The 62,355-nt window shown below is 40.8% G+C and overlaps 4 protein-coding genes and 1 non-coding gene across 6 annotated transcripts; 3 read left to right on the forward strand and 2 right to left on the reverse strand.

Annotated features, from left to right (window-relative positions):
- Window positions 1-20,858: 20,858 nt before the first annotated feature.
- Window positions 20,859-20,962, reverse strand: LOC147474401 (small nucleolar RNA R71). The gene has a single exon (XR_015209984.1). It is a non-coding gene; the product is annotated as a small nucleolar RNA R71 (small nucleolar RNA).
- Window positions 20,963-39,334: 18,372 nt separating this feature from the next.
- LOC147474402 (uncharacterized) lies at window positions 39,335-41,850 on the forward strand. The gene has a single exon (XM_086582659.1). The coding sequence runs from the start codon at window positions 39,751-39,753 to the stop codon at window positions 41,440-41,442; it is 1,692 nt and encodes a 563-aa protein (XP_086438785.1). The 5' UTR covers window positions 39,335-39,750; the 3' UTR covers window positions 41,443-41,850.
- A 1,921-nt stretch (window positions 41,851-43,771) lies between these two features.
- LOC147474403 (WPP domain-interacting protein 2-like) lies at window positions 43,772-50,145 on the reverse strand. Of its 2 annotated transcripts, none has more exons than XM_086582279.1 (2): window positions 49,063-50,145; window positions 43,772-44,531 (listed from the first exon to the last, which is right to left on the reverse strand). In XM_086582279.1, exons 1-2 carry the CDS (start codon window positions 49,886-49,888, stop codon window positions 43,987-43,989), a joined length of 1,371 nt encoding a protein of 456 aa, XP_086438405.1. In that variant the 5' UTR covers window positions 49,889-50,145; the 3' UTR covers window positions 43,772-43,986. The 2 variants fall into 2 exon arrangements, with proteins under 2 accessions (XP_086438405.1, XP_086438406.1); XM_086582280.1 differs by having other exon boundaries at window positions 43,772-44,513; window positions 49,063-50,139.
- Window positions 50,146-54,295: 4,150 nt separating this feature from the next.
- On the forward strand, window positions 54,296-55,042 carry LOC147474404 (uncharacterized). Its single transcript, XM_086585068.1, has one exon. It carries the CDS (start codon window positions 54,296-54,298, stop codon window positions 55,040-55,042), a length of 747 nt encoding a protein of 248 aa, XP_086441194.1.
- Window positions 55,043-56,328: 1,286 nt separating this feature from the next.
- LOC147474405 (uncharacterized) lies at window positions 56,329-58,103 on the forward strand. The gene is made up of 3 exons (XM_086585069.1): window positions 56,329-56,787; window positions 57,271-57,540; window positions 57,687-58,103. The coding sequence occupies exons 1-3, from the start codon at window positions 56,329-56,331 to the stop codon at window positions 58,101-58,103; spliced, it is 1,146 nt and encodes a 381-aa protein (XP_086441195.1).
- The last annotated feature ends 4,252 nt before the right edge of the window (window positions 58,104-62,355 follow it).

Here is a 62,355-nt window from a genome sequence, read left to right on the forward strand (position 1 = left end):
ACAAATGTTGATGCATGTCATTCATGAAAAGATGCAGAAACTATTGTATGTATATTAGTCTAAGTACGACGAACAAGTCCTTACTCTATTTCTATAATGAGACTTCTAAACTTTTTATTCATCATAGAAAAAGGAAACAAGACTTTTTAATACTAAACGAAAAAATATTTTTGGTCTTTTTTGAAAAAAAATTTAGAAAGGAAGAAATATACTATTATATCTACTATATAGAAAATGCCTAGTTTTTGCAAAATGTTATTATACCATATAGAACTATGCTTTGTTCTCAAAGTATGAAGAGATAAGAAAAGAGATTACCATAGAAACATGAGCAAAAACGGCGATACACCTGTATTCTTTTTTTCATGATGAAAATATGTCACCCCCAAATAAGTTTGGGGCGTGGGTTGTTTGATATAGAACGAGAAATACATGGTTTATTATACTAGGGATATTTATTCTACTATGAAATCTTTTTGGGTTTTTGTATTTTTGAAAACATGCATGGAAAAAAAATGGAAAATTTTGGCATGATGTATCTATTTTACCTTCTACTCATATACCAAATTCCACAAGAAAAACAAAATAAAACAAGCAAATAATATTAAGCATAAAATTAAACTTATACTACGTCATACACATGAAAAAGAAATAGATCCAACTATACAGACACTAGAAATCCTAGTCAGAATCCGTGCGTGGCTTGTCTCAACGTCTAGAAGATCCTTCTCTTTGCTGACATCAAGACCTAGCATGTCTATCACTATGCGGGAGCGCGTCTTTGATGCTCTGTAGTGTTCTAGTGACACTATGCTAAAAACGTCACTGCTCCTGCTGGAAGGATCGCTGCTCTTCTTTGAGGGTATGCTGTTCCGCTTGGATAGTCTGTTGTTCCGTTATGATGTTCTGCTGAGTTTCCCTAAACTGGTGGAGATATGAGTGCAGAATCCTCTGGCCTCCATGGAGGAAGTGAATTCCATCCATGGGCTGAGTGAAATGTCGAGTGGCATCTTCAGTGAAGTAGTCCACCTTCTTGGTCGGACGTGCTTACTCAGCGGCTCTAGCGGCAGGTGGAAGCCATGACTTCTGGACACAGTGGGCATAGATAGGACCTGTGGTAGTGTCCTTGACCTCCACTAGGGCGTCTGTGACTTGAAACCCCCAGTGTTGCATGATCTTGGTAACCAGCACTGGTAGAGGGGCCGTTGACTTCTTCGATTTGCAGAGTTGCTCGAAGATAAAGGAGACGATGTAAAAGCTATTCTTCTGCTCTGGAAGAATCCATAAAAGATGAAGCATCGCTTTACCTATATCTGAAGGCTTGGCCAAGCCTAGCAGGTTGTAGGCTATCCACTGAGATACTGCTAGCTGGTTCCTTCGTAGCGAACTCTGATAAGCGCAGTGAGATTTGGGGTTTTTCACCCCCTCGAGAAGTGTCTCTACCATCATCACGTTGATGGTCTTTCTGTCTAGGGACTGTTTCGTCTAAACATAAGCCTTCAGAGGAATCCCCAGAACTCCACTCACCACCTCCTTGGTGAGCTCCAGTGAGCGGCCATCCTTGACAACCGTAATGCGGTCATCCTCCCCTCTAAGCATGCAGGTATAAAACGAAAGAGTAACAGAGGGAGAATAAACTACATCTTCCAACAAAACCAAGTTCCCATCCTCTTCTTCTTATCTCAGCCCTGAAGTGCACTTCAAACAGATCAGAATAGAAGAGGTCTTGAAAATTTTGCTCCAACATGATTTTAAGAACTCGAGTCATTTAGAGTAGGAATTGATGAAATTGGGGTTTCTTGTTGGAATGGGGGTTGAAAATGGGGAAGGATGTGAAAAAATTGTGTGGTGGTGTGTATGGGTGAGGTTGTGACTACGAGTTAGGAAGGGGCGAGCGCGAGTCGAATGGGGCGGCTAGGGTTGGGAATTTGTAAGGAGAAAGAAAGGAAGGTGGGTGGGCACGTGGGCTTAATGGTTTGATGCACGTGCCTCTTTTAAGAAATTGAAAATTTGGCCCAAGCCCAAATGAATTCAGGAAATTCCGATCTTGTCCTCATTGCCTTGCAAACTTCAAGAGCCGATCCGCGCTTCGTTACTTGTCCGATCTTGACTCGTGAGGTACCAAAACGATCAGCATCGAAAATACAATGTAATGGTATAAGATACACTCACATCCAACGGTGGATGAAAAACTGATGATAGAAAGAACTGTACAGGAACTGAAAGGAAATATGTACAGATAACAAAAAAAAAAATTTAATTAATTTTTTTGGGTTTTGAATAAATTTGACTATAATTTAAAAAAGGTGGGTCATTTTAAGTCAAATCCCCAAGACTTGGAAGTTTTTGAAAACTCAAGTCAATCCCAACCAGATGGCTGGATTACTCTCCTCAGCTGTGCTCGATGAGTAGGTGGCTGGCACATGAAAACTGTAAAAACTGAATTATTATGAGGTTGAAGACCGGGGCAAGTTGATGTTTGACAATTTGAGCACCAGCCTTCTCTCATAGCTCGTCTCTTACGTGCGTATGAACTCTTACCTAAACCAGGAATGATTTTCGGTATATGTGTTCATATCTTAAGTTACAATTCTCTAAGAAGTGCTTGCACACGATCATTGAACCTGATCCATCTAATCTTGCTAGGTGGAGGGTTTTTGTTTGCTATAGAAGACATTTTTGAAAAGTTTTTCATAAACGAGGGAGATTTAGAAGGGGAAAAGATTTAAACGATAGGGGAAAGATTTTTAAGAAAGGAAACATTTTGAAAAATTTTGAGTCTTTTAACGTCAGATTCTCGAGACAAAAAGAGAGGTGGAGGCAAAAAGAGAATTAAATAGAGAATAGTATTACTTTGGGTTACACTATTTGTTTAATTCTCGTTTGGAGATGCCTCGTTTTTTTTAGTTGGTTTTCTCATTCAAAATATATCTCTATCCATATAGAGGCCTTGCCACGAAGATAAAGTTATATGTTAATCCAGTATCATTTTGGTTACTCCGGACGTATAACTTTCATTTTTATATCTTATGGTTTTGAAAACTATGGAGAGATGTTTTAAGAAACTCGTACTCAAAAGCTGTGATTCTAGATGTTACTAGTTTAAAACAAATCATAACAGATATTCTTAGGCAACTTTCGTGTCAGCTCTGTGGCGAACTCAATCTAGACAGACAGAGCTTCAGCTACGCGAGTTGGGGGATTGACTGCAACATGGAATGTCCTGACCCGGGCGAATAGCTCAGTGATATAGGCGACCCTTAGTAAGCAAAGTTGATCTCAAATCGCCCCTAGATTGCATTGTTCTAGGGGTTGGTCTGTGTAAAATCCATTGCCCATTTTGAAAAATCACTTAACTATTGCTGTATCAAGAATCTATCATTAACAGTACAAATAAAACAAACATTTTTGAAAAAGAAGTTTAAAATAAAGAAAATAAAATTTGTATACTTGCTCCACAGGTTCACACTTATTCCAACGACGAGTAAAAAGTGTTTTACAAAGAATATGCGAGATATACTGTAGACTAAGGCTCTAACACTTACAACCACACCCTCCAAGTGGAGAGGTCCGGTTACCTGCTTATTAATGTATCCCCTTAAAGCAAAAGATGGAATAGAATGGGAAAGGAATACATTGGAACAAGAGGAATCTATCCTCGTAGATGGGATGATTAAGAAAGAGTTTTTAGTGCTCCAACTTCATTCACATCACTTGTTGCTTCAAAGGCTGTGTTTTTTGGTTTAGGATTAGGAATAACTTGACCTGGGAGCACACCTTTCTGGGTTTTATCTTGGGCTAACAAGTTGAGAGATTGTTGCATGGATGCTAGGATTTGGGTTTGATGTTGCATGACAGATAACATTATTTTGGTGGGCTTATCTGTTTGGACACTAGTTGATGGTGTAATGGGAACTAGGTCTTTTTAGTTGTTAATAGGTGGGTTTTGATAGTTATGGTTAAACTAGGATGGAACCAATGCTATATTCTGATTGTTATAGGTACCTTGTCCTTGTCCTTATCTGAAGGTATTTGTTGGTTTGTTGAAACCTGGTGGTGTTTGGTTTTGTGGAATGTTGGCCCATGTGAAGTTTGGATGTTGTCTCCACGGTGCATTTGGTACATTGAAAGCACATACTTCTTCTGGTTTAAGTGATGACAAGTTTGTGATCAAAGGACAAGTGGCATCTATATGATTTAAGCTTATACATAAATTGCATGGTAAGGTATTTACGTTCATGACAAGATGAGGGGTTTGGTCTTTTTGTTTGGTTGTGAGGGCATCTATCTTTCTTGTGAGGGTTTCTATTAAGGTTTTTATTTATGGATCTGATTTCACCTCAAAAATACCACTAGCCTTGGTTGTACTGGGTTGGGCTGTTCTGGAATTGTTTATGTCATCCCAATGGGTACTCTTTTCAGTGTGGTTTTCAAGAAAGGTTAAAGCTTCGGTTGCACCTCTATCCAAAAAATTACCATTACTCATTATGTCGAGGGTTACTTTGTGTTTTGGGAGAAGGCTTTTGAAGAAACATTGGACAAGAGTGGATTTTTCTAGTTTATGGTGAGGACATGAATGGAGTAGGTCAGAGAATCTATCCCATGCTTCGGAAAATGTCTCACTCGGACTCTGTTTGAAGAACTGCATCTTGCTTTTTATCCTTCTATTTTCTTCGGCGGAAAGTACTTCTTCATGAAGGAGAACACAACCTTTTCCCATGTATCAAAAGAGTCAGCCTTTTGTGAGAGAAGCCAAGCGTGACTCTTACCAGCTAGAGTGAAATAAAACACTCGTAACTTAACCTGATCATCGGTGACGCCTGGATGATGAAAGGTATTACATATTTTATGTATCTGCCATAGATGCTCGTACAGTAACTCGTGTTCTAACCCGTGGAAGATGGGTAGAAGATTGAACACGCTCGGTGGAATCCTAAAATCGCTCGTAAGTAGTGTGAGTCGTATACAAGATGGAGGCCCATCTTACAACGATGTGTAGAAGTTGGAGAGAGTCTCTTCAGCTTGCACTACTTCGTCAGTCATCTTAAGAGATGGAGGACTAGAAATAGGAGGTTGTCTAGGGCGACGAGCTCTCCTATGTGAGTAAGTTTTATTCTTGCTAATACTAGAAGTGCCTGAATGCAGTATCATACACTTTTAGCAAGACCCCAAAACAATCCTACACATGCGCAAACAGTGCAATATATGCTCAAGCAACCGAAATTCGTTTTTGCATGTATGGAGTTTTGAAAACTTTGCTTTGGTCTATATTTTACTATGCCCTGTTCAGAGGAACAATTGGGCGCGAGACTAGGATGGCTCTATTACATGTCTCAAAAGAGTAGGTAGTCACTTGACTAAGTGGTGTGCTACCAAGAGTCTCACTCACGATGAATCTGGGGGAGGGGAGTGAGGAAGATAGTTGGTCTACCGAATCTGGTAACTGATTACTCTAAATCTTCATGGCTATATTTTTGTCCTTTTCTGGAGAAGCGTGACTACTTTGGGCTCTAGTTGATTGATTTCAATTAATTTTTTTGGTCTAGGGCATTCAAGAATCAAGCAACGTTCAATTTACCTACATTGGGTAATGACTTCCCAATGGTTGTTATGGCTCGGGTTCAGCCTTATGCGCAAATATAAATTGCAGTGCGGAAAGTAAATTTCAAACAATCACGTAAGCATGCTTGAACACACAAGTATCCTCTTACTTGGGCATTGAGGAGGTTTAGAATTTACCTCTCAAGTCGTGCTTACATGCTACTTGAGGAGAAGACGACGTCGGTTGGCACGTGATCTGAGAATCAGGCCCAACTTTTCGAGTTTTACCCTGTTTTAAGTTACAATAAAGGCCCACTAAAAAAGCCCACAATTTATACAACTTTGCCTTCAAGGGCTCAAACTTAAAACTAAACTAAGATTATACTAATCTAATTAACTAGTTTTAGATTAATCACCTAGATTGACTAGAGTCAATTGAACTTAGAGTGTTGATTACCAAGTTGATCCATAATATGTGAGTTATGATCCACAACTTACCTCACACACTTGAACTTTCCAAGGCAATTAAAACTCTAATCCCTTGGTAAGTATAAAACTTAAACCAAGTTTAACTCATGTTCATCATAAGAAATCAATCAAAAACCAATTTTTTTCTTTTTTTCGTTTTTCTTTTTGTCACTAACTATTACAAACAAGTTCCACTATTTTTCCTACTCTATTCCAAAATCTGCGCTCAAAGTACAATTGTTCGTCACAAATCAACTAGATTGCAACAAAACTGGACACCTTTCAATGGAGGTGCTGGGCAGTTGCCCTTGCCACGCCCGCCGGCACTGGTGAATGGTCATCAGTTTTTGTGTGTGTCTTTAGCTCCTTTCCAGCTTTGTTGACCCACAACCTGATTTGTAAAAAAAGTATCTCAATACAGAGAAACAATAAAATAAAATGACAAAAAATTGAAAAAAAATAGAAATAGAAATGAGAATGAATGATGCTCCCTTCTTAGATTCTCAACCAATCACTCTCACTCCTTCAATCCATGACGGCAGCGCCATTTGAAGGTTTTAGATTGTAATGAGTATACTTCAAAAAGTTAGTTTAAGACTTGAGGTTCATCCTAAATTATTTAGAGTTTGAGTGAGGGAGATGTGAAGAAGAAATGTAGACTCTTATAGGATTAGAATGGTTCTAAGCTAATGAAAATTTGAAAGCTTTAATTGTTGTATTGAAATGAATTGAAAACATGAAGGGGAAGATTGATTCAAATATTGAAATAAAAGCAAGCAAACAAGATTGAAGATTGAAACAAAGAACAAGTAAACAAGGTTGAAGATTAAAACAAAGAACAACTAAACACGATTGATTGAAATAAAATAAAACAACAAGAAAGTAAAAACATGAATTGAAAAACAAGACAAGAAATTAAACAAACCAAATGGTTTGGATCCTAAGACAATGGATGGTTTCTCTCTCCCTTGCTTTTAGCTTATATACCCTTACTTTTGCCTTATATAGATTTGCCCTTCTCTATTACAAACTAGACACCTCACACTTTCACTTTTGCTTTTGCTTTTGCTTTTGCTTTTGCTTTTTGGTTTCTTCATGACCAAGGTAGGTTTAGGGAGAAAGTCTTCATAATTTGAGATAAGTGCCTCTATCTATGGTTTTCTGAATTAAGGGCTTTGACCTTTAACTTTGACCGGTAACTTTGACCAGTTGACTTTGACTTTTTTCAGCACTTTTCCATAGCAGCTACTGGTCTTCATAATAAGTGTGATTAAGGCTCCTTTTGGTGCTAAGACACAGCTTTTATGATAAGTTGTCTGAAATACTCCTTAACCTGAAAAACGTAGTAAAAGCTATAAGTTGTCTTTTCATTAAGCGTAAGAGGGACTGTAATGTAGTAATATACGGGTAATAAAACGCACATTTGGGAGTTGATCAATGACCACAGTTGTCATAGTAGAGTCCCCGCCCTAGTATTCAATGCAATAGAAGTCGTCCCATCTACTTACTACAAAGTGGTGAGATCTCCCACAACGAAAGAGGAGGTACGATATTAAATGGGACAAGTCTACGACATAAGCAAGTTACCTTGCCACAGTGAATGATGTTCTAAAAGGCAGTTGAGGGTCAGAGGGAGCAATACTACCCTAATTCCGATTCATGTAAACAATGGATGACCAGTCGGTGAATACAAAATCTAGAGCAGTGGAATCCAAACTGAATGAAGATATAATAAGGAGAGAACACCATGGAAGCCAATGAAAGACAGTTAGGTCCAAACTGGGAATGAACATACCCAGTAATTGAATTATCCAGGAGCAGAGATAGATAACAGAACTGGTGACCAAACTATAGGTGGAGCAAGTATCAAATGAAATGACAAAGTGGACGGTTTTAATTCTCAACATTATACGATACAACATACAACACAAATGTTTCACTCTGGGGCAAATAATAGTTGTCCCTGGACTTGGCATGGTACGCCAGTCTGAATCAAAGACTCGGGGTAGATAATAGTCCCCGGACTTGGCATGGTACACCAGTCCGAATCAAAGACTTGGGGGCAGATAATAGTTGTCCCTGGACTTGGCATGGTACACCAGTTCGAATCAAAGACTTGGGGGGTAGATAATAGTTGTCCCTGGACTTGGCATGGTACGCCAGACCAAATCAAAGACTTGGGGCGGAGGTCCCTGGACGCGGCATGGTAGGCCAGTCCGAATTAAAGACTCAGGGGCAAATAATAGTTGTCCCCGGACTTGGCATGGTACGCAAGTTTGAATCAAAGATATAGGGGCGGAGGTCCCTGGACTTGGCATGGTATGCCGATCCGAATCAAAGACTCAGGGCAGATATTAGTTGTCCCTGGACTTGGCATGGTGTGTCAATCCGAATCAAAGACATAGGGGAGGAGGTCCCTGGACGCAGCATGGTACGCTAGTCCGAATCAAAGACTTGGGGGCAGATAATAGTTGTCCCTAGACTTGGTATGGTATGCCAGTCTGAATCAAAGATATAGAGGCGGAGGTCCTTGGACGCACCAGTTCGAATCAAAATTGGGGGGAGATATTAGTTTTCCCTGGACTTAGCATATGGTACTCTAGTCCGAATCAAAGCTGGAGACATATATTAGATGTCCACGTATTTGGCATGGTACGCCCAAAATAAAGGGATAATATCAATTGTCAGTAGACTAATAACAAAACAAAGGTGTCAATTACAATTGAAAGCAAATACTACAACACAAATGAAATATATATGTGTGTGTGTGTGTGTGTGTGTGTGTGTGTGTGCAAAAAAAGCAGCAATGAAAAGTCTAATATATGACTGGGGCATGTACAAAGATAAAAAGGAAAATAGCGAAAGTTGAATTAAATATAAAGAATGGAAGATGGGGAGTCCACGATAACATCATTAGACTGAATTTCAAAGGGACTCCGATCACCTAGAATAGCAACACAAATACACTTGTTGTAATTGTAGCAAAGTACCATGACGAACTTTGTATGAGAGTGATGGTGTTTGTGATGGTAGGTTGCGTAGTATGTGGTCTTAGTAGTTTGCGGCAGCCTCATTAACATTGAGACCACGACAAAACTAGGGAGCACGCGGATATTTGGAGGAACAAATACAAATATACCATGTTATAGTATCAAATGTGACACAAGAAATTATTAATTATTAACACCAAAGTGAAAGGAAAAACATTCACATATATTCAAAGTAATTCTTAAATGCAAATATAAGCACCGGAAGTTGTGTATAGTGATCTCACAGGACTCGTTGAAACAATTTCGGACCATTGCCTACTGAATAAGGCATTGCATTTGTTGATTATGTCAAAACTAGTTTGCAGTGGCATACTTGGCACATAGAGTGCTGCCCAGCTAAAAGGCATGCGGGCATAGCAATGGATTACAAAGGTGGGGATCACCAGTTTAGGGTGTAAGTCGAGAACTGAACATTGGCCGCCTCTGAGTTCGCAGATATGCTCCAATAACGGGGACAACTTTGGGGAACAACTATTCATATCAGCGAATCAACCTGAGGCCAAATACAACGGAGTGAGTAGTGAGCAAAAATGAAATAATCGAGACGATAAATTAATATTGGACACTCACGATCAAAGCAAAATTTGGAGTACCACAATGGGACATGGGAGTTGGCTTCCACAGACTACAACTTCCCCAACATATACAAGGGAAAGAATTCCCTATTTATATATGTGTGATATGGATGATATCTAGATTCAAAATGAATGACTTCTTACAAAGCTGTGTGGTATGGGTGATACCGTGGACCTATCTCTTGGATAATAGACTAGCTGATAGAGGGAGTTGGCTATAGGTGATATCACGGACCTATCCATTGGATAATAGACTAGTTGATAGAGCGAATTGGGCATGGGTGATACCGCGGACCTATCCTTTGGATAGTTGACAGAGCGAATTGGCTATGGGTGATACTGCGAACCTATCTTTTGGATAGTAGACTAGTTGACAGAGCGAGTTGTGTTTTGTTGATACCGCAGACCTATATATAAAATTATTTCAATTAAACGTAGTAGATTGAGTTAAAAGATCTTTAGTGAGTTTTGATAAACTGAAGTTTCTTGGCACTGCGGACCTATGGACAGTCCGTGGAGCCAAGAGGGGGCAACTATTATAGCAGTTTCTAGCCTATTAATCCTAAAGGTCCATGGTATGGGGGTGAAGTAACTTGGCCAAGGGAGTCCACGGACCTGGAGTGCGCAAAGTGTGTTACGATCAAAAGAAGTTCGCGGACCAGAAGTACGGAAAGGGTAAAGATCAATGGAGTCCGTGGACCTGGAGTAGGCAAAGTGTGTTATGTTCAAGAGAAGTCCGCAGACCAGGCGCACGCAAAGGGTGTAGAGCAGCAATGCACGGAATAATTGAGGGTGGTAATGATATAGTGATATGTATGTGGCACGCCCATAAAATAGTAGTGGACTGATCTGTGGATGTACATGATAAAAGGTTAAATGTGGTTGATTGATTGGCGAGCAAAGTGACATGTGGGTACAGCCATGATGGATGGATGAGAAAACAAATCAAGGGCTGAGCGTATACCGTGGAGTGACTCAATATAAATAGGTTAGAACAACCTTAGAAAGGAAGGTGAAAAAAGAGATGAGTGGAAAAAAAAACACAAGGGACAACAGGTCATAACAACAAGGAAATGTAAGCACCAAATAACTCTAAAGTATAAACATACTGACAATATAATAGCCCCACTTTCACGTATGCCATTGAAAAGAATGATTAAACTGAGTTTAGTTTCATCCAACGAGACTTAGCTCAAGTCAATTAAGGATTCTCTGAGTTTTGTTGTCAAATATTATCAACTAGTAGGCAAAGTTAGGAAGATGAGAAAGAGGTTCATGGGGTGGGCAGCAAAAGGAAAGCTTGAGGAAGATGTGCGCTCCACCATCCAACAAAAGATTTACCGCATGTCAAAAAAGATTTGGAATTTTAATAGCGATGTCCAACTTCATGGAACGAATAATCTTGGAAAGGATGCCCCTGGTCCTTCTGTTGCAGCAGTAGACAATGAAGTTAATTCTGCATATATACTCGCATCTCTTGGCATCTTTCAAGGTGTTCGTTCCACAATAGCCTATGGATGATTTTTTAACAAGGAAGGGACTGGAATTACTTGACCCGATGGTAAAAAAAGAGCTTGATGAAAGGTGGAAGGACATTAATGTTTCTCAAATGAAGAATTGTTTGGAAGTACATATACACAGAAGTTAAGTGTACTTCCAAAGGATTGGGAAGGCTGTGACTCTACTTTTCAAGCAAAAACTATAATAAGAATATGGAGAGCTAGAGTGGCAGCTAGGGAACAAGTTTTCATGTGGAAATTATACATGGACATACTGCCAAATGGAGAAAAGATACAGAAAAGGATCAGGAACAATGATACTATGTATGGCTTTTGCTTCAAGAATAAGGAAACGGTGGAACATATCTTTTTAGAATGTAATTAGGCAAAAGCTTTATGGTTTGCATCACCACTGGGTTTAAGAACATATGTCAATAGAGGATTGCTGCTTTTAATAAGAAATCTCTATCAGGAGCTGTTGCAGCTATGGCTTGGAATGAAGAAGAAGTTTTACTTGTTGCTGCAGACAGTGTTCGTGATTTCGAACGAAACCTCGGAATTCCACTCAATATTTCGGTTTTTCAAAAAATCAGAATTCCGAATATAGAGTCGAAATATTGATTATTCCAAAATCAGTCAAAATTCCGAATATGATAGGGTCGAAATTTGATGAATTTTGGTTTTTGGATTTGTCGGAATTCCGAAAATTCCAAAATCCCGAACTATGGCTGCAGTGAGAGAAGATTCTCAGCAAAGTCAGCAAAGGAGAGTGAACTTCTTGTAGCCGAGGTAGCAGTACAGCTAGCAAAGCACTTGAGAGGAGGAAAATTTCTTTTTTGAGGGTGACAACGTACATCAATGTTATCAACAGTTTAAGCTCTCAAGATATCAGTATTGATTGGCCTTTACAAAGCATTACTAAAGCAATTATCAGAATTGCTAGTAAATTTAATTTTTCATGTTTTAGATGGCTAAGAAGATGTTTTAATAGTGAAGCTCATGATCTAGCTAAATGGGCTTATAAATTGTCTGACATGAGTACTCTACCAAAATGTTGCTCAGACTTTCAATGCACCCCTTTAACTCTATAATATATATGTGTGTGGTTTAGTAGCGGAAAAAAAATGTTTTATTTCCTATATATTAATTAAACTTTTTATATAATAATAATAAATAGATAAATATTTTATCCACGATTAATCTCCGATTAATTCTGATTATACCGATTAATCGCTATAAGGTCTTGGAATGATTTGTTGTCAATTAACGCTTAAACTGCACATATCCGAAATGCCCATTCTGACTAAGTTTGACTAGTCAACAATGGACCAGACTTGGGATTTTACCTTGACCTGGAGGGCCTAATGCCAATCCTTGCCTGGTGCCGCCAATCCAACTAGTTTAGACCATAAGACCAATCCAAAGTCCAGTAATTCTCTTTGGGTTCATTCCCTCTTTGGGGATTCGAATTTCACCTTTTGGGTCGAACAACTTGAAATTTGAATCCCCCAATAAGAGATCAATTGTTACCAATTTAAGGGTTACACCCCATAAAATGGATTGGTACTCCTCCATTTAATTAGACATTTGTCATACACCCCTCCATTTATTGATTATCCAAAGCACCCCACCATACTTTTTGTCAGTTGAATCGACACAAAAAAATAATAATAATAAAATAATAATAAAATATAATAATAAAAACTTTTTGGAACAAAGAAAACTCAGCATCAAAAGTCGGGGTCGCTCTCTCCCGCCACCTCTCAATTCGCAATTGCTCTTTCAAATTCGCACCTCGCTTCATCTTTCAATTCGCACATCAGATGCATATGTAGAATGTTGTGATTTTACAGTGTAAACATGTGTAGAGTCCTGGAGCAATGCACTTGACTTCAACAATGAAAACATTTTATTATTTTTCTTTACTAAGCCGAGACTACACACTTGCATATTGGAATTGAAGCAGAAAATTTCATTTGGAGTTAAAGCTGCTTCGATTGTAGATAAAATGCATTGCTTCCACTCCTATTCAGTTTTTCTATTTGTGGACTAATGTGTTATTTATCCTATTATGGCCATAGGCCAAAAACCAACAAAAGGACCCACTACTACGCTCACGCTACTCCAAAGAATAAAAGTATGATAAAAAGAACAGTTCGGCTTTCCAAGAATCGGTTATTTGGGATCAAATCCCAAAGAACCGCTTACCGCCACCGTTGATTTAGATCCGAGATCCGTGTGTGTGCGCCGAGATCTGTGTGTGTACCGAGATCCGTGTAACCGAGACAATCCAACAGCAACTTGTAATGGTTGCTGGGATTTGATCCCAGTAACCGGTTACTGTGTAGCCGGACTCTAAAAAGAAAAGTCGCTCACGGTAGCAAGTAGCCATATATATTGCAAAGTTTTCACAACTATTACCATCTCGCGGGAGTTGTGTGCCATGGGATACAAAAAACAAATTTGAAGAAAACGACCCATGGCACGAGCAGCTCGGGCTAAGCTCGTTTAAGCTTAGCTTAAGATAACTCATTTAATAAAATGAGTCAAGTTTGAGCCTATATTATAGATCGCTTAATAAATAAGCAGGGTGAAGTTCAGCTCGATAAGCTCAAATACCATCGTCACAGTGTAAAGTAGCATAGCTACTCGGGCTCATTCATATCATATATGAGCCAAACTTGAGCTTATATTAAAGCTTGTTTAATAAACAAGCCGAGCGTGAGCATAGTGGAACTCGGCTCAATAAGCTTGAATTCCACCTGTGAGGGAATAATATCCACAACCAATTGATACTAGACACTTGTCCAGCACATACAGAACTACCAACCGACTTTGTATCCTCGTCCTCAGAGCTCGCTTCATAGTAACTCGAATCAAGCAAGCAACATATTCAACTCACGTCCAGAGCAACCTCACCACCAATCGATCTCACACCTTCATCCTGCGAGCTCGCTTCAAAGTGATTCGAGACGAATGGACGATCTCATCCAAAAGCGACCTACATAGCGCTCACTACTCTCGTTCCACAATAGCTCGTAATGTATGTCTTTATTACAGCCATCAAGACCAGAGTTTCAGGCACGCTTCATGATAAATGTCCATAACTCGTAATCAAGGCTGGGGAGTGACCTAAAGACCTGTATCTGACCTGACGCGGGAATGCGAGAGGCGCAAACACCTTGCCTATATAAAGAGGATGAGAAACTACGTCTAACCTGATTCAAGTCTCCCCCCACCATAAGAGAACTTGATACGTAGGCAGTTCATCTATACAAACTACGTCAATTCAATCCCTCAAACACCTTTCTCCCCAAAGATTACCTATATCAGTAAGGTTAATGAAATGTAACTTTTACATTGGCGCCGTCTGTGGCTCGATTTCTTGAGTTCACAACCCTTCAAACAAATCTTCAAACCAACAAACCTCAAGCCCACGAAGAATGGAAAGCCTCCAAGCACAAGTCAAGGACCTGGTCAGCCAACTAGGCATGATGAATGACAGCATCACCCAGCTCTGACAGGAGAATGCAGCTCTCAAAACCCAGGTCGAGTCCCAGAACCCGAATGGAGTCACCGCTAAGGACGGGATCAATGAGGTCAACCAGCAGATTAACAGCCTCTCCCAGCGGATCGAACAGAGCACCGGCAAGAAGAACGCCACTCAGGTCATCCCGTACAGTGTGTCACCCTTCACAACGGAGGTACTCAATAAAGCCTCCCCCCAGGATTTTATCCAGCCTTGATTCATAATGTACGATGGCAGTACGTGCCCTGGTCGGCACGTAGCCTGCTACATTCAAAGCCTCGCACTCTACAGTGCGCAAGAGTTCGACCACCTGTAGTGCCGCTTGTTCCCAGCAAGCTTGAAAGATAGAGCTCTCGATTGGTTATACTCGCTAGGACCGAACTCAATCGACAGTTTCAAAAAGCTAACTGACCAGTTCGCTAGTCAGTACGTCCATAACAGACGTAAGAAAGCCAACCTCAACTCACTCTTCTAGCTGTCCCAGAAGAATGACGAACCAATTCGTACCTTCTTGGGGCGTTTCAAGACAGAGCTACTGTCCATGGAGAGCGGCCTCAAGGAGTTGTTCGCAACAGTGGCCTTCACTAATGTGATCAGGAAGAACACTGATCTATCCAGGTCACTCATGAAGGAACATCCTGAAACACTGGCCGAACTGTATGCACGTGTAGAGAAGTACATCAAGCTTGCAAAAGGCCTCGAAAAAGAAAGACTGAAAGAAACAGATGAAGTCGCTGCGATCTTAAATATTGCCCCATCTTTTAAGAAGCGACCTAGGCAACAGGGTCAGCAGACCAGCACCCGAACCCAAACCAAACGAGAGTTCGATGTGCTTACAAAAACTCCAGGTTTACATACTAGATAAAATAAAAAATGCTGCCTATTACCGACCTGAGGTAAAGCAGCTAGAAGACACACCAGGGAAGCCATACTGCGCTTTCCATAAAGCAAAGCGCCATGAGACCAGCGAATGCTGGGAGTTCAAGCACTACCTACAAGACCTCGTCGAAGTAAGGCATATCAAAAATTATACTGATATAGCCGATGGCGACCTGCGCCACAAACTCATGGCTCGCAGAGAGCACAGCCAAACTCTACCCCGCAACAACAGCAAAGCTCGCTCTCATGCTAGAGGACACTCCAGTGAGCAATCTCGTCATGGGTGTCGCTAACACTCGTCTGACAGAGACAACAACAGAACCATCAACATGATTACCTTCTAGGATGACTCTATCACGTCCTCCAGGGATAGAAGGAGACGAGTAGGCACCCTCCAGGAAGTCTACCAGTTCTCCATGCAAGTGGCCCCTATCCCACGCACAAATGCCCGCAACTCAAGAGACATCACCTTCACTGAGGCCGACCTCAACAAGGTGTATCTCCCGCACAATGATGCCTTGGTCGTCCACGTCAAAATCAGCAAATAAACTATCAAGCGCGTCCTGATCAACCCAGGCAATTCGTGTGACATCCTATTCTACCGCACCCTTAAGGAGATGAACATACCCAGGTCAGTCATGATCGATCCAATAGCCCCCCTTATGGCTTTAATGAATCACGAGCCGACCCAATAGGAGACATCATTCTACCTATCTCAGTTGGGTCACACGAAGACAAGGTCAGCATCAACACGCCCTTCAGCGTTATGGATGTCAACTCATCCTATATTGCTATTTTAGGTCGTCATTGGATCCACAAGATGCAAGCAGTTCCATCAACACTCCATCAGGTTTTATGCTTCCCCGGCCCCAGAGGCATGATGGAGCTTAGAAGCAACCAGCTCGATGCCCACAATTGCAACCAGATCCTCTCAGTCAACAAGCCTACTGGGCCTTCACTCAAAAACAAGGGAGAGATCGCCAAAACCAAGTTCGCAAAAGACTTCATCTCTAGGGTCAAAACCCTGGCCAAGACCACTCAAAGCGATCTGCCAAAGGAGAACACTGGGGGCTCGGTCAAGGAAGTCACTTCAAAAGTTACAACCCCAGAGGTCGCCCCACCTTCTCAGGTTAAAGAGACACCTCAAGAGACCAAGACCCCAGAGGTCGGTCAGCCCACTGAGGCAGCTGCTCAGCCCAAACTGAAAGAAAAGGTCAACCTAGGAATTGAGGATGATCCTAAGTTCGTTTATGTAAGAGCTAACCTTGATTCTACTCTCGAGGCACAACTTGTAAGCTTTTTATCATTAAATAAAGATGTTTTTGTTTGGTCATACATCGATGTGCTTGGAATTGATCTCAATATTGCATGCCATAAGCTAAATGTTAACCAAAATGCTAAACTAGTTCGCTAACGACCTCAAAAGCTATCCCTTAGGTTCCAAAAAGCAATCAATGAAGATGTCAAAAATCTCAAAAAAGTTGGCTTTATTAGGAAGGTCGATTACCTTGAATGGGTTGCTAACATAGTAGCAGTCCCAAAAAAAAGTGGCACAGTTCGCCTTTGCGTGGACTTTACCAACCTAAATCAGGAAACTCCTAAGGATAGCTTCCCCTTACCATGAATCGACCAGATTGAAAAGAACAAAAGACAGTGGCTAATGCAGCTAGAAAACATTTAATGGGCTCATAGAATGACAGCTCGTTCTAGTACAAGCGAGTCACCTTTCTCACTATGCTACGGTACTGAGGCCGTCATTCCTACTGAGCTGACAATTACAATGACTCGATCAGACATCATCGAATCTAGTCAAAATGATTACATTCTTGCTCGAGAGGTCGACTTACTTGAAGAGCGACGCGACCTAGCAGCCATTCGAGTGGCATCCTACCACCAAACTCTGAGGAAGACATACAACAAGCGAGTTAACCCTCAAAGTTTCCAACCTGGCAACCTAGTACTGAAGAAAACTAATGATGACTCGAAACTAGCACCAACATGGGAAGGCCCTTACATAGTGGAACGAGTCATTGGCAATGGAGCATATTTGATCAAAACCCAAGACGGACAGGCATTACCACGACCTTGGAAGACTTTCTTGTTAAAGAAATTTTATCAATAAAAAACTCCATTGCCATGAGTTCTTTCTCTTAGTACTATAGTTTTTATTTTTGCATCAATGCACTGCAATCTCTCAATGTTATTAAATAGACGCACAACTCGCTCTCTAAGAGTAAAACACTAACTTGAACTAAAATGCTCTCAAAAGCTCAAACGTTCTCCGTGCTAAAATGCTCACTCGAACTCAGGGCTACATAGCACCACCACTTCTCACTAGTTGGGAACCTATACTTCTAGGACCGACTCAGTGTAGAACGGTCTCTAAGAGCCAAACGATTATTTGAACTTAAACTCTTTCCGAGCTTAAACGTTCAAAATAATAAAACGTTCAATCGAGCTCAAAGGCTACTAAGCTACAACACTTCTCACTCGTTGAAGACCTACAATTCTAGGATCAACGTACTGCTGAACGTTTTATGTAACAGTCAAAGTGCTCTCCTAAGCAATACGCTCAGTTCAGTTCAAATGTTTCATGGCATCCTAAGTCTTCCCAGACAACAAGACTTATATCTCTAGGTCAAATTCCTATTAAGATGTCAAAACAACATGCAACAAGCATTCAGACAAAAGTAAGCTAATACTTCAAAGCAAGCATACATTTCATAATTGCAAAATATGAACTGCCTGAATGATAAGATCCCAAAACTGTAGTTTTAACCCCTTAACAATCATACTTTTAGACCAATTATATGAGTAATAAATAAGAGTTAATGCTGATTAAAGTCAGCATTAAAAGAGCAAGGGTTGGTTGCTAAGAAGTTCTATGATTAAAGGCTGAGATTCAAGGAGAAAAAGCCTTTGTAAAGCCCGGTCAAAAGCTGAAAAGTCAAAGTCCACGCGGGCAAAAACAGTACACAAAGTCAGTAGAACTTCCGAAGACCGTATCTTTTGGACTCAGACCTTGGAATTAGGCCTACCTTATGTCAAAACGACCGGCTCGGAAAGACCTTTTCAATGGTCCAAGCTTTGGCCCAATCAGAGGAGTAAAAGTGGACTAAAAGTCTTTTGAAGCCGAATCCAGCTGAAGAGCCCTTTCTGGACTGAAGAAATTGGGTTTTGGGCCCGATTCTCCGGCCCAAAACATGGCTCCAAGCCCATGCATGATTTTGGATCTGATTTCCTCCATATCAACAAAGAAGACTTAACTCTTAATATATCTAGTAGCTTAGGATAGAAAGTAGCCATTAGAATAGCTTATAGATCTAGTTTTAATTAGAGTAGCCATTTCGAAGTTTTACCCTTAGCATCAATATCGAAGTTAAATTTACCCTTAGTTGTTCTTCTTGTTTTAATTAGAGTATTGAATATTGTTATTGCTTGATTAGATAAATAAAATAGTTTATTATTGATCAAATTCGATTTTGTCATTTAAATTTGTTAGATCTAATTTCATTTATTGTTTGTTATTCATTTTGTAGTTATTGATTTTGGGTTGGATTATTGTTTAGTTAAATTGCATAAAGTTAGAATCTTTATATTATGTCGTATTCAATTTCATATGGAAATGATAGTGTAATGATTCTCGGCTAAACCTCCATTAGAGGGGGTTGAGAAACCTTGATGAAAGCTTGATTCTCGATTAGCGTAGAGTAGTCGTAATTTCCTTTCCACTCTAGAAATGATTAGTTCACCATGAGAATGGGTTTGATCGTTCACATGCTAGTTATGAATTGGTAGAAATGCCATGTATAATTAGGGATTAGGATGAACCAATTGTTCTGCGAAGCAGTTCAATTCAGATTACGACGATTCGTCGTTAGTAAATTAAGTTGAATTAAGGTGGAATCAATCCCCCCTAATTCTTTATTATAGAATCAACGTAGTATTTCCGTAGTTTGAATCAATTATAGTTAGTATCTTGTTATACGTATTTGCATCGTAGTATAAGTCGTAAATCTCTCACTCTCACTAGATTTTAGATAAGACTGATTAGGTTATGAAACATCGCATACTAAGGAATTAGGAGTGGAACGAATCATCTACTCCACTATATCTCAATAGGATTGAGAGTAGAAACTTTGATAAAGCTTAATAGCAAACAGTTTCACTCTAGTTTTACTAGCGTTTAGAGTTCTCGCGAGCTTTATTCTTTGGTAAAACTAGCGTTTTATAGCTTATCAAATGGCGCCGCTGCCATCTTAGTTCCCTTTTAGCATTGTTTCGTAGTATAATTAGTCTTTTCTAAGTCCCATTAAACCCACCCACCCTTGTTTGATTCATACTGTGGTTGTCCGTTTCTGCACTTAAATTTTCCTCGCAAAAATACACGGAGCGCACCTGGGCCCAAACAGAGTGCTACCTGCGCTCAAACGCCTGGAAATCCATTTTTGTACTGAGCGCACCCACGCCCAAACAGAGGGCCACCTGTGCTCAAAACACTGGACATCTGACAAGTCCTGAGTGCACCTCGCCCAAAACGAACGCCACCTGTGCCCAAACTGAGCGCACCTGCGCCCTCTGAAATTGCCCGATTTCCTCAGGTTTGTTTCAAACTTTCCATTTCTTCAAGTTTTTCAGTGTTCTAACTTGTTATATACACTGAACACGCGTAAACAAGATGCTATTTATAAGCAAAGCAAAGAGGCATTCATGTACTTTTTTTTCTTCCATTCCTCGCATCTTCTGTTAGAGGTTTATACTAGCATATCAGGATTATTTGGAGTGTTGTTGTGTTTCGTTAAGATTGGTATTAGCCTTGTATGAGATTACGATCAGGCCGAAGAAAAACGCCTAACGTAATTAAATGGCAACGTCAACAAACACGCCTCTCTAGTATACCACTCACTACACCTCTAACTAGTATACCACACACAACACCTGAAATAATGGGTGAAGAAGGAGAGACTCCTCTCTCTGACTTTTATAAAGCCTTGAGCGATAGCCCTAAATCTTGCATCGTTCTTGCAGACCCAAAAAGGATTTCGAATCCCCAAATATATTTAATTTGTTGCCCGTTTTTCATGGTCTAGACCATGACAAACCTTATCAGCACATACGTAGGATGGAACAAGTCCTTACAACATTCCACCATCATACGATGGGTGCTGAACAAATTAAACTCAAGGTATTTCCCTTCACTTTAGCCGATAAGGCGGCATCTTGGTTAACTGCCCAAGCGCCTAATTCTGTGGACTCATGGGTTAAACTTGTTCAACTATTTATGGAACATTTTTACCCACCCCTGAAGACAGATGAAATGCTTTCCAAGATTCATTTTTTTCGACAGAATCCTCATGAATCATTTTTAGAAGCTTGGAACCGTTTCACTGATCTTCTTATAGAGTGTCCACACCATAACCTAGCAAAAGACACGTTAGTTCGTGCCTTTTTCAAAGGACTTCTACATCACCATAAAGAAGTCCTAGACATAATGAATGGGGGTAGTTTCCTAAGTAAAGGAGCCTCGGAGGCTTATAAATTTTTAGAATATCAAACTAAGCGTAATAATAACTGGGGGGGTAGTGACGATATCCCCCGCTCCGCTAGTTCTTCTAATACAATTAAGGCCGCCGGTATGTTTGAGATGAAACCCGATCCTGAGCTAAAAACTTTAATTGAATCTCTCACTAAAAAGGTAGAGGTTATTTCTGTTCAACAAAAGTCTACCCCCATCATGAATGTTAATTCCAATCCATGTAATTTCTGTCTAAGTCTTGAGCATCCCGACTCCTATTGTCCTCTCGTCTATGAACAACAATGTTCACAGCAAGACAATGTTTCTTCCATTAATAGTGAACCTAACGCACCTTGGAGACAAAATCCTAACTTCGGTTGGCAATATAATCAACAAGTTACACCTCCAAAGTTTAATAACCAAAATAGGCCAGTGCCCAATTATAACCAAGCTCTCCATAGACAAGGACAAGGACAAGGTAATTATAATAATTATAATAATTATAATTATAATGCTAATAGAGGTATCATTCCGGTTAATAATAACTATCACAACCCACCTGTTAATAATCAACGTGCAATAGTTCCAGTCACACCACCCGTGACCACTACACCCACACAACCGGATCGTCTTGACACCTTCATACAAGTGAGCCAACAAATTTTCCAAACCATGGCTCAATCTAACGAACAGATTTTAAAATCCATTACTAATTTAAGCCAACAATTAACCCAAGATAAAACCCAACCCAAAGGTGTGTTTCCAGGTCAAGCGATACCTAATTCTAAAACAACAAACACAGCCTTTGAGGTAAACGGTAATACTAGTAATAAAAATGAAAACGTTGGTGAGCTAAATGTCATCACCACTCTCCGTTCAGGTAGAGTGGTTGATAACAAAGTAACTACGCCTGTAGTTACCCCACCAGTAGTCCCTACACAAGATATTTTACTAAATACCGAAGTAGTAACTGAAGATCCTACCCCGGTAGAGGTACCAGTTAAACCACAACCAAAGAAACATAAAGCCAAGGTGAACCATCCTATTGATCCATATGCAAAATATAGAGAGAAACCACCGTTTCTCCAGAGATTAGCTATGTTGACCAAGGATACAAATTATGAAGAGATTAGGGATGTTTTTAAAAATCTGACGATAAACCTTCCTTTTCTCGAAGCTATTAAAAAGCTACCACACCATGCTAAGTTTCTTAAGGAGTTGTGTACTACTAGGCGTAAGACCAATATACCAAGAGACGCCTTTTTAACTGAACAATTCCCAACTCTATCTGAACATAATGGAATTGTTAAGTACAAGGACCCTAGTCGTCCTACTGTACAATGCACCTTAAGAGATTCCCACACGACGACCGCATTATTAGACTTGGGGGCGAGTGTTAACTTACTCCCATATTATCTATACAAACAAATAGGTCTACAAGAGATGCAACCCACTAAAATGACGTTGCAATTAGCTGATTGGTCTATTAAGTATCCTAAGGGTGTGGTTGAAAACATGCTGGTTAAAGTCTAAAATTTTTACTACCCAGCCGACGTCGTTATCCTCGACACAGAAGCCACTAACAACTCTGTACCTATCATTTTAGGGCGTCCCTTCTTGGCTACTGCCAACGCGCTCATAAACTGCCGCGATAGTTCGATGTCCATGTCTTTTAGCCATCTTTCTGCTGACGTAAATGTTTTTAAATCGATGGAGCAGTTTCCAAATACGACTGTCGATGGAGAGATTAGCATGATCGAGAGCTTAGCTCAAGATTATTTCAAAAACATGTTTCCTGAGGATCCGGTGCACAAAATTCTTTCCTTCAGAAATTCCGACTTTAACAATGACTCCTTGGTAGTAGAGGAAATAGAGGAAGATTTCCTTCAACTCTTCTGCACCTCTTCTTTACCACTTCGCGAGTCCCCTCTTGTCAACAACCATTCATCCCTTGACGCTATGACGGAAGATGAATTTTTTAATCTCTACCCCAGTGATCCTTTTGACCCACCTATTGAGGAATGTCTTGCATATATCAAGACTTCTGATGATATGGACTTGAGAGCTCTAGTTGAGAACCATTCACCTTCTATCACCAATACTCCCCACCCTCCACCTTTTCAAAGGAACATAGAGTTTGCACTGGACCCTCTTGTTTCCCCTGTGCTTCATGAATTTCTAAATTCTCCTAAAACGGAAATAATGCCCAATGGAAAGGCACTTGATACTTTCATTTTCAGAATTGAGACAGTTCCTACCTACACCACGAATGAGTTTTGTGCTAAACCCACATTCTCATTTTTTCCACTCTTTCCTTCTAAAACTTATTCATATCCACCATATCTTCCACAACCATTCAATTTTTCACACTCATTCACTAGGACACCCTCTCATTCAAAGATGAAGAAGAAGGTGCATGCTCGAGTACGTTATAGGTCTATTCGACTTCGCTTTCATTTCACTAAGTTGCGTCGTAGGAAATCTTGGTGCTTGATTATGTTTGGATATATTTTCTGTGATATTTATTTATGGAACGATCCACAACTATTTCGGTTGTTGATATATGATAAACTGCATGTTCATACATATGTTTTCGATAAAGTCTCGAGAATCTGACTATAAACGACTCACTTTATTGTTTGGGGTACTTCCTTTTACTTCCATATATTGGTAAGTGCATCATTCAGGTAACCGGGCCCTCCCTATGGAGTGTGTGGCTGTAAGTACCGAATCCTAAGTCCACGTTTAACATAATTCACGGTTTCCGCTCGCACATGTTTTCTCAGTTTTTGAGTCATATTTCTCTATAGTGTGAATTATGTCTTTATTGCTTATTGTTTTTTCTTATATTAATCCGTATGTATAAAAAGAAAAAAAATATTAAATCATAAACATAATAATCTAGGAAGTCTCGGGAATCTGACGTTAAAAGACCCACTGTAAAACAAATTTTCTAAAACTGTTGTAAAAAATTTGTTTGGGGGTGGGGTGTTCGTGTTTCCATCCTGGAATGTTTAACTTTCCATTTATGTTGCTTACGCCGTTTAATTGTATTCCGATTTGGGTTAACATAATCTATGAATTTAGATTTCATTAGTTCTCATAACTTACGTCATACACGCACTTCGAGGCATTTTCCATTGGATTGGAAATTCTCTCCTGATCATTTCTATATCTCATTCGCAAAAATCGGACCGGTAACGAAGCGGCAAATTTAGTTTGAAGTTGCACTAAAACTCAACAAAAATCGAAAAATCATATTGGGCTTGGGCCCAAACTCGCGCGCACCTGCGCCTTACCTTCAAACCATCAGTTCGCGATCTTCACCTTCAAACCGCCATTAACAAAAACAAAGCTTTAAACCCTAACATAAAACTAAAAATAAAGAGAAAACCTAAATACACCCACGCCCAAAGTTCAAACCCACCCCAAATCTTCTCCTACCTACCCCCACCACCACCTCCACCAATTTAAACAACCGAAAACCACTACAAATTCAAAAATTTGGAGCTGCCGCGCCACCACCATCGTTTTTCTAGTGAGGTTGTTTCTATTTGCTTCCTACACCTTCTATCAAACCTCAAATCATATCAAAACTCCAATGGCTCAACGACGTCGAATTTTGCCGGAGCATGTGTTTACTGCCGACCACTTCGCGCCGTTTTACGGTGACGAGATGGTTAGTAGAGACTGGAGTAGTTTGTGGTACTCGACTGACAATTTTTACCACGAAGATTTGGTCCGACAGTTTTACAACACGAGAGAGTTGGATGGGAGGAGAATTTTTGTTCAGGTGGATGGGAGGAGGCGTGAAGTATCTACGGAGTTGTTGGCCGAGATTTTGGGCATTCCGCCTAGACGCCATCTGGATGCCACATTACAGGATTCCCAATTTACTGGGGTCGAGCCGTTGATGAACGCGACTATTTTCGAAGGGAACTACAATGCGAGCTCGCATTGTGTTCGCCAGTCGTCCCTCAGAACCAACCAGTTGGTTGTAGCTCAGTGGATTGGTAGGAATGTCATAGGGAAGGAGAAAATCAGCGACATCGGTCTGAACTGCCTCCACATTCTATGGATACTCCAGGAGCAGAAGTATGAGTTCTGTATTTTGGAGTTTTTGGGTAACATGATTAGGGGAGTTGGAAAGAGTATTGCACCTCTCCCTGTTTTGATAACAAAAATCATGATGACCTTCAACGCGACTCCGACGTCTGATAAGATTTGCCTGAACCAACACCGAAATCCTCGTATTTATACGGAATGTATCCAATGAGTTTGGAGGTTGCCTGAGGATAGGGTAGTCGAAGCGATTGACTCGGAGAATGAGAATGACTCGGAGAATGAGGATGACATGGCATGTTTGATGCCGATGCCTTGGAGAGGTGTAGGTCAGATGCAGAACGCATGGTTGTGATTCATCATGGCATGCGTTCTCTCAATACTATTTGTGAAGACCTCTGGACTCGGCAGGCTACTATGCATCATAACTTCGAAAGTCGTACCCGGCGCGAGGATGAGCAGTGGGAACAAACGAGGGCTGAGCTGGAATCTCAGCGCCAATTTCACGCCGATATGCTTGCACGCTTCCCACCCCACGGGAGTTCTCTTTCTGAGGATACAGCTGTGAGGCACGAGCGTCGTCGCCAAAAGACGAAAGGCAATGACCCATCGAGAGCTCAGGAGCCATCTCCTGAGCGTGTGCCATCCGCTACAAGTAGCGACGTGTTTAGGGATTGTATAGGTTGATGATATTTTATTTGTAGTTTTAATGGTTTTTATTTCCTTTCGATGTAAAGTTTATGAATTCCGTAGATAAATTTGAATTTTGTAGTGAAAAGTTGTTTGAATGCCAATATTAATATAATGTGGTTCTTTTTAAATTGTGCGTGGTTGTTATTATGGATCCCACCTTCCCAAATTGTTTGGAGGTGGTTATTATTTATTCTACCATGATTTGTATATGATCATCAAGTTTAGAAGTTGTTTTGGAGTAGGGGTTGAAAATATTGCCAATATGGGCATATCTATGAATAGATATTGGATAGGATGAAATCTAGAGAAGTTAGGCAGTTTCTATCCTAAATTCAACCTAAAAGATATTAGGGTTGTTTTAGAATCAAGAATATGATTTGTTTCCGTTTTCGGGTTTGGAAATTTTATTATTTTCGGAAAAATGCCTTAATGCTTTTTGGCAACTTTCCGATTCGTTTTAACAATTTAAAACCTATAAAAACTTCATTCATTCTACACTCACAACCCACACTACAACTCACATCCATCTCTCACCTTTCACTCCCTCGTTTCCCATTTGTTCTTCACCATTTTCACAACTCAAGAAATTCGGGCGCACCTTCGCCTTGAGAAGCGCAAGCGCCTTTGCTTTAAAGATCGCCGAATTCTAGTCGAGCGACTCGCGCTTCGCACAAAGCGCACCTGCGCTTTAGAGTATCAGAACTCGAAAATCATCGAGTGCACTTTCCGCGAAAACACACTGCCTACGACCTCCGTAGACACAAAAATTTCCAGTTTTCTGCGGGTTGTTCCCGGATCATTTGCAGCTGTTCCAGAGCGTAGTTTTGAGATAACATCTCCAACGATAATACCGGAACAGTCTTTCAAAGATTTGTTCCAAAGCACCACTTATGGTGCTTGGTTTCGCGCAAGGCCCAAATTATCGATATCGATGAATATATCAGTGTACCCAAAAACCAATATATATCGGATATATCCATTTTTTTGGTGACCAGTCCAAACTATTTAAAATATCGAAAATATCGGATATATTGGAAATATATTGAAAATATCATATTTATATTAAAAAAATGGTCAAAAAGTCAACCGATATATATCGTAAATATCGATTATATCGGCGATATAAAGTTTTATATCGGAAATTCAGATATATATCGAGGAAAAAAGGGTTCTATATTCGGTGGATATATGTCGGAAATATCGATATCGGTGTACCAAAATACCGATATATATATCTGTGATATATCGGCGATATTTTGGTCCATGGTTTCGCAAGGTGATCACACACGTAGGCTGGGAACCGCTAATGGTAAGACCTGATGAACTTTATTCTCCAACACTTGCATATTATTTCTATGATAATTGCATGTTCTTTGAGAGACCGGATGGAGAACAAGTGTTCTCCATCAACATTGACAATGAACCAATGGAAATTACCAGGTTTTTGCTAGCATTTGTTCTTGGACTTGCTATGCCAGCTGAAATACAAGACCCATGATGCTATTGGGTAGATAATATGTATGTCTACACATACGAGTTTTTGCATGAGGCTTATGGGGCAGGCATTTTCCGTATCGAGGACCAAGGAGAATATAACGTCGCCTTTGGTAGCCTGTCCATGAACATAGGAACTGTTATGTTTTGGATCATGCTAAACATTTTAGGGGAATGGCGTTTTCTTACGTGAATGATGCCACTTGCGCCGCCTTCCTTACTTTAGCCACGGGACGTATGTTCTATGACCTTCCCAGAACCTTGATGTTTAGTTTAGCACGATCCCATAGCATGAGGCATAAGTACCTTCTTATGCCTGTTCTAATTTCACGTATTATGCTATGTTTCTTCCCTATTTTTTGTACACGTTTCACGGATTGGATTACGGTCGACAATCGTACCCACCAATAGTATTATTCGATCTTTCCGCGTAATGACTTGGCAGGGTGGAGGATACAACCTCATCGTTGCACCCTACACCCCGGACGCAATGCGCATCGCTTAATAGGTTAGCAATAATAGATGATAAATGGCGGAAGCCCGGCAAGTTATCATGGCATGGCAGGACGCGAAGGAACCTCACTTCTTTATAGAAGGAGAGGATGAGGAGAATGATGAATAAAAGCGGGAGATAAGGTAAGTTTGTAGTTACAGTTAGTGTCTGCTTATGTCCCAAGCAATTTAATTTTTGTTAACCCCATCATGGGTGGAACTCTTACAGAGTTGCGTCAGTTTTCTTTTCTATATTAGTATGTTATAACCTGGTTTTGCAGATGTTCCAGAATTTCACGCGTTTCCATGGTATTTTTCCTACCCTATCTATTTAAATACTTTGAGGACAAAGCATATTTCTTGTTTGGGGGTGGGCATAGAAACACGTGTATAGTAATTAAGGCATCTGTTAGGATATAGATATGTATAATATATGCACTTGTTTTCTAGTAAAATTTCAAAAATTCAAAAATATAAATAAAAAGTTTATGCTATACACTTAGGAATATTGGTATTGTTTTCTTTCTCTATGCTCTTAATAATCTAGAAGTCGCACGTAGCTTTTGCATTAGAATAGTTTTTAGAAACTTAGGTTAATATGTAGGTAATAATCTTTGCATCTATCTATAAATATATTACATGAGTATCTATGATTGTTTGGCAGTAAGTTTCCGAAATCTAGGCTAGAGTACTTATTCTACAAACCCTGTGAGAATATAGCCTAAAGCCTTATATGAGTGAAACATTTGAGAAATGACACAAGGGAGAAGTAAAATCTGGATAAAGAAATCACACGTCCACTTGCTTGATCACTAAACCATATCCTAAGCAAGAATTTAGGCCCTCTTTGGATCGATATAGCCAAAAATTCAAACCTATAAATTATTTTCCGCTAGTCGCCCCTCTGAGCCTTTCTTTAGCCTTTCATAAACCACAAATCCTTTACCCTGTTACAAAACAAAACAAAATAAAAAAATTAACCTACCCAATTTAGAATAAGTCTGAGAATATAATGAGTGAAGGAAGAAGAAGAGAAAAACTTGTGTAAACAAAAATTAGTAGTTGCTTCAGAAAAGAAAAAGAAAAGAAGTTTCCATCCAAAGAAAAGAAAAAAATAAAAATAAAAATAGAAATAAAATAAAAACTCCAAAAATAGAATAAAAGGGAGTCAAAAGCAAAAGAAAAAGAAAAATATGGCTAAGGAGGGAACAAAGTGTTGAAGCAAAAGTAAATAACAAGGTTTTCTCTAGTTATATAATATGAAGACTCTATTATCTCTCGACTTGTCCTTTTTGAATATCCATTTCCTTCCTTCTTAAACCATCTCCTAATCCCATGACACCTAATAAAGACCTCTAGCTCAATTAGGAATAGGTTAGTGTGATAGTAAGTGGCAGATGTGTTTGATCGACTCCGACTTCCTTGTGTGTCATTGAGATTGTAAGGTAAAGTGTGGCCACTGCACACTGGAGTAGCGAAACTTGAGTGGGAAAATCAGAGTGTTTGTATCTTGACTTATATGTGAGAACCTACTTAAGGACGTTATTCCGAGTTTTCATAAACGAACCTGTTACTGCATTTCATAGTATTACTCATTGTATATTTGTTTATTCATAGATGACTGATTATTATGCATATATTAGTTTAAGTTTTGACTTGATTTTAGAACTGAAGTTAAAGTTAAAATGCTGGGAAAAGAGGTAACTATAAAGCTGGAATATCCATGGGTTCCTATTTCATGTGCTCTATGCAAAAAATATGGTCACAAGGAGAACAAATGTCCGGAGAAACCCACCCAAGTTTGGGTAAGAAAGAGTACACCGCAAGAAGTAAATAGAGGTTTGAATGTAGGTTCTACATCTAGGGAAATACCAAGTCCAGTGGAGGAAACACCAGTAGATCTAGAGGTTGAAGAGGGACAGGGGGTTTTTCATGAACAAGATAGAGCTACAGAGAATAGTCAGGCTATAGTGGTATGGGATAACAATGCTGTAAGGGAGAATCTTGAAGGTAATCAGTAAGTACGAACATCGCAAGCTTGGTGAATGCAGTGAATACGGGTACTGAATGGACAGTAGTAAATAGATCAGTCAAAGGTACAGAGAAGGTAAGGGAAGCAGAAAAAGGGAATAGGATTACTTCTCTTCCCCAACTACCCAATAGCCGAGAAAGAAATATGTACGAAGGGTTAGTTGCTGAAAATGAGGAGGTAGATGATATGGATGACCTATCAGATTATGAGGAAGAAATATTTAATGACCACTTGCCTAAAAACAGGTCGAGGTATGAAACGTCTTCAGCGGATTGGTCAACTGTAAAGGAAGCAAAAGAATTCAAGAACGTTCTTCGGGAGAAATTGAGCCTACTCTCGCAATGATGAAGAAGGTAAATTCACTAACCAAAAACAAAAAGAGGTATCTTGAAGATTACACAAAAGAGTTTTGGGACGACACTATGGGACTCACATATGTGTGTTGTGCTTGTGGGTGTTTTTTCTGTGACTATGAGAAAACGCAACTTCATCTTAGGAAAGATCATCCTAAGATAGTAAAGCAATTGAAGGCTAAAAAGTAGGAGATCAAATGAGATGATTCCTATGAATACTTGCTTGTGGTATGTGTAATGTCATTTGTGTGAGGGCTTCATGCCTGTTGTAGTCTTTGTATGCTCCCTTGATTGGGGCTTGTGGATTGAAGGCAGATGGTCCCTCAGACTATGGTTGATGGGGTTGCTGATTGTGGTTTTATGCCAGTGTAGGGAGAAATCCCAAGTGTTTTAGGTTTGATGCCTTAGGTTATGTGTACCTCCTTCTAATGACCATACTCTTAGGGAGGGTATGTAATGCTTCTCTATGTGCAATAAACAGGTGGGGCTCTGCCTTAACCCCAGCAAACTCTTCAAAAAAAAAAAGTTTTGACTTGATTATTCTGTATTCATTGCTAGTGAGATGTATAGATAATTGAGGCATAGATAAGGAAACAATAGTTTTATTTCTTAGTCGTTGTAGTATAGATGAAGTTTGTGAGTACCTTCACTGGAAAACTCTCACGAGGCTATAACTCATCCTCTAGGGAATTCCTAGTGGTTTAAGGTCTTGTTGCATATGGCCAATGCAATCGCACTCAGCGAAACGAGAGTAGTTAGAACTCCATTTTTGGTCACTTATTCTAATTTCTCATATTTGCTTGAGGACAAGCAAAATGCTGTTTGGGGTGGTTTGATAAGAGGCCAAAAATGTAGTTTTAAACCCTTTACCATCATAACTTTTAGACCAATTATGCGAGTAATAAATAAGAGTTAATGCCGATTCACGTGTTTTTATGTATTTCGTGCAAGAAAGTCAATTATGTGCGAAACCGTGCCACTTTTTGGCGAGATAAAAGGAGCAAGGGGTTGGTTGCTAAGAAGTTATATGATTAAAGGCCGAGATTCAAGGAGAAAAAGCCTTTGTAAAGCCCAGTCAAAAGCTGAAAAGTCAAAGTCCACGCGGGCAGAAATAGTGCACAAAGTCAGTAGAACTTCCGAAGACCGTATCTTTTGAACTCAGACCTTGGAATTGGGCCTACCTTATGTCAAAACGGCCGGCTCGGAAAGACCTTTCCAATGGTCCAAGCTTTGGCCTAATCAGAGGAGTAGAAATGGACTAAAAGTCTTTTGAAGCCAAATCCAGCTGAAGAGCCCTTTTTGGACTGAAGAAATTGGGTTTTGGGCCTGATTCTCCGGCCCAAAACATGGCTCCAAGCCCATGCACGATTTTGGATCTGATTTCCTCCATATCAACAAAGAAGACTTAAAGCTTAAGATATCTAGTAGCTTAGGATAGAAAGTAACCATTAGAATAGCTTATAGATCTAGTTTTAATCAGAGTAGCCATTTTGAAGTTTTACCCTTAGCATCAATATCGAAGTTAAATTTACCCTTAGTTGTTCTTCTTGTTTTAATTAGAGTATTGAATATTGTTATTGCTTGATTAGATAAATAAAATAGTTTATTATTGATCAAATTCGATTTTGTCATTTAAATTTGTTAGATCTAATTTCATTTATTGTTTGTTATTCATTTTGTAGTTATTGATTTTGGGTTGGATTATTGTTTAGTTAAATTGCATAAAGTTAGAATCTTTATATTATGTCGTATTCAATTTCATATGGAAATGATAGCGTAATGATTCTCGGCTAAACCTCCATTAGAGGGGGTTGAGAAACCTTGATGAAAGCTTGATTCTCGATTAGCGTAGAGTAGTCGTAATTTCCTTTCCACTCTAGAAATGATTAGTTCACCATGAGAATGGGTTTGATCGTTCACATGCTAGTTATGAATTGGTAGAAATGCCATGTATAATTAGGGATTAGGATGAACCAATTGTTCTACGAAGCAGTTCAATTCGGATTACGACGATTTGTCGTTAGTAAATTAAGTTGAATTAAGGTGGAATCAATCCCCCCTAATTCCTTATTATAAAATCAACGTAGTATTTCCGTAGTTTGAATCAATTATAGTTAGTATCTTGTTATGCGTATTTGCATCATAGTATAAGTCGTAAATCTCTCACTCTCACTAGATTTTAGATAAGACTGATTAGGTTATGAAACATCGCATGCTAAAGAATTAGGAGTGGAACGAATCATCTACTCCACTATATCTCAATAGGATTGAGAGTAGAAACTTTGATAAAGCTTAATAGCAAACATTTTTACTCTAGTTTTACTAGCGTTTAGAGTTCTCGCGAGCTTTATTCTTTGGTAAAACTAGCATTTTATAGCTTATCACTGAACATACTCAGGAAGCCAGTTCTTTAAAACTACCAAACTGCCACTTATGTGGAAACCAGCTCGTCTAAATACCAAAATTAAAGCAAACACTAAAGGCGAACTGCCTAGGTCACCTCAGGTTAACAACTCTTAATGTATCTAGCCCATGCCACAACAAATATAAAAGGCGAACTGCCCAGGCAAGCCCAGGAGACCAGCTTTATTATATTAATACCACTTACATCAAGAAATATAAGGAACAAAGAGAAACAATCAATCGAGGGTGACAAGGCTAAGACACATTTTCCAAATTTTCAACGACCCAAGGGATCAAGTATGCTTTCCACAATGGCTCTAGCAGCAGGTTCAGAAGAAGTACCAGCAACGGTTCGATCAAGCAGGCTATCCACAATCACTAAAGAAGAAGGGCCCAAAGGAGGAACATCACATGCATCTCTAGGTAAGTCTAGCACTGGTGTACCTGGAGCCCCACATTCATGTTACTCCTTCAAAGTTGAATACGCTTTCTCACAAAGTCAAAATCCAGAGAGTTGTAAGCTTCATTCGCTTCTTGGGCGACCTTCTTACAGCGTTTTGCATAGTTCGTGACTGTCACGACCTCCGCTTTCACTTGAGCAAGTTCAATACCCACTTGAGCAAGTTCATTACCCACCATAACCTTATCCAAGCAAGCGTCCTGGTACTTCGACTTCATTTCATCAAACTTTTTTTTCTCAACTACTTGAACAAGTTGAACGTTCTTCAGCTCTTCTCTCAATTCGTCAACCACAACCTTTTATGACTCGGCAATCTCAGCAATCTCTTTAAGCTTACAGTACCCACTAATCATCTACACAAAGTGAGAAAGTGACGAACATCAGGATGCAAACAAATCAACTACAAAAGACAAGATAAAACCCTACAACACTTACCAAGCATTGAGACAGATCCATCAACCTCAGATTTTCCTTCAAACTTTTGCTATCAAGATCACTCCGATCACCATCCAGAGCGATACTCTCAAGCAGACAACCCGCAACAGGAGCGGACTTATAACTGCAGTCAGAACGTAGGACAGTTTGCTTTTTCCCATGATCATCAGTGTACACCAGGTTACGGTCCAGTTCGTCCTGACTCATCACAGCTTTCCCACTAGACTTACTGGGAACTCTCACCCTCACGGCCGGGATGCGTGCACCAGGGGCAGCGACCTGACTATGACTGGCCTTAGAAGCCTCTAGATCCAAGCTATCAAGATCGGGCGTAGGCCTTGACCTATGAGCAGACAAAGGATGCTCACCAGTTCGCTCAACCACAAGGGCAGGTCGACCACTCTCCACCCTGGCACTTTTACCAGGCCTAGTGTCAGACGGACCAGATTTCCTCTTCAGATGAGGCTCACAAACCGCGACAACAATGTCATCCATCATCAGCAGGGAGCTCTCCTTCTGCTGCCTCCCAAGCTCCCTAGCAGCGACCTCTCGAGCCCCCACAAGACCGCGGTCTAGTTCGGGCTTACTCACCACCAGCCCCCAAAACTACCATCATTACCTCCCACCTTCACTGGCCCATTTCGACTTCTGCGGTGATCTTCCCAAGTCATCAAGTCACTCATCTCTCTCTCCATTCCTGATTCAACCTCTGAACTTATCACACCAGCAACTCGCGCTCTTTTTTTTTGTTGCAGTCTCCTCGACCTAACACCTTCACCCCCACGCTCAGTGAAATAGCCCGAGACAACTGCAAGAAAATCCATTTTCTCAGATCGCTGAAGTCTGGCAAACCTCTTGATCTCCCCACGAAACCTCCGGTTTGAAATAACAACGTCCGCAGACACAAACAACAACCAAAGTCAGTATTACCAAGAGAAAAGAAACAATAAAACATTACAAAAGCAAACAACAGTACAAACGTACCATCAAAGTTACAACTCCTACACCTCAATCTACTTCCAGTGACACAGTAGTCACCCCTTAACAACAACGGTCTTTGCTCCCAAGACTCGTTGCTTACCCCATCCAGAACAGAAGACTTACCAGTTATATATAGTCTAAAAACTAAAATTGTTCGACCTAGATCGCTTCACAGCGAAGTGCTCAAACACATCATCAAGTCTTATATCGTACTCCCCTGACTCGTTCAACAGGTCAAATACCCTTAACAGCCTCCAACTGTTCCCAACGAACTGACATGGAGCCTTCCCACAGAAGTTAAGAATCTCACAAGTCAATTTCGAGAATGGCAAACGCAGCCCCGCTCTCGATTGTCCTATACACACAACAACCCCTCAATTTATCAGTATAAAACTACTACTAAACATGTTATCTACATTACTCAGGTTGTGAATCTCCAGGTCGGGGATGTTAATGTCGAATCCCGACCTAATATCTGCAAAATTCGTGATGGCACTCCTATTTACAACACTGGCTGGTAAATTAAACTACTAAAAGAAAAACCATCCTCCACAAGGTCACCACTCGAAATGGCAACAATAGATCCAGAAACCTCTTCCTCTACCATATCCTTGAACCCTAGTGATCTCTCTATCAACTCGTCGGACCGAGTATCTTCAGAGTTAGACATTTTTAAAACCTTTTTACTTGACGGAACTCTGATATAAACCTACTGAAAGAAGAAAAGCGAAAACAAAAATGCAAGAAAGACTAACCTGAGCAGTCTACGTTCTAACAAAGCTGGAGAGAATGGATAAAAAACTACCCTTTCAGTTCCCAAAAAACGTCTTATACAAGCCGCCCGTTCAGTTTCTAACGCAAATCATCATTGCACCAAAACCTAGACTGACACGTCTTCCTATGCGTGGTCTTTTCAAGTACGTGATAATTTCACCCACCCGAAGATGAAGCGGTTCAGATCTAGTTTCAAAAATGCCCACACCCTCACATGTGCCATACACATGCCACCATTCTCTCTCAACAGATCATTATTTCAGCTATAGCGACCTACTGAGAGAATAATATTCACAACCAATGGATACTAAACATGTGTCCAGCACATACAAAACTACCAACCGACCTCGTATCTTCGTCCTCAAAGCTCGCTTCATAGTGACTCGAATCAGGCAAGCAACATATTCAACTCACGTCTAGAGCAACCTCACCACCAATCGATCTCACACCTTCGTCCTGCGAGCTCTCTTCAAAGTGATTCGAGGCGAATGGACGTTCTCATCCAGAAGTAACCTACATAGTGCTCACTCCTCTCATTCCACAACGGCTCATAACGTATGTCTTTATTATAGCCATCAAGGTCGGAGCTTCAGGCACGCTTCATGATAAATGTCCATAACTCGCAATCAAGGCTGGGAAGTGACCTGAAAACCTGGATCTGACCTGACACGGGAATGCGAGAGGCGTAGACACCTTGTCTATATAAAGAGGATGAGGAACTACGTCTGACTTGATTCAAGTCTCCCCCTAGCATAAGAGAACTTGATATGTAGGCAGTTTGTCCATACGAACTCGATCAATTCAATCCCTTAAACACCTTTCTCCCCAAAGATTACCTATATCAGTAAGGTTAACAAAATATAACCTTTACACCACCCCGAGTCACCATGTGGCTCCACCACTGCTTGTTTGTTAAGGACTTGGATTGTATTCATGAGCTATATAAATAACTAAATGGGCTTGGTCATCTACATCTCAATCTGCTGGTAAAGAAGTAGCTTCTCTCTCACATTTGTACCACATTTTGCAACCAATTGAATAAAAATTATTTATTAAAAAAAATAGGGTTAACTAGTATTACCCCAACTAGATGAGCCAATTAGGATTCCCCTAGATGAGAAATTAGGGTCTCCCCTAAATACACACAAAAAAAAAAGTCAAAGTGGGTTGACCGAAATTTTATGTGTATTTAGGGGGGAGACCCTAATTTCCCATCTAGTGGGGGGGAAATCCTAATTGGCTCATCTAGGGGGGGTAGTTCACCCAAAAAAATAACTTATTAAATAACTAAATAAAAATGTGTACGTACTTATCATAGTTATTCTTAAACAAATTATGTAATCTTTGTATGCGTCTTTTTGCTATCTACGGTATGATCATAAAACATGCACAACCAAGAGTCAAGGATAATTGATAGATTCACCGTAGTGATTAAAATTTTCATTTTTTGTGCTCTGCTTAATTATCGATGAAAAAGAAAAAAGAAATGTTATTTGATTTTTTTTGTTTTTCAATTTACTAAAATAATTGTGTCTGCTCTTGGGTTTTGGTTTTGAAATTAAGCTATGTTGAAGCATAAAGCTGAATTAGGGTTTTGGTTTTGAAGTTTATGCACGACCGAGCTCGACCACGACAAGGCTGGTCTGGCACAAAAGTTTGTGGAGCTCGAAATGGACTCAAGCCCGGCCAGGGAAAGCACAACACGACCCAAGTCCGAGCTAACTCTGAGCATGTTTCATATTGTATGCATCCTTGATCCTTTCATTGAAGAGTACGTGTGGTGTAAAGAGATTCCTAAAACAAATTCCATCTCATTTCAACTCATAACCATATATATACGGTTTCCTTATTTCCGCCAAATTTCTAACAAACTAATAAGTTAACTTTCTACCAAATAAGATTGTTCTCCATTTATTGCGTTCTCAGTCTTCCACTCATTTTTAAGAGTTTTGAGATTTGAGAGGTTTTGAGAGTTGAGAGTTTGTTCTAGCAAGAAAAAAGAGTTAGTTTTGAGAGCTGTGAGTTTTTGGCGGTTATTTCTCACCTTTTTGGGTGAAATACGTATTTAATTATTTCGGACAATATATTTCACAAATTTCGTATTTGCCGAAAGAAAAATCCGGGCACCAGTTTGTACTTAGGTGCTTTTTCGATTTCTTCCATTTTCATCTATGAAACATTTCTCAAAATATGTGACAAACAATGTCTACTTGTTATTTGTAACTTTTTAAGTGAAAATGTTACAAAACCTAAAAAAAAATTGTAACATTTCATGAAAAAAAATATTGCAACCCCAACAAAATTTTGTAACATTTTATAGACACACGTTGTAAGTCAACTAAAATTTGTAGCATTAAGTAATAAAATGATACAAAACAATATGATATTTTATAATCAATAATATTTTGTAAAAAAGAATTACAAATGTGTGTCGTGCGTAACGTTCACCTGAAAATGTTGCAAAAAGCATGCTACAAAAGCTCATATTTGTTGTAGTATATATACTCTACCACAATCTAATCTTTATGAATTAAAATTCATCCCAAACCCGACCCACAACTCACCTTGATCATTGACCTTAGCGTCAATTTTTCACAAATACTAATTAGTGACATAACATTTAACATTTAAGAAGAAAAAAAAGAAAACACAAGAACTAATACATGAAAATTGTAAAATTAATATTAAAATAGAGAAATGTGGTGAGGTCAGGTCCTGGAGATTGTGGTGAGATGTGATAGTGTGAGGGAGTAAGGGTGCGTTTGGAAACAAGAAATGGAATTCTCGTGAGAGTTAGAATTCTAATGGAATCTGATTCTCATGATTATGCAAGAATTATGGTTGTTTGGCAAACTGTGAGAATTCTCAGTAATTCTCACTGTCAATTTCTCACATGTTGTTTGGTTGCTAAGAATTCTCACATCAATTTCCCATACCATTTTTGTTAAAAAAATTTGGCTCAAGTATTTCACAAAACCAAAATAATAGTCATTCCAAACACAATATTCCCAACACAATATATAAATGTGAAGATCAAATTTCATACATTACAACATATTATACATCGTCAATCTTAATTTATCTAAGCTAACATATAAAATGGGCATTGTCAAAATTATAGAACATAAATTTATTTAAAAATAGTTGTAGCATAAAAAATAATAAACAAATGTCCTGTCATAGAATTTTTACGTACTTTAGACAAAAGTACATAAAAACTAATTTAAAAAAAAAAAAAAAAAAAAAAAAAAAAAAAAAAAAAAAAAAAAACAACTAACTGAAATTTAAAAATCAACTAAAAATAGAAAGGTATGTCTTCAATCGTCAAGTTGCACTTGATCTCCAATCTACTCAGATAATTGGTTTTCAATAGGGGGTTCATTCTCATTCATTATTTTTATCCTTAAAAAATTCAGCAAAGCGTTGGTATAGGGGAAGTGATCTTCCAAGATATCGTAGCAAGTACCTTCTCTCCTGTTAAATTTACAAAATGTGCCAATCATATGTGTATTAACTAAAATGGCATGTAGATAGAATATTTGTAGTAGTAGATTAGTAGTAGTAGAAAAGTGTTTGGGGTTAGTTTTGTTATGGAGATTGTGGTAATTGGAAATTGAATTCACAGAGAGAGAGAGAGAGAAAAAATGAGGATAAATACAAAAGATTTGATAACCGAAGAGTTTCCTTAAGTGATTTAAAATTCATTCATTAAAATTTCAATTCAATTCAATCAATAGTTATGATAGAATTAATGATAGAATTAAAGATTCAGTGCTCCTTTCTATATTATATTAATCACTTCAATTTCTATTCTACAATATCAAAACCAATGTTTTTTTTCCAACACAGAAATTCTAGGCATGTCACGCATTTTACATATCCAAAAACTAAATCAATATTCCCCAAAATAAAAAATAAAAAACAAAAAAACAAAATATCCTTTAGTTAACACTTTCCTATTCCGCCATCCCACTCTCAGTATCTTTCCCATTTTGATTGAGATTTTGTTTAGACCCAAAATCCCAATATGAAAAAAAAGAAACACTAAAAAATCAATTTTCTCAATTCCTATTGGCTTATAATATGTGATTAAAAAGGAAAAAAGAAAAAAGAAGGCAGCAAAAGACTAAAAACTTGACCGTCAAACTTATTAGAGAGAGAGAGAGAAAAATCAGCTAGAGAGGAGTGGTGCGTTGATATTGGTGTTTAGCAGCAGACAGGCTCTTCTAGTTTTCTTGTAAAATCTTGAGATCGATTCTCTCTTGCTCTTCTTCTGTGTTTTGTCCATTGACTCTGATGACTAGCTCCATATTCCTTACCCACCACTCTTTTTGATTGCTGCCCCAGCTTAGTAGTAGCCCAACATCTTGATCCTCAAAACCCTATTTCTTGCAGTCTTTCCTTTGCGTAGTAGCTAGCTGCTGCTATTAGTCTCAAGATATATTAGCTAGGTCTATTTTCTCTCAAGCTATTATTTTTCTTTTGGTTTTTTTTTTTTTTTCTGTTTCAATCTTTATGTCCATGGATGAACATGAACTCCATATTCAGCAGCATTTCGATGGCTCCTCACCATCGCCATCGCGTTCACAAGCTGAAGAAGAAGAACAAGAAGAAGAAGAAGCTGCCTTCTTGCTTAACTCTAACTCGAAGGTAGCGAAAGAAAGGGGATTGAGGATTAAGTTCAAGATTGCCAATCCTATTGAAGAAGAAGCAGCTGCCGACAAACGTATTTGCGAGATTTGTAACAAGGGTTTCAGCTCAGGTAGAGCTTTAGGAGGTCATATGAGAGTTCACAATCAGCAGGCTATTAAACGAGAACAGCTAGAAGACGAGGATGAAGACGATGAAGATGATCTAAACACCAAGCTCAAATCTAATACTCAAAACAAGAACAAGAACAAGAACAAGAACGACCCTCCTCCTATCTGTACTATATGTGGTAAGAAGTTCCCTTCCTTGAAGTCACTGTTTGGTCACATGAGATGTCACCCGGATAGGTCGTGGAGGGGGATTCGACCTCCGCTGGCGTTACCAAGAATCACTTCTTCTACTTCTTCTAATTCGCCGCCCACCCCTAAGGGCGTTGCTGCTTCTTCTGAGATTGAGAGGCCAGCTTTCCGTCTACCAACCTGGTCTGTCACTGCGAAGCGAGGTCGAAAAAGTCTTGTCAGTGCGACTTCAGCCTCTTCTGCTGCTCATGAACAAGAAAACATACCCGAAGCTGTGTTTGATCTCATGTTGCTCTCCCGTGGAGAGTCTCTAGAATCTTCCTTGACCAACAAGCCTAAAAGCGAAGAATCAGACAAGACGCACCTGTCAAATAATTTTAAAGGTTCAGATCAGCACACGAACAAGAAGAAGAAGAAGAAGAAGAAGCGGCCCAGTGACGAGTTTCAAGCTCAAGCTGATGGAAACTTTATTGGTTCTATATCCAAGAAGCATAAAATTGGAGGATGGGGATACTCAGTCGGGGAGGAACTGAAGATGACAAGAGGTGGAATTAGGGTTGATCAAGATCAAGAAGAATATGAAAACATGAAGGATTTTGGTGGATTGAGCTGTTCAGATGGTTCTCGGGACTACGTTTTGGAGAAAACCAATTCACCAGTAAGATTAGGTAATGGAAGGAAGATGGTAATGAAAAAGAAGAAGAAAATGAAGCTGAGAGATCTAGATAGAGCTGGTCAGCTGGAATCCAAGCAGCAGTTAGACGCAAACAGCTGCGAGAGATACAAGTGCACCACTTGCAACAAGTGCTTCCCTTCCCACCAGGCATTGGGTGGTCACAGGTCCAGCCATAACAAATTCAATGCAACAGCAGTAGAGGAGGTTGAGGAGCAGGAACAGTGTGAGCTCGCAAATGGGGATTTTATGGAAATGGGTGATGACACAGAATCAAAGCAATCACATAAATGTCAGATCTGCATGAAGTCATTCCCAACGGGTCAAGCTCTTGGTGGCCACAAGAGATGTCACTGGAATGGTGCCATTCCTGCTGAAGCTCCATTTCCTCCTACTACTACTACTACAACAAGCTCAGTGGCATCACAGGTGGAAGGAGAAGGAGGCAATAAGATAGTGTTTAAATTCGATCTCAACGAATTGCCCCTGATGGAAGAAGAAGTCGGTGGTGGTGGTTTCAATTCCGAATACATCAATGAACAACCAATGGATCATGCATCTTCTTCTCACAATTCAGCTACTTAAACAGTTGAGAGTCAATTTCCCGCATAAAATTTCAGTTTATAGTCTTTTATGATCCCAGTATGATGTGATGTAAATCACAGCAGATGTCTGAGTCGAGTCAGAGAAGAGTACATATTATTCTTGGGGCTGTTTCAAGACTCGAGAGTAGTTAACTACTTCACTTTCTTCTCACAGTAGTAGCAGCGCTACTCTTATAGTTGGCGCTGTTGCGATTGAAAATTGAAAATCTCTTGCTTTCAGTCTTATTCCATCAATCTTTGTACTTCTGCCTTTTCATTCTCATTTTTTTAAGATGCAAACATATTCTGTCCTCTTGCACCAGCAGCAGCAGCAACAATGTGGTAAAAGGTAGATTTTAATATGCTTTTTGTTTGTTTCTTTGAATTGACATTAGCAAAATTGTGTAAACATGTTCCTAGCTATAGTTCTCTTGTACAGTTCATTTCTGTACCCGATTCCTTTTTACCAAAATTGGTAATACATTGAACTTGGTAACGTAGAAAGAGCAGAAAGATGTTAACAATTTGACTCACTCACAAGCTAAGCAGTTTGGATACTCCAAGTGGTGAAAGCTCTACAGAGGTCGCTATAATTTGGGTGTCTATGCTTTCTTGTACACTTTGCATGAGAGATCACATGTTTTGGATTGTTGGATGCTCTCAATATTTTTTTAGGCAGCAGTCCAGCCAAGGGAGGATTTAAAAAACATTTAAATGGAATCCACTCTCTAACTCATGTTTGAGAATTCTTTCGGCAGCTTTGCCTGCTTTTTTTCAAATGATATTGCCATATGTTATGCATCAGCTCGAATGTTGTCATTAAACCAAGAGAAGGAATGAAAGTCGATATTCTGATCCTAAATTGTTTGTGGTTCAACACTTCAACTACGAACATTTTGTAGAATTTGATATTCGAAAATCCTCGAATTTTAAGCGAACCATCATATTGTTGCAAGGTACTGTATACTGGTACTGTATACTGAGTGGACTTGTTCCACTGGGAGAGTTGGAGGACCAAGCCAAACAGTAGCAAAAAAAAATCTTTTTTTCAACTTTAACATTTCACTTATAGCTGAAACCGATGACAAAGCACTCCAGGTGTAGGGATCCATGATTTGTGATGGAATGGTTCTGGTGAGAGAGAGCATGAGTTGAGAGTGGAAATGTGAGTGTTGCTCACGATCCTCAACTGCATTCTTGACTAACTCTCGTGACCTCTTTGAAAACAAACAATTTAAGGCGAATCATTTGAATTCACTTTCCAGTCCATATTTCTCACGCTTCATCCTTAACTTCCTTTGTACTACTGCTCTGCTTCTTAATTCCTTTTTTCTTTTTCTGTTTTTGTTGGTTCTATACTTCATCTCATACTAACACCCAAGATACACCAAGCGGGTTTGCAATCCATCTACGGTATAAGGGCAACGACTTGTACTTCACAACTTTCGAAATAATGTATAACCTTGTACTGCTTATATGCAAGCACATATAATGTAGCCATATATATGTAGGTAATAGTGCACTTGAGAGAGGATGCCGTTGTTTCCGTTACTTGAATTTGCCTGTAGAAACAATGTCAACTGACTCACACCTTCACCATCACTTGAATTATCGTTTAGAAGAAAATGTCGACACACATCCAGCATGTGGTTTCATGCTTTCCTCAGTCGGCACATATTGGCATGCCTCTAGCAAGTGATACCATGTCCTAAATATGTACAGCACAATTTTAGATGGCTTCGATTCGATTAGGGGCATGTTGGCCTGTCATCAGAACGTTTTTCGTCACAAGCATACTTTTGCTCTGAAAAGCTCTTTTTAAGAATTTCAGGGTGTTCCAAATTTCTTTGTCCCAGTGTCTTTCTTTTGTTTCTTACTGTTAGTGGTCGAAAAACTAAATAAACAAGAACTACCACAAGCAAACATGGTTGGAGAGAACTTTGTAACCCATGATCAACTAGATCAAAAGTTACAAGAATTCAAAGATCATGGGTTGAAAGATATGAAAGATACGATTTTTGCTCTGTTTGAAAGCATAACGGGAAAAGGAACGCTGCACCTAGCTGATCAGAAATTACTGAGGTAAATCCCCAATCTTTTTCCCCACCACCACCACAAACTCATGGTATTGACCAATCATCCATACAAAGCCTCTAAAATTACCTCCACGGCTCCACCAGCGTAGCACTTCTACACTCGTGTCTTTGTGCATGTTGGATGGGGGGTATAAAAGGACTGCCGAGACCACAATGATGGTTCTTTGCAAGGCTTTCAACAAAAAAGGAGAAAATCTTATCGGGAAAAAAAAACAGAGAGAAAAGACTAAAAAGTGAAAAATATTCGTTACTATTAAACTTTCTTCTCAAATTTGAACTATGACAGATACATTGATAGGTTCATGCTAGGTGGGTACAAACCCAGTCGAACCAGGCCATAACTGCAAGAATACACAGGCTAAAAGCAGTAAGAACAACTGGACAAAAAAGCAGAAAGTATGCCTGCATATCCGCTTATGCATCTTCAGAACTTCCTCGGTGTCTAATGACTATCCGAAAGAGGCCAACTTGTGCAGAATCTTGTTCTGTTGACCAAGTAGAGATTTTTGCTCCTCAAACAGCGCAATTTGATCCTCGGATGCAACTTTCAACTTCTGAGATATTTTTCTCATTGCCAAACACTCAACTTCAGCTTCAATCTTCTTTTGGAAGAGATCCTCGAGCTCACTTTCAATCTCTGCGCACCTCTCCTGTAGGGACAGTAGACTGCTCCGTGGTTCTCCCTTTGGCAACTCCGTTTCATTTAAAATACTTTCTAGCTCAACAACCCTAGATTCCTTAATTTCAAGTATAGACAATGCCTCTTCCAGTTTCCCTTCAAGGATGTATACCTTGCTCTGTGTCTTAATTAACTCAGCTTCTAGAGGCATAGAACAACTCTTCTCTATCTCGTCAAAGTGTATTTGTCCAGATGAGTTGGTTCCATGGACTTCTGGGACAACAGACTGAAACTTCGGGTCCGAAAAGAAATAGTGAGTTGGATCATCAAGAAGTACAACCGGCTCCTTCCCAATCTCTGCAAAAAATTTAATTTCTGCACAAATAACGCGAATTTTGACAATTGCTATTAAGAACACACTGACCATTGACAAAGAAATTTGTAAATAAATGTTTATAGTAGTTTCAATATAGTAGTCATCTTTCATATCAAGATAATGCCAGATCAGGAAATACTAGACTCGGCCGTTGAAATGTTCGAAGCATTTGGTAAATTGATATCCTCCTATAGAAAAAACAGATTGCACTAAATAATCACAACTGAAGACGTAGGACTTTTCTTTTTCATAAAATTTCAAAGGTTTTTGGCTGTCTATTTTGCATAAAATCTTCACTATTTTTGGCATTGCTTCCAGTCGAAATGATTTTAGGGGCATGATCATCTCCAATATTCAAGATCATCCTAGCCAAAAGCCCAAAAATCACAACTTGAACTGATGTTTGCTGGCATAAGCACTATAGGACACTACAGTTAGGAAAGAAACTCCTAGCGCCACCCCAAAGACCCAAGTGATGGGAGTGGAATCCTAGACCCATGGGTACAAGTTGAGGCCTGACTTATTCTGTATTTTAGAAGGAATGGAGGGGCACTCCTTTTGGGAGCTTCACTTTTAAATGGATCTCTATGTTGGGCACTTGTATTATGGAACACCAATGTGTACCTACCCCATGTCTCTTATCTCATGATGAAACTGTTTCTTCCATTTTTTTTCGGATATAAATAGGATATCTAAGCCTACGATGTTTCCTTTAGTTTGATTTATTATAGTATCTCTATACATTTACTGATAAACTTACAAGAATACATAAAAATCTCAGGACATAACAAATGACAGTCATTTCCATATATCCCCACCCAATACGCAGTGTGAAGTCCCAGAGTAAAACGTAACCACTCAATTAACAAAATAAAGGAGAAACAGACATAAGAAATACTGCCAGTCTTATCTTTTACTTTTTAAGCTTGCTCTGTATTCTTCCTTTCTACTCCTTGATAGTCACCTTTTATCTGATAAAAGGGGAAACAACCCGAATAATAATTCCTTTTTGTTTCATTTTCTGTTTTGATTTGTTACAGGAGAAGGTGGTTCTAGGTGGGCTCCACCACCTACATTTTACCTCCAAAGCAATCACAAGGACCAGAGACAACAACAGACTCAACCCTAAAAATTGCACATCAAACATGACTTGCAAGACAATCAGCAGTAAGAGCATTAGCCACGATTTTTCCTTTTTCTTTTGATCGGTAAAGTGTGTATATTAATGTATAGCTATAATGCCAACAATGTAGGATGAGATATCCTACCGAAATACAACAAGGGGAAACTAGAAAACAATAAACACTCCTCCCAAAGGGTGTGTCTCTCCACTCCTCTCAGAACTTTGACAAAAGGAAAATGAAACATCAGGTCTATGATGCACAGAAAGAGCAAAGATATGAATTTGAAGCAAAGTTTCATATTTTATTGATACAGGAATCGACAACCTTATTCTCACACAAAATAACACCTGGAAGCAGAGAAAACCTTTCTCATACAGAAACACAATTCTATTCTCATCAACTCTAACTATGGACATAGACCAACATACTTATTTCTAGTCATTAAAATTTAAAGTCCTGTTCTTATAAAAACTAGATTCTAATTGGAACAGGAAACGAGAAAATCCTTAAAATCGTAGTCACAAATAGACCTAAACAAAACCCTGTAGTAGACTATATAACTACAAAAAAATCTTCAAGAATAACAAAATTTGATGTTGAAATTAGCAATTTGAAACCCTACATTGCATCAGATTACAATCCTGGACTTCAGGTAGTAGGACCTCAACTTTTAATATTTCCAAGTTGAAGTAGCGGAAGAATTTGTCCAGGGTTACGGTTTTGGTTGCTGATAAAGCACCAAAGAATTCCCCCCCTACGCATAAGCCTTCCCATATAATCTAGATAACCCTTGGAAACAATAGTATATCAGCAAACAGGAGATGAGATGTGCAAACCTTACCCTTGCCCACAGTAAACATTAAAACCTTACTTCAAGACAGTCATTCCAGAAAGCATACTACAAAAAAGGTAAGGAACCATAATGAAAATAGGAGAGAGTGAATTACCTCCTCATACCCCCCACAAAAATCTATGATACCCTGCAGCAAATCCGGCTACTACAATCGGAATCCATCTGCTACAATGGGAAACGAAGTTGGGTGAACCATGGTGGCCTTTTTGAGGACGATATGTAGAATAGGATGGGAGAGAGTGAGATCACTCTGAGGACGATGAAGATGAGGACGATCATCTTATCCTCATCTTTTGGGTGGAAGACAAGTAGAAGCAGGACTTTTTTTTTTATCAGTAAAACTCAATTTTATTTATTATAGATTCAAAGTTTACACATTACAAATTACATATAGATCTTAGGTAGCAAGTAGCTACTCGATCATACCCACTTGTACACTTACGTTACAAGAGTATCCCAATCACATAGAAAATTGACATAACCCACTCCCCGGAAGCTTGGGCACACACTAGCCCACTCGAACAACAATTCTTTGACTTCTTCCACTATCTTATGTATCTCTTTCTCCTTGTGCTCAAAGATCCTCATATATCTTTCTTTCCATAAAGTCCACATAATAGCACTAGGAAGATGATCCGCAAGCCACTTGGACTTGTTAGACAAAGAGCCCGCAATCAAATTCTTCACTAAGGCTTCTCTAACATTTAATGGTGGATGCCAAGGCCTATTGAAAGAGAAGAAGAAATCCTTCCAAACATCACTCGCAAGTGGACAATTGAGAAGAAGGTGATCAATACTTTCATCCACCCTTTTGCAAAGTGAACAAAGGGTTGGGAGGTTCATACCCGTCCGATTAAGATTATCAACCATTTTGATCCTTCCCAAGTAAGTGAGCCAACAAAAGAATGCCACTTTGAACGGGATAGACATCTTCCAAATCCTTTTATGTGGGAAATTAAGGATCCTCTCCGTAGTGTTGAGATGTTGCAAGGTAAACTCGTTGGCCAAGTTCAAGTAAAATGATTTTACGGTAAACCCATCTTTCTCCTCCCAAATCCACTTCCTTGAGTCAACCTCTCCAAATCTACTCCCCTCATGGTAAATGGACTCTAACAAGGTCTCAAAGTTTTCTATCTCCCAATCATTAAGGCCTCTTCGAAGTGACACGTTGGAGACACCACCCCTTGATTACTTCTCTCCAAATAATCCGATATCAAGGCCTTTTTATTGCACGCCAAGCTATAAATGTCATCAAATTGCTCCCTAAGTGTGGTTTCCCCCACCCATACATCATCCCAAAATGAAATGGTCTCCCCGGTTCCGGGTAGAAAAATCACGCATTTCTTAAACTTGTCCCATACGCTTGCAATGCTCCTCCAAAGAGTCCTCCCAAAATGATTTCTTGGTACCTTCAACGACCATTTATTAACTCCCTCTCCATACTTATCCACCACCACTCTTCGCCATAGATGTTCATCTTCCTCACCATATCTCCAACTCCATTTTGCTAGTAAAGCTTTGTTCATGAACAAGTAGAAGCAGGACTGGGGACTTGTTTCGGTTGGTGGGTGAAGACAGAGCAGGTTTTTTTTTTTTTTTTATCGATAATAAGGTTTATTGTTAATATAAAACCAATCAAAAGAATGTAGGATGAGATGTCCTACTAGAACAAGGATCTACAGCTCGAAAGAGAAAAACAGGCAAACAAAGAAAATAGACAAAACAACTAAACAGGAGAAATCTGCTCAAAACATAACATGCACCTTAGACCAGAAAAATAATAGGCCTTTGATGGACATTATGACCTTCCCCATAGTTTTCAACTCACTGTCAAAGTGTCTACTATTCCTTTCCAACCACGTTCCCAACATAACCGCATATGGTATCAGATCTGGAGTCGTTTTTTCTTCTTTTATCGTTTTGGTTATTTAGTTTGTGCTTGGGCCTATTGGGTAGGGTATCTGAATCAGGCAGTTTCTAGCTACTCTCAACTGGATGTAACTAGTTCTCTTATTTCAATATACAAATATTTTATGGATAAACAAGGAAAGAAAATGCAATGGGAAGAGAAGTTGGTACATGAATTTCCCACTTCACTCTGAAACCCATTTACTCAAGGATCAAGGAAATTTGGTCTCAAGCTTTAAACATGTCAAAGTTGCCACCATAAGATCCCACTTCTATGCCAACAGCCAATGCATTCACACTAGGATGTTGGACTTATTATGTTTATCTTCTTTAACTAAACTATCTACAGTACATAAGTTTTACTTGAACTAAGTGAATATCACTTAGTCCACATCTAAAAGAGTTTGGAAGTCTTAAATTGATTTGTATAGGTTTCGGAGATTCCTTTTATGTAATATAGGTAGTTCCTAAAAGTTCAATCGGCAAACAAAGAGTAATATTTTAAGTGTATATCCTATAAAAAAAAAATAGCATGGAATCAAAGGCCTATACAACATTCGAGATTAACTATAGATATTTATGGATTTGTAGGAAAAAAATAAAGAGAAACTGAACAAGAGCAAAATAAAGTAAAGGGCTTCTAACCTTTTTCAAGTGCTTCATGCACAGCTTGGAGAGAAACAATTGAGTCAGCCAACAGATGCTGGCTCATTGATGGGCGTCTTTGATTCTCAGTTTGTTCTTCATTTGGTTCCCAAGACACACCACCAGCATCATAGCCTTGTGAAACCTCTTCTTCTTCCTCAACTTGTTCCCCATTATCTATGGAATAATTTCTGCTGAGGGGATATTCATTGGAATGCTGGTCACTTGCTTGAGCCTCAGAGCTATTGTCCATGTCAAAATTAATTTGTTTCCCATTACTAATATCTGCAAACAGTGCATTGGAGCTTCTCAAGTCAGATTCAACGCTAGAATACGAGGCGTCATTGTCAACAGCTTTAACCCCTCCACCTCTAGGCTTCTTAGCGGTTTCAGTCTTAGCATGAACGGCGTTAGCAGGTGAAGCTTTCTTTGCCTTATTATTATTCTTATTAGGAAATATTTTGGAGGGAGTCGTAAACTGTAATGGCTGAGTGGGAGCACTAGCTGCGGTGGACGACTTGCTACTACTTATGCCCCCACTGTTATTGTTTTCGTTGTCCATAGAATCCGTGGAATTAACAGGAAAAGTAGAAGATCCTCTTCGACCAGAAGTAGATCCACGTTTCAACATTTTACTAACAACATCAGTTGGATCACCACGAGCATCGTCAGTAGCAGTAGGAGGGGTTTGATTATTAGTTGTCGATGCTGAAAGATCTCTCCTTATTCTTTTCCATTTCTTAAGACCAAAGCCTTTCCTCTGCGGGGTCTGCTCTTGTTGTTGAATTTGAAGGCCATTACCATTAACAATAATAATAGGATCCATCTATTAATTAGCTAGCCAGCTTACAAGTTACAAACACTTTACCTATTAATCTATTATATAGCAACAACATACAACATACAAGATACATAATGATTCAATCAATGAACACTTGTCAGGAAGATAGATCCGTACCTTTTCTCCACGATAAATAAATTATTATCCAACAGCTAATTTTTCTCGTTGGGATTTTTTGGGATCGGGTGGATTTTGTTGGATATGCAATTCTGATGCCGAAATTATTATTATTACTGATTCACAAAAACTATTATGTTGACAAGATTCAGTTTACCAACCTTGTCCTTGGCCCCACGCACGTGGTATAAAGAAAGAGACATTATTTTTTCACAATTTTCCAGGCCGTCGGTCCGCTATCAACACAAATCATGGGCCTAAAATTTCGAACGATATTCATATTAATGAATTTGTTTAAATGTTTCCTTCTTTTTCGGTAAAACAGTTTGCTACATCAAATCTGCATTTTGTATATTTAAATATGTGAAATGACAAAATTCCGACTATCCAGCGACATTTAAACAAGTATAGCACACGACATTAGTAATGTCGCGCGTGGTAGGGTTTACAATCACATTTGCGATCGATATTTGCGACTACTTAAAGTTTGTCAAAATTTGTATCCAGTTTCTCCAAATTTCGTCTTCAAATTTGAAGAAAATACTACCACCACCTAAAGATGCTCTTAGTAGCTACTCTAAAAGCACACTTTAATAAGCCATTAAGACAAGCTAGCCATGTAGGTGCCTAAAGTCTAGAGAAAAACATTTGAGCGACATCTGAAATCGGGTGGCTTAACCGCTTAAGAATTTGTATGTGTTTGGGTCTCAATGCCAATGAGACCAGATCCCATTATGGGCCAACCCGCACATAATCTAATACGGCCTGTATAACTGAACCATAAAGGCCCAAAAGAACCCAAAGTCTAATTCTGGGCCGCCTTAAAAAAATTTGAAAGAAGAATGTTAATTAGCAGCCCTGTGCCTGTGTTGCACTGTTTCTGGATTTTTTTTTAAAAAAAAAAGAAACTCTCTAGTTTTTATTTACTAGTATATAGCCTGTGTCGTACCGCCCGTACGGCACTAAAAAACCCCTACCAAAGTCCGACTAAAAAAATTCCAATCGAAGCCCATTAGAAATTCGACAAAAAAACCTAATCGAAACCTACTAAAAGTCCAGCCGCATTTATTGACTTCAATAATAATACAATACTCTTGTTCCACACTATTAAACGACCCACACCTTATAAATTCTACTATTCGCCACATCATAAGCTATATCCAAAAATTAAGGGGTGGTGTTGGATGTCCAGCACCACCTAATTTGTTATATAGAAAATTACAATCTAATAATGCACAAATATCACAATTCACAAGTGTGTTGCTGACCGAGATAACAGTCACTCGACCAATTAAAGGTCCAGCCGCCCTTTGTGGCTGGGTACGTGCAACACGTGTTCCGAAAATATACACAAGGAAAATTTGATATTGTTTGGGCCCACCGGAAAGTCCAGTATACTGTATACTGGTTAGTGGTCACCATATATGAGTTATTGACACCTGTTTCAGCCAAAAAATGCTACGGATTAAGATAAATCCTCAAAAATCTTCGTAACAGGCCCCACAAAAATCTAGTCGGTTCCGCAATAGTTAAAAAACATAACTCAATCCGGCTACACAAATCTCCTCCTCCGCACCCACTCAGAAGTCAGAACTCGAAGACCAAAGTAAATAAGATGAGCAACTTAGACAACATCATCTTGTACATACATCTGACTGTCGATTGATTGACTGTTATGAATAAAATATGTTACGTATGAATCTTAGATAATCAGATTCACCTTGGTCACCTTAATAACATTTTCGGTTTCGGTTTGGATTTTTTTTTTTTTGTACCATTAACTATTTTGTTTCTTTGTTAACCCAAAACAGCTCGGAAGAAGCAATTTTTCGGACTGTGAAGTATATGTATTCGATTTTCCTTTCTTTTCACCGGAGTGAGGAAGGACTTGCCCATAATTACAATATTTTTTTATTAATTTTGGAGTCCAAAATGATTCAATCTAATTGGTTGGACAGTGGGATAGCTTTCATTTGGGACAGCAAAACCGGACTCCGTACCCAGCTGACTTCAATTTCAACAAATTTACAAATCCAAAACAATGTCATTCACTTAGCTCGCACCAACAACGTTAAAAAGATTCATGCATTTACCCAAAGTACGCTCCGCAACCTATTCGAGAAGACGCGTTACTCACAAGGCCGTTAGAACAGATTAATATATATGAATGAATGGTAATGGTAAGATAGATAGCTGGGATTAAAATGTGCCAAGATATATATATATTAAATATATATATATATATATATATATATATATATATATATATATATATATAGTAATATAGGTTGCAGTATAATCAGTGTTCTAAAAAACGCTCGGGCGGTGGTAGAGGCCTGAATATGTCAAGAAATAATAACAAGTGTGATTGTTTATTATCATTTATTGCTGTCCATTATTACGGATTTCACTGACATTTTTTTTAATCATCAGTAATTCAGTATCGATAAACATGTGTAGCGACCTAATTTGTGATGGCCGGTGCTCCGGCGGATGATGGATCCAGAAAGAGGACGTACAGAGGGAGGGGAGACATTTTAGAAGGGCCGCGGACATAGGAGTCGAGCATGAGGACCGAGAACCGAGGACTGGCAGTGGAAAGCCGCGAACCGAAGGGGTAGCGGGACTGGAGTTGTACCATTGGGACACGGGCCCAACACGAGCAAGGGAAAAAACCCTAGGGTCGTACGGGATCCCTCCACGCGGCAATCGATGGACTGAGAGATGGAGGAACAGATGGAGGGTCATGATGGATGAGGAGGAAGATATAAAGAGAAAGAGTGGGAGAGAGAAAAGAGGAGGCAGGTTCATTAATCCAGAAAAGAAGACCTAAGAAAAAAGGGGAGTGACCAAGAGAGAAAAAGGGAAGGAGGAGGGCTGAGAGAGAGAATAGTGCCTAAGAGCTAGTGAATAGTGCTTGTAATAGAAAAAAGGTTGTAACATTTGGCGCCGTCTGTGGGGACGAGAGGAAAAATAGAGAGATGGCGACAAAAAGAAGAGTGGGCCGACCGAAAAAGGCAACGGTCACCGAGATGGATGTGGAGTCAGTGAGGAGTGAAAGGGAAGAGCAAGGTAGGGAAGAGACTATAATGTCAGAGGCGGAGGAGACAAGGCTGTTACATGAGGAGATAGCAAGGTTGAGGGAAAAAAAATGAGGGGTTAAGAAGAGAGAAATGGACAATAGAGGAGTCGGAAAGGGAGGTGGCGGGAGCAGAGAGAGAGGAGGAAGGGGGGACATATGCGGAAGAGCAGACGGTGGTGGGACTCACCAAGGAACAAGTCAGAGAAATGATCGCCAACGATCTGAAAGCTAGTCTGGAACAGGCCAAGGGTATGGGAGGTGTGACAAGTCAGGTGGTGGCAGGATTGAACCGCAACCCACTAGCGGATGCGATCTGGAAGTCCGAGGTGCCAAAAAGATTCAACCAGCCAAGGTTTGAAAGGTATGATGGGACTGGAGACCCCGCGGACCATATTCATCACTTCCGGCAGTAGATGCCGCTGTGGCAGGAACCACGGTATGACGAGTTGAGATGCATGATGTTCCCGGCAAGCTTAAAAGGGGGAGCATCTGACTGGTATTACAGATTACCTTCTAAGAACATTAATAACTTTCAGGAGTTAGAGCAGGCATTCATTGACCATTTTATACACCAGAAGAAGTGTGTTGTGGATATCGCAGCCTTATTCAATGTAAGACAAAGGTCAGCCAAATCAGTGAGGGACTTCTTGTGTCGATTCAAGACGAAGACCTTGAAAGTGGAGAATCTGGACGAAAGGACTGCGGTGATAGCTTTCGAGAGAGGATTGCGTCCGGGAACGAGGGTATATGAGTCGGTAGCCAAGAATAAAATTGCAACATTACAGGATCTATACCCGAGGGTGGAGAAGTACATCAGGTACGAAGACACCATGCAAAAGGAGGTGCGAAGGCCGGGGAAGGCAGTGTTATCACTAGAAAAAGGTGAGGGGCGTCGGCGATATGAGTCATCGGACAAAGGAGGCAGCGGATACAGAGGATATTCATCGCGGCTCAAGAGGGGCAAAGAAGAGGCCAGGAGGGAGAGTCGAGACAAAAAGCCCTATTGCGAGGTAGAACAAGTGCCATTGAACAAGTCATTGAGCGAGATACTACCGTTGATTCAGAATTTGTAGGGGTATGAGGGCCCGCGAACCACACCAGTGGAGGTGCAAGGCAAACCCTATTGCGCATACCATCAGATACATAACCATGAGACGGACGGCTGCTACGTGTTGAGATGGTTGATTCAGAGGATGATAGGAAAGGGGTTGTTGAAGGAATTTATAACAGAGGAGGAAAAAGTAGAGCAAGCACCGACCCAGGGGAGGATATTGGGAACGATCAACATAATCTTCAGTGGAGAGATATTGAGCCACAATGCACACCGAGACAGGATATGGCGGGCGGCGAGTATACAGCAGATCCACGAATCGGCAGGACATTCGCGGGTGACTCCATGGTCCGCGAATGGAAGGGAAAGCATAATGTTCACCGACGCAGACCTTCATGCAATCGATTCCCCGCATAAGGATGTGTTGGTGATCACGGTGGCGATGGAAAATTACATGGTAAAGAGAGTGTTAGTGGACTGCGGCAGTGCTGTGGATTTACTATTTAGAGGGACAATAGAGGAAATGAAGATAGAAAGGAAGCAGTTGAGGCCCTCACCGACAAATTTGTATGGGTTCAACGGAAGTATGACGGAACCTTTAGGGGAGCTTCTACTCCCAATGACCACGGGACCAGTTACAGTGTTCTCTAGATTCAAAGTGGTGGATGACGATTCGCAATACAACGCCATCCTGGGAAGGAGGTGGATTCACGAGATGAAAGCAATCCCTTCTACATACTATCAAGTGATCCGATTCCCTACTCCTACCGGGGTATATGAGGTCCGTGGGGATCAGGTGACAGCCAAAAACAGTCACCAGAGTACAGTGAAGAGATTGATCCGCGGTTCAGAGGAAGAGACTTCGCATTCCAGGAAGAGGCAAGCATAGCAATTACAGTGCACCGCCGGGGAAGGGTCGGTGGAGCCGACAGAGGGACCGAAGACCTTGGATGAGATAGAAGTAGTGAATTTAGGGGAAGGCGATGAGGAGAAGTTCACATCAATAGGTTCTAGTTTGTCTGAGGAATGGAAGGTTAAGTTAGTACAGTTTCTGTCTGCCAGTAAAGATGTGTTTGCGTGGACGATTGAGGAGGCCACCGGATTGAATCCAGAATTCGCATGTCATAAGTTACATATGAGGGAAGACGCTAAGCCCATAAGATAGAAGATGTGAGGCATTAGGCCGAAGTACGCCGAAGGAATTCGTGAGGAGGTCGCAAGGTTGAAGGGGGCAGGTATAATACGAGAGGTGGCGTTCACTGACTGGTTGTCAAATATGGTCGCGGTACCTAAGAAGAATGGCAAGGTATGTATGTGTGTCGACTTCACTGACGTGAATTCAGAATGTCCTAAAGACAGCTACCCCATGCCGAGAGTAGATGAGCTGGTGGATAAAACCGCATGGTTTAAAATATTTTCTTTCATGGACGCATCAATAGGATATAACCAGGTCGCCATATATGGGCGGATCAGAGAAGACGACGCCGTGGTAGAAAGGCATGCGTTGCTATAATGAGAATGTCGTTTGGGTTAAAGAACGCCGGGGCTACATTTCAGCGGCTAGGGGAGAAAATGTTTGAAAACAAGATCCGGAAAGGGATTGAGATTTACATAGACGACATGGTGGAGAAGAGTATGTCAGAGGAAGAACATTTAGAGGGTTTGAAAGAGACGTTCAATATACTGCGGTCGTACAATTTAAAGCTTAACCTAGAGAAGTGTACATTCGGCGTTACTACGGGGAAGTTTCTAGGGTACATAGTTACTTACCGAGGAATAGAGGCCAATCCCGATCAGATAAGAGCCCTGGTGGAGATGCCATCGCCTCAGGACGTCAAAGAGGTGCAGAGACTTGCGGGAAGAGTCGCAGCTTTGAATAGGTTCATCTCAAAGTCGTCGAACAAGTGTAAGCCGTTGTATCGGTTGCTGAGAAGCACTCCGGATTTTGTATGAACCGCGGAGTGCGAGGAGGCGTTCTAGGAGTTGAAGAATTACCTAGGTAAGGTCCCTCTGTTGTCGCGGCCAGAACAGGGAGAAAACCTATACTTGTATTTAGGGGTCACGGAGTATGCAATTAGCTCAGTGCTAGTCAGAATTGTGGGTAAGTTAGAAAAGTCGGTGTACTTCCAAAGTAAAACATTGCTGGATGCCGAGACCCGATATAGCAGAGTTGAAATGTATGCCTTGGCATTGGTCTTCTCGGCCTTAAAGTTGAAACCATACTTTGAAGCACACTCAGTAGTGGTAGTGACAAATCTGCCTTTAAAGCAAGCGTTGAAAGCAAAAAAATCTGGGAGGATGCTGAAATGGCCAGTGATGTTGAGTTCTTACGAGACACAATATCAGATCAGGACAGCGGAGAAGGCGCAGGTGGTGGCAGAATTCTTAGCAGAGTTCCCAGCGGAGGATCCTACCTGGGGAGAAGAGATGATCATGGAGCCGGAGAAAATCATTGAGCAGGACTGGTCAGACCCCTGGGACCAGAGAAATGGGTGGAGAGTATTCGCCGATGGGTCAGCCACAGACGCTTGCAGTGGGATAGGAGTGGTGTTGGTTACGCCGGAGAACAACAGAATGGAGTTAACCATGAAGTTAGGGTTCGCGGCATCCAACAATGAGGCAGAATATGAGGCGGTAATAGTGGGTATGAGGATGGCAGAGGATGTGGGGATAAAAGAGCTGACAGTGTATTCAAACTCGAATTTGGTAGTATGCCAGGCAAACGGGGGGTTTGCCGCGCGATGCCCATGGATGGTAAAATATTTGAAAGTACTGCAAAAGAGGGCCGCCAGGTTTGCAAAGATCAAGTTTGTACATCTGGGTCGCGGCAAGAACAGACATTATGATGCCTTAGCATACGTGGCCTCTTGCAATTCCTGAGTTCGAAGAGAGAGTGATAAAAATAAAGCGATTGGAGAAACCTAGCACAGAGGAAGTGGAAGAGGAAGGGGTGGAGATATGTCAGGCCGAGGAGGAGGAGGGGGGTTAGATTAAGCCTATCAAGAGTTTTTTGTCTAGGGATGTGGTGACAGATAAAAAGGAGAAAAGGAGATTGGAGCAGACTTCTCGGAGGTACGTACTAATAGAGGGAGAGTTGTATCGAAAGAATTTTAACAGGCCTTTGTTGAAGTGTCTCGGGCCGAGGCTGACCATAGAGGTGCTGGCGGAGTTACATGGGGGAGACTGTGGAAGTCATTTGGCGGGCAGAACAATGGCGCACAGATTGATAACGCAGGGCTATTTTTGCCACACATGAAGAGGGATGCTGTGAACTATGCTAAGCGGTGTGATAAATGTCAGAGATTTGCTCAGATGATCTTTGCGCCAGCAGAACCATTACATAGTGTGTCTAGTCCGTGGCCCTTCGCGATGTGGGCAATGGATATAGTAGGTCCGCTGCCCATGGCTAGCGGCAAAAGAAGATTCATGTTAGCGGCCACAGACTATTTCACCAAATGGATAAAGGCAGTATCCCTTCAACAGGTCAAGGAAGCACAAGTGATCAAATTCTTATGGGAGAATATCATCTGTAGATTCGGGTTGCCGTATATTATCATTGCGGACAATGGAACCCAATTCACAGGATCCAAAGTGCGGACATTCTTACAAGCGTACAAGGTGAAGCAAGGGTTCTCAGCTCCATACAATCCAAAAGGCAACGAGCAAGCAAAACTTCTAACAAGACCATTATGAACAATCTCAAAAGAAAGCTAGAGGATAAGAAAGGCATGTGGGCAGATGAGCTGAGTCATGTTCTCTGGGCCTACAGGACAACGCCTCGAACGTCAACCGGGGAAACTCCCTTCTCTTTAGCTTACGGAATCGAGGCTGTGATCCCCTCGGAAATGGTGGCAGCCACAACGCGGACAAGAGCGGTGGAAACGGGACTGAATGAGAGCATACTGGCAGCAAATATGACTTTAGCAAAAGAGAGAAGAGACACGGCGTGAATCAGACTGGAGGAGTATCAAGAGACAGTATAACAAGAAAGTCAAGCCGCGACAATTCATAGTAGGGGATTCCCGTGCTGCGACGAGTGACACACAGTACCAAGAAAGAGAATGACGGAAAGTTGGGCCCAAACTGGGAGGGGCCCTATATAGTGGTCAACATAGGAGGAGCTGGCACTTACAAGCTGCGGACAGTGGAGGGAAAAGTACTAGAAAAGCCGTGGAATGTGAGAATGTTAAAAAAAATCTACGTTTGAATGTAATGAAAATCCAGAATGACACACTGGAGCTGTTTGTAAATATATAATACAATGACACTTTTGGGAAGTAAATTTTGCCTTTATGCGTAAAGTCAGCAATCATACTAAACACGGTTTGGGATAAAGAGATATTCAAGGACGAGAGGTCCACATCAAATTAGAGCTGCGGATCAGGGAGAGCCATCCGCGGAGGAAAGGCATAAGCTACACCTGGGGCAAAGAGAGAGGCCCAGCGAGTGGCGAAGAGGGGCTGCGGGGGGGATGAGCCCTTCGTGGACAAACTGTTCAAATCGTGTCTACGGCAGGTTGAGCTGCCTCAACGATCCTCATAGTCTATGAATGCCTGCGAAGTGGAATGAGGCATTCGCGGATGAGAGGCCTGGGTCACACATGGGGGCAAGAGGAGAGAAGGCCCCAGTGAGGACACCGACGAGTGGAGAAAGAGTAGAGATGGAAAGGGATGAATGTCAGCACTTCAGGCAAAACAATAATTAAAACAAAGAGACCACACATATAATGCAGGGAAATAAAAAGTTTCAAACAGAATAAGTACACAAGGGAAAAATAACAAACGACACACAAAGTCGGATGAGTTAGTTACAAAACAACTAGCAAAATGACAGGATATCCAACAGGGGGGCTAGTCTAAGTTCGGTAGCAGGTCTTCAGTAAGGGTTGACTGTTCAAGAGCACTCGAGGCTTGGTTCGAGAGGTGGCCTCACGTACAGGATCTTCTAGCAACGGATTGAGAGTAGCAACATCAACTGAGTAAAAAATAGTCTGGTCTGTGGCAACTGGGACCGTGACAACAGGGTCTTGTGACATGGGAGAGTGAGGTTTTTTTGGGAGGAGTCGCCCTTCTTTGACCAAGCGGGCATGTTCATCAGCGAGCTTCTTGGCCATACGCTTATCAGCTTGAGCTTTGAAGCTTATCCGCAGACTGCTCCATGTCTTGAGTGTATTGTAAAAGGAGGGCGGTGGTATTCTCGGTATGTTGGAGGACAAAGGCTTCCCGCTGCTTGCTCAAGCGGTCATTCACTCCGTCCATGAAGTCCTGATGCAAAGCTTCTACAGTCCTTAATTCATCCTCAGCACGAAGTTTGGCCATGTTCGCGGCTGTCAAATTGGCTTGGAGGCGGGCACAGGTGGCCCTCAGTCCATTGGGACCGCCAACCTCCTTCTCTAAAGATTCCACGGTATTCAAAGAGGAGAAAAGGCCGCGGATCATATAGGACATGTCCAAGCTCACCTAGCAACGAAGGAGCAATCAAAACAATGGATAGAACAGAGAGTGGAACGTGGGGAAAGAGGGATGTACCTTCTCCCAGCCGGCATAGAGGGAGGTGCGATGTTGTTCAAAGGTCCCAGTATCTGCATAAGGCAGGTCACGGGGGAGATGAGAACCATAGAACATAGCAGGCCACAAAGCGAGGATTCTCCGAGCGAGAGTCCTCAACATTGATGTAACCGCCAAGACCTTGAAGGTGGGGCAGAAAACTTCCGGAGCCGCGGACCCTGGGAGAGACCGAGCGGTTTCCTTGTCGGGGCGCTACATCTGGAAAGTGGGGTAAGGCACCGCGGAAGGTCTTGCGGGAGGGGAGGATCTGTTGCTCTTTTGTGGGGGCTCTTCAGATGATGGATCTGTGGACATCTGAGGGCCAGCTGAGGCCAAGACAAAGATCCCCGAGAGGTGAGGACCTCTGTCACTTCATCGTCAGAGTCACTGTCATATAACCTAATCTTGGAGACATCCATGGGGGAAGGCGGGGAGTCTGCAGGAGGGGGATTTGGAGGAATATATTGATCTTCCCAGTCAACGAGGGAGCGGAAGGAAGAGGGGGTATGTCGGCAAGATTGGGAAGGAAGGGCAGCAGTGGATTTTCTGATTATCTCTGCTAGAGCACAAGCCTGGGCCTGCGACTTGGTTGCTTTTCGAGTGAAGCCGCGACTGTGAGGCTTACTCTTGGGAGAATGGGACGCAGATGGTAGAGGAGGTGAAGGCCGAGGCTTTCGTTCTTTGGGGGGCGGTGGACAGTAGAACGGGGCAGAGTATTTACCCAAAGTATGCATAGCGGGGTCTGCCAACAAGGGGGTTCCGTGGGAGGGATGTATGTCGAGAACTTCAGCTTGAGAAGAGCCCAGGTTGCAAATCTGCTCAAAGACCGCGGACATCACGCCGACATAGAAACGGGATTTCGAGTCGGTCTTCCAACCTATGAAATAGAGAAATAAAGATAATGAGTGAGTCCACAGCACAATCAACATAAGAAAGAAATGTAGTTAATCGAACTCACTGCGAGGCAGAAAAGTGAGCTGATTGAGAGTCACTTCAGAGGGTATATCCGCGGACAGGAAATTACCAGAGACATATAGGGGGTAGTGGTGCCAAGTTTTGTCTGAGGTGGTGATTTTGAGGACGGCGGATTTGTTTACCGGACGGACCACGTGAAGAGTGGTACCCCACGCTCACGTCTTTGGTGCTTTTGCGTATATAGTAATGAGAAATTACGTCGCGGAGGACTATTTGGGGCTCATGGTGGTGGTTGTAATGATTCGCGGCATACATGATATGCCAAAAATTTCCTATACCCTGGCAAGAGGGAATGTTGAAGTGGTTGCATACTTCGACATCTAGTAGAGACCGGCAGCCGCAAGCCAGAGACAATTTGACCAACTGTGATCACGAGGCATCTAGGTCTAGGGGGAACTAAATGGGGAAAGTGACGTCAGGCACGTGCTTAAGGAGGATATCGTTTGGTATGTCATAGCCAACCCTAATCGCTTCTAGGTTAGGTCGATGGGAGTGTGGTGGAGGCGGTGGAAGTTTACAAGACCGCCCAATGGTGGAGGGGGCCGCGGTGGGATCTGACGGAGGAGTGGACCCCTCCGCATATGACCGCGAGGAAGTCGGACCCTCTGACAAGTAATCCGACATCGGGAGAGAGTAAAGGAAGATGAACAATTTACGAAAGGAAATGCAAAAGAGAAAAGGAAGGATTGCCAACCTGATGCGTCAATCCAATGGCAAGAACGAACATCTGAGCAAGCAAGGAAAGGAGAAATGAAGGGGGAGAAGAAATCTAAACAGGGGGAAGGGCTGAATGCAAGGAGGAGAGGGGGTAATGGAGAAAGAGAATAGGGAGTCAAAAAGGGCGTCTGGTGAGGAAGAAGGAGGAGAGCGAGAAGTAAATGAGGAAGAGAGAGGGAGCGAGCGGAATTTGAAGTGCAAAGGGGGTAAAAGGGTAAAAGAAGGGGAGCAGAAACCAAGGAGCCATCAGTTGAACCAGAGGAAGCGTGACACGTGGAGGAACGGGAAACGAGGCGGTTCGGACCCAGCACGCGTGGGACACGTGTACGGATAATAATGAAGCGTGAAACAAACGCCAAGAGAAAAGGCGGGCAAAGATGAGTTCTCGAATCCACGAACATTCAGGAGGTTCGTGGACTCGAGAGGGGGCATTGTAGCGACCCAATTTGTGATGGCCGGTGGTCCGGCGGATGATAGATCCAGAAAGAGGACGTACAGGGGGAGGGGAGACATTCTAGAAGGGCCGCAGACATAGGAGTCGAGTGTGAGGACCGAGAACCGAGGACTGGTAGTGGAAAGCTGCGAACCGAAGGGATAGCGGGCCTGGAGTTGTACCATTGGGACACAGGCCCAACACGAGCAAGGGAAAAAACCCTAGGGTCGTACGGGATCTTTCCACACGACAATCGATTGACCGAGAGATGGAGGGCCATGATGGATGAGGAGAAAGATATAAAGAAAAAGAGTGGGAGAGAGAAAAGAGGAGGCAGGTTCATTAATCCAGAAAAGAAGACCTAAGAAAAAAAGGGAGCGACCAAGAGAGAAAAAGGGGAGGAGGAGGGCTGAGAGAGAGAATAGTGCCTAAGAGCTGGTGAATAGTGCTTGTAATAGAAAAAGGGTTGTAACAACATGAGAATTTAATGGATTTTGCTCGAAACCTTATCAAGTCTAGTTATGGTGTTTT

This window comes from Coptis chinensis, chromosome 9 (assembly GCF_015680905.1).
Source record: "Coptis chinensis isolate HL-2020 chromosome 9, ASM1568090v1, whole genome shotgun sequence".
NCBI classification, from domain to species: domain Eukaryota; kingdom Viridiplantae; phylum Streptophyta; class Magnoliopsida; order Ranunculales; family Ranunculaceae; genus Coptis; species Coptis chinensis.

Coding starts and splice junctions, on each gene's coding strand:
- LOC147474402 (XM_086582659.1), top strand. CDS start 39,751: ATGTCCATGGATGAACATGAACTCCATATTCAGCAGCATTTCGATGGC.
- LOC147474404 (XM_086585068.1), top strand. CDS start 54,296: ATGATAGGAAAGGGGTTGTTGAAGGAATTTATAACAGAGGAGGAAAAA.
- LOC147474403 (XM_086582279.1), bottom strand. CDS start 49,888: ATGGATCCTATTATTATTGTTAATGGTAATGGCCTTCAAATTCAACAA. Junction 44,532..49,062: donor GCATGAAGCACTTGAAAAAG/GTTAGAAGCCCT, acceptor TTATTTGTGCAG/AAATTAAATTTTTTGCAGAG.
- LOC147474405 (XM_086585069.1), top strand. CDS start 56,329: ATGTATGCCTTGGCATTGGTCTTCTCGGCCTTAAAGTTGAAACCATAC. Junction 56,788..57,270: donor ATGAGGCAGAATATGAGGCG/GTAATAGTGGGT, acceptor GAATTTTAACAG/GCCTTTGTTGAAGTGTCTCG. Junction 57,541..57,686: donor CGATGTGGGCAATGGATATA/GTAGGTCCGCTG, acceptor TATCATCTGTAG/ATTCGGGTTGCCGTATATTA.